Below are 72,089 nucleotides of genomic sequence, written 5' to 3'. Positions count from 1 at the left end.
CAGTAAAGCAGGTCATCAAAACCAAGTACAGTAGAAGTGAAAATGAAAAGTGGAGTTCAGAAACTGGCTCTCTCCACATGTGTCTGCAAATGTGATGAGAGGGAGACAAGGGAATAAAACAAAATGGAATTTTCCATAACAGCCTCCCCAAGGTATCAGGCTCTAATCCCTGAAATCTGTGAATGTCCTCTTCTGTGGAAAAAGCATCTTTGCATGAATTAAGGATTTTGTGATGGGGAGATTATCCTGGCTTATCTGGGTGGGTCCTAACTGTAACCACAAGTGTCCTTGTAAGAGGGAGGCAGAGGAAGATTACACCTAGAAGAAAGGTGAGGTGACCACACAGGCAGAGATTGGAGTGATGCAACCACAAGCCAAGGAAAGCCAGCAGCCAGCAGAAGCTGCAAGAGGCGAGGACCAGATTCTCCCCCAGAGCATCTGAAGGGAGCACAACCTGGCCAACACCTTGATTTCAGCCCACTGATACTGATTCTGGACTTCTGGCCTCCAGAACTGTGAGAGGACAAATTTCTGTTATTTTAAGTCACCAAGTTTGTGGTAATTTATTACAGCAGCCACAAGAAACTAAGACAGCAGGCAATTAGAAAGCAGCAGAGTTTGCTGGTGTTGCAAAGAAGTAAAATGAAGGAAACTAGAAAACATACTTAGAGAATCCAGACAGTCTGGCACTTGGTCTTCTGCTGTGAATTGATCTTTGTGTACAGATTCAAGGCTCTGCCCTGAAGATGTGATTGAGTCCATCCAAGATAATACTTGTAAAGCAGCATCAACAGATATACAAAGTCATGTATATTCCAACCTATGTGAATTCCAACCTATAGCTTCAGTAAAGCTGTCCTTAGAAAGAAGCTGTGGACAGTCTAGTATTAAGAATACTAGGTATCTAAGTATTAAGAAATCTTGTCTTATAGAATAAGACTCCAAATCTGAAATATGACTGGAGGGAAAAAGCATCTATACATATATCCTTATCTATATATACATAGCCCTCTATAAATCAAATTCATAATGATCAGATGAAGGGCAAGAAATTATCTCACCCTCACATCTTGAAAGAATATTTTCAGAGCAGGGGCAGTATGTGTGACTGTATCCCCAGTTTTCACTGTTTTCTTCACTCACTCATTAATGTCATTTTTTGTCCTGAGGTCCACATTGTCAGTTGACAGACCAGTGCCTCATACCATTCCATTCTTGGTGGCGTGACATGTCCTGACACTACAGTATGTCAACTGAATTCAATTCAGACCAAACACAAATATGTCAGCCTTTTTGTAAGCCTTATTCTTTGCCATCAATAAGAAAAAAATATTGGCAGTCAGGAGTCATCACAAGAGCTTGCCTCCACCTCCTGATTTAATTAAATATTTTAAAGAATGAAATTTAAAATATATTAAGATATAATAAAACCCACAAACATACTTTCCCAAATCAACAAGTGTTACCATTTTATCACATTGGATTTTTCTCTCTTTTTTTTTTAAATAAAACACTACAAATAAAGATGAAGTCCCATTCAACCACTAGCCCATTCCCCATTAGCATCAGTTTGCCTTTTAATTGTTTTTAAATGTTTTATGTCTTTTTTATGTTCTAAGTAATATAGATATGTTTATCAACAATATTGCTGTTGTGTGTGCTTACATAGTGTCATATTGTATTTATTATTCTATGACTTGTTTTTTTCATTCAAGATTATATTTTTTAGACCTGTTCTTACTGAAATGTGGATCTAATTCATTCATTTTATCTACTCTGTGGTATTCTCCCATACATCTGACCATCCTTTGATTAATATATATTTAGATGGGGCTTATTTTTTGACTCTTTATTTCTTAAAATGCTGGCATGGAGGAGTCCAGATATAGTGAAAGAGGAAATGACAGAAAGTAAAGTCAGCCTTTGTCGTATATGATGGTTTGAAGCTCTATGTACCCTAGAAAACCTTGTTCTTAAACCTAATCCATTCCTGTGGGTGTGGACCTATTATGGGTTGGACTTTTGATCAGGTTATTTCAATTGAGGCCTGACTTAGGTAGGACTTAATCCTCTTACTGGAGTCCTTTATAAGAGGATGAAATAGAAGGGAAGAACAGACCTGAGAGAGAAAGACACACAGAGAAACTGAAAGAAAAAAACACAGAAACAGAGAGCAAACCACTGTAGCCAGAAGCTGGAAGTATCGAAACCCGAAAGAGAAGTGAGAGACCAGCAGATGCCCTGTGCCTTGCCATCTGACAGAGGAGTCCTGGTATCGTCTGATGATGTCTTGATTTGGACATTTTCACAGCCCCGGGACTGTAAGCTTGTAAGCTAATAAATCCCCGTTATAAAAGCCAGTCCATTTCTGGTATACTGCCTGTCAACAACTTTAGCAAACTAAAATAGTATACTAAAATCTCTTCAAAACTTACTGACTTAAAGGACCATTTACTAGCTCATGATTCTGTGGGTGAGCAATTTAGGCTGGTCTCAGCTGGGCAGTTTGGGGGGGCTCATCTCCTCAGGGACTGCATGAACAGGAGAGCATTACTCCCAGGCCCAGCAGCAGGTGAGCTGTCAGCTGATGTGCCTCCGTTCTCCGTGTGATCTCCTCAAAAGTCTGACTCAGACTTGTTCATGTGGTGGTCCCAGGGTTCGCAGCAACAACAGCGAGCAAGTTTCAATGCTAAGTGCTTTCCAAGCCCTCTGTCTGCATCATAATTGCTAGTGTCTCATTGGCCAAAGCAAATGATGTTGTTACGGTGGCTGAAGAATAAGCCACTCCAAAACTTAGTGGCATGAAACAACGTCAACATTTGTTTTGCTCACAAATCTCCACTTTAGGCCGGGCTCAGTGGGTACAACTCATCTCTGCTCCAGTTCAGTACCAGCTGGGGGGCTTGAAGGTTATGGACTGAAACGACCTGAAGGCTCCTTCACTCACGTGTCTGGCAGATGATGCTGGCCGTCAGCTGAAATTTTACCTGGGGCTGTTGGCCAGAACACCTTCATCTGGCTTCTTCATGTGACCTGGACTTTCTCACAGCAAGGTCTCTGAGTTCCTGTGCAAGTTTCCCAAAAGAGGGAGAACCAGGAAGGAAAGAAAGCCTTTATGATCTAGATTTTGAATTCACGCAGCTTCACTTCTGCCACATTCTATTCTTGGGGTATGGTAAGAACATATTGGAAGCAATGTAGTTATTTTAGATTATTTGTTTTTCTTATCCCTTGGTTTGGATATGGTTTATTAATTTTCTTGGGGGTATGGTAGGAACATGTTAGAAGCAAAGTAGCTATTTTAGGTTGTTTTTCTTAATGCTTTGCTTTGTTTTGATTGAAATGTTGTGGGTTATTTTGTTGTTGGTTTGTTTGTTTTAATTTTTTGATAAAGTTAAAAAAAATCTAAAAAAACAATTGGTGATTCATATGGTATTAATCAAAACTTTTAATTAACCAGAACGACTCTTAACCCTTCCTTCTAGAGATTTAGTAGTTTACTGTTTACTCATTATTAACTGTTATGTGATCTATTTGTTCTGTAAATGTTAAAATGCATGAAAAGAATATTTTACTGATGTAAAAAATGAGCACTGTGGTTGCAGCAATGTAAAAGTGATACTGCTCTGTAAGAAAATGGGATTTAAGTGTTCCACATTACGCCTTGTTTCCTTACTGTGAATATTACTGAGCACCCATGGAGATGAGTTATAGCAGATAGTGGATCCTAAATTCCTAAAGCTTCTTCAGTAAAAGAAAGGATGAGATTATGTCATGTTACTCTTTTACGTCCAGCGGCTAACACTATGCCTGGCACATAGGAAGTGTTAAAATTTTATGAATAAATGAGCAAATAAAATTAATCACTCCAAGAGTATGACTGAAGTGCCATTCTTCCTAAAGAAATGTCTATCTGCCTGGGCTCTGGCAGGAAAAAGCACACCCTAAAGCATTTAGCAAGAGTATCCAGTGAAGGGAATATTGCAGAGGTGGGGGCAGGGTTAAGGGAACCAAGAAGAGACATAGATGCACCGAGTAACTAGTGACAGTGAGATGCTATTACCACCATGAGGCCCAAAAAGCAAGGTCAGAATGGTGTGACCAGAACCCGGAAAGAATGACAGCTGCAACGCTGGAGAGAAAGGTCACCCAGTAGAAGCTGAAGGTGCAGGGGTAACAGGGAGAATCCATCTCCTGCGCTCTCTCTTCCTGTATGCTACTCTCCTACCAGCCCCTCCTGTTGTCCAGACCCAGCAGGAAGCCAGAAGGCAAGGAAGTCCCGGGGATGTGGACCCCTGGGGTCAGCCTCCCGGGCACTGGGGAAATGGAGGGAATGGATCTGGAGGGGACAGATAAAGAGAATAACTAGCTGAGAAGTGAACTGTACAGACAACCTCGGCAGGACTCACAGTCCTCGGATTGTGAGGAATCTCAGGTTATCACCATGACCAGGTGGGAGTTCTAAATCTGAATCTGAAGGACAAAAGGAGAAATTAATTCAACAAGGTAAGGACTACGGGTTCTTTGCTACAATCACTTTGGGGTTGTCCGTAAACATCCCAGAGCAGAACACGGATAAAAAGTAATGAAAACTATGGCAAAACACAGAGACCATGTTACCCATTTTGCTATTTTTGAATGATAGTCATATGCCTCTATTTCAGATGGCCAAGGCCATTGTGCACATTGAAGAAAAGGGTAGCTTCACAGTTGTCACCTTTTCAGCTGTGCCCCAAGTAATGTCTCTTCTCATGTATGATGGTACATCTGCCACCAAACACAGTGCAAGTCCTCCTCCTGGTTTCCCACTTGTGTGTGTGAGGATAGGACCCATTTTTCGTTGTTTTGCCCCACCCTGCACGTAGAAGCCCTCAAATGAGTCACATGCCCTCTTGGCTAACAAATACCACAGCCATGATGCAAGAGAAATCTGTGAGCCTCCTATTTGAGGGTACTGTTATTTCTCTATAATCTGAAAACTGTAGGCCTTGAATGTCTTTTGAGCCTTTAACCTTGGTGATCCTTGATGTGTCAGTCTGTGAATCTGATTCTTCTCAAGATGGAGTAGGGGTACTTCACACCAGGTGCATGACTATGTGTCAGGGGATGCACCAAACGAGACCATGCTATGCAGTTTAACGCATCTTTCTCAAGTATTAGTGATAAGCATTCGAAACATCTTTTGTAGTTATAGAAGTTGTAGATTTACAAAAAAAAACAGAGTTCCCACATAACCCGCCACTCCTCCCCCCCACCACAGTTTTTCCTATTAACACTTTGCATTAGTGCAGTACCTTTGTTACAATTGATGAAATAATATTATTATAATTATACCTTTACCTATAGTCCATAGTTTACATTAGGGTTCACTCTATGTTGTACTATGGTTTTTTATGTTGTTCTATGGTTTTTTTTTTAGATTTTTATTCTGGTAACATGTATATAACCTAAAATTTCCCTCTTTTAACCACATTCAAATATATAGTTCAGTGGTGTTAGCATTATATTCACAATGTTTCCTGTGTTACCATTACCACCATCCATTACTAAAATTTTCCATCACCCCAAAGAGAAACTGTACCAATCAAGCATTAACTCCCCATTCCCTACACCCACCCCATCCCCGGGTAATCTGTATTATAGTTTCTGACTCTATAAATTTGCTTACTCTATTGCATATAAGTGAGATTGTACAATATTTGCCGTTTTGTGCCTGGCATTTGAAACATTTTAATGAAAGCAAATAGAGTGTAGACTAAAATAAAAAATTTGCCCTACTAAGACAAGCCACAAACTTCAAAAATATTTTGCCACTTCTACTTCTTGCCTGGATCCCCAGAGTTACACAGTCTTTCTTTTTTCAGTCATAGAAAAGTCTGTTACATACAGCTGTACACTGAAAGAATGCATCTTTTCCTCCTACTTTTTGTCTCATCCTACGTCTGTAACTCTAACTCTTCTACTTATGAGAAGACAGGCACCATCAGCTCAGCTGGGAGCATTAATGACACCCTGACTCTATACTGCTGGCTGGTGGGTGCCCCAAGCAGCAGTAATGCAGGAAGTGGATCTCAACACTTTCTTCACTGATATGAAATCTATCACACTAGACTCCATCTATTTCTGAGCTGGGTCAAGAGTCCAGTATGCAGCTCGAGCTGTCAGCACCAGTGGTGATGTGGGGCTTGAGCTTCTGAGTCCAATTGTCATTTTGAACAAAGAAGATGGTGAGTGGTGGCATCCCAAAAGTAAATCTCTAGGCACAAGGGCTCCATAATGAAAAGAGAAAAAACTGTAACTTCTCAAAATCAATGGAAGTGGGTCTGTGTCAAATTTATTCTTTACCACTGAGACAGTACAATGACTTCCCATTTCTATGAAATATCTAAGAGCACATCAAACCAAATTTGAGTAAATGGATATTTAATGTACATTTTGCATTTTATTATACTGTACTAAAAAGAGAAAAATGAAAGATAAATGGATTTTTTTAAATTTCAAGAATGTTATAAGTTTTGTAAATTTAAAAGTCCAGTCCCTACATCCATGTGAACAATACCAGATGTTGTCATTTATTTTGAATTTTCCATCAGCCAGAAGCTGTATTAAGTGCTTTACATACATTTTTTTCCATTTAATTCTCACAACATTCCTGTCTGGTATGTGCTATTATCTTCAGGTAAAAGAACTATTTTACTATTTTACAGGTAATGAAACTGGGGTGCCAAGAGCTTTACCCATGGTCATTAGGAGAGCCAAAATTGCAACCCAGTCTGATTCTAAACCTCAAGTTCTTTCCAGTTTGCTCTGTGCCTCAATATTATATTGTACAGTAATAAAAACTAAATGTCATGATGTCCCCAAGTACTGTAAGATCTATAAGTGTCTCCTGGGTAATAATTTCAAAAATTGTTATCAATATTGTTTATGATATCAATATCAATATACTTCTAATGTATATTAAAATACACATTTTATATAGCTATAGCTTGCAGAGGTATCTATTTTGAACTGAATTGTTTAATTCAGATACAGTGCTACGAGGAATGTGTAGCTGAGGAGGTACCATGAAATTCATAGCTCTTACACCGTGTTCTGGTTTGCTAATGCTGCTGTTTGTAAAACACCAGAAATGAATTGGCTTTTATAAAGGGGGGTTATTTGGTTACACAGTTACAGTCTTAAGGCCATACAGTGTCCAAGGTAAGGAATCAACAATCAGGGACCTTCATTGGAGGAGGCCAATGGTGTCCAGAAAACCTCTGTTAGCTGGGAAGGCACGTGGCTGGCGTCTGCTTGCTCCTAGCTTGTGTGTCAGCTCCTCTCTCAGCTCCTGTGCATTCTTCAAAGTGTCCCTCGTGGCTGCTTTGAAGTCTTTCTACTTCTGAGCTTTTACAGGGTTCTAGTAAACTAATCAAGGCCCAGGCTGAATGGGTGGAGCCATGCCTCCATGGAAATTATCTAACCAGAGTTATCTCCTACAGTTGGGTGGGTCACATCTCCATGGAAACAACCTAATCCAAAGGTTCCAACCTAATCAACACCAATATGTCTGCCCCCACAAGACTGCATTAAAGAATATGGCTTTTGTTGGGACATAATACATTCAAACTAGAACACATCCATTAAAGGGAATGTTAACTCAAAGGCGGAGGCACTCCCAAGCGATAGAATGTATGCCTGGTGGTAAACTGTGAAAAGGATAGCAACTTTATCTAAATAAGAACAATCCACTCATGAGATATGATGTGTAAAGGTGGGGTGGGGCTCAGGATGAGGACAAAGCTGTATAAACAATGTGAATTTCATATCAATACAAACCCTCTGTAATATTTTTAGCCCTAATAAATGCTTTTTCACTGGATTCAGATGCCCATTCCGTACTCCCCAACTGGCTGGCCCTTGTAGGACATTTTAGCTCCCTCCCTTCCTCTTCTCAAGCCATTCTGAATAAGTACAAATTTGTTTCTTAATTTATACAATAGTCAAGAAACATAAAATAATCTCAGCAGATGTGTTTGTGTGCATATATGTGCTTGATTTTCCACGGCCACAATTATATCTTCTGAGGAATGGAAGAAATTATATCTGCTGAGGTCTGGCCAGCGTAGCACCTTAATTGAAGGAAGTGCCCCACACGTTTGCATCTGTTTGAAGCAATAGGAATCAGGCCTCTTCTAGTCAAAGAAATTTTCAATTACACCACACAGGCTAGATGGCTTTAAAACTGTGAACTACCATTCAATTAAAGTGAACTGTTTTTTTCCCACCATCATATTGGCTGTGAGAGAGCTGAAACTAGGATGCTGCTCTCCTGACTGCTAGTCCAGTGCTCACTGCAGCCCATGGATGGTGATTTCAAATTATTTTTCTTGAAGCATTTTTAAACTTCTAATCCTTTTCTTTTAAATTTAATAGACTCCTTGAGTAGTTTTTTTCCAAGCAACTTGATTGGTAGTACAGTGTTCTGATGGGCTCAAGTGTAAAAGTCAAACAGGTAGCCTCTCCTGGTCCAGGACTATCACTGTCGAGATGTACCGCTGAGCATTATCGTGAGCCCAGAGCTTCCTTATATCCTCCTTTTGGGCAAATAAGAAGCAGGTAAGACAGCCATAGGTAGGACAGGTGTGCTGGTTTGAATGTATTATGTCCCCCAGAAAAAGCCATATTCTTTGATGCAATCTTGTGGGGCAGACATAATAGTGGGGATTAAGTTGGAACGTTTGGATTAGGTTGTTTGCATGGAGATGCACCCCACCCAACTGTAGATGGTAACTGATGGGATATTTCCATGGAGGCGTGGCTCCACCCATTCAGGGTGGGCCTTGATCAGTGGAGCCATATAAACGTGCTGACTCAGGGAGATGGAACTGAGTGCAGCTGTGAGTGATGTTTTGAAGAGGAGCAAGCTTGCTAGAGAGGAACGTCCTGGGAGAAAGCCATTTTGAAACGAGACCTTTGGAGAAGATGCCAGCCACGTGCCTTCCCAGCTAACAGAGGTTTTCTGGATGCCATCGGCCATCCTCCAGTGAAGCATTAGTAAACTAGAACAACAGGGAACAGACATACAGTCAGACATGAAAAGATTTGAAAATTACCTCCTACAACTGATTCATAATGTCACCAGGAACCAAATTTCTTAATATCTTCTATTAGTTTCCTGGTCTCTAAAATGGAAAGGAGATTAATTCTGCTCCTAGAGTACCTAGGATTGAGGTCTGAAACAAGTCAGAAACCAAGCACAGTCAACCACACAATAGAAAACTGTAATTGCACATGGTGCATTGGTTGCCAACATCAACCTATGATGTGAAATTTAAGAAATGAAAAAGGCAAAAGTAGAAAGAAGGCATCAAGAGATTTCAGCAAGTTACAAGTAACCAAAGGGATGATTTGCCCCCTATTGTTAAAAGTCTTGCTGCTAGAAAACCAAAACTGTACTTCGGAGGACTCTTTCTATCCTGATGCCTTTTCAGGTGTTAAACCTGGTCCAGTCCTATTTGATTCTGAAGGTGCCCCTCTTTGTCTCCCATGTCTTTCACTCCCCAGCTGTGGTTAGGGGCTGGCAGCACTTTGACCGGCAGTCTGAGCAGTGGCTTACTTTTGTGTATGAAACTGCCATCCTGTGGAGAGATGGAGTTCACAGCCCTCCAGAGTCAGAGCTTCAAGGTGAGCCTTTGGGAGACCTGTATGATTTCTTGCAATTTCACTTTACCTAATCATCCATTCTCTCATCAAGCACCATGTCCTAGTATTATCCAGGTACAATAAGGATGCAAACGTAAATTTTAAAAAGGGCCCATTCCTGCTATGAAGAGACCAAGGTCAGCCTACTTTTGAAGGAACTTCCTCTAATTTGTTTCAGTGATTCTTATGAGCGAGAAGGCACCACAGTGCCTGCAACATTTAGAAACCGATTGGCAAGAGTATCCTGCGGGACATGTGCCATTCATTTCCTCAAATGGGCTCCCAGAAAAAGAGGGGGCAAGAAATAGACAGAAAAAAGAAAAAAAAAGAAACCAGAAAAAAAGGCTCTTTACAACTGGAAGACATACCGAAAAAGCAGATTCCTGTACTAGGATTAAAGGGACTTCAAAGTGGGGAAAAAAAAAAAAGAGAGAGAGAGAATTGTTATTCCTTACAAAGCCAAGATGCACAGAATGGCCCCTAGCAGCTTTCTAGAAAGGAGTCAGAAAGTCCCTCTTCACCAGCCTGTTCATAAAGAGGGCCATAAAGAGGGCCATGCTCTGCCTTTTCACAGCAAGCCTTTATCATCTCTATTCTTGTTTTTCCCTCTGCTCAGGATCCCTATACCCAACTACCATGGTGTTCTGGTTTGGATGTATTACGTCCCCCCAAACACCATGTTCTTTGATGCAATCTTGTGAGAGCAGATGTATTAGTGTTGATGAGGTTGGAGTCTATTGATTGAATGTTTCCATGGAGATGTGACTCAATCAACTGTGGATAATTTCCATGAAGGTGTTACCCCACCCACTCAGGGTGGGTCTTAATTGAATCACTGGGGTCCTATAAAAAAGCTCAGACAGAAGGAAATGCTGCAACCAAGAGAGACACTTTAAAGGATGCACAGGAGCTGAAAGAGAAGCTGCAGCTGAGAGACACATTTTGAAGATGGCCGTTGAAAGCTGAGTTACACTTTGGAGACTGCCATTTTGAAACGCAACCTGGTAGCAAGCAGACACCAGCCACATGCCTTCTGAGCTAACAGAGGTTTTCCAGATGCCTATGGCCTTTCTCCAGTGAAGGTACCCTATTGTTGAGGCCTTACCCTGGACCCTTTATGGCCTTTGCACTGTAACTTTGTAACCAAGTAAACCTCCTTTATAAAAGCCAATCCATTTCTGGTATTCTGCACAAAACACAGCATCAGCAAACTGGAACACATAGTGTCAATGAGGAAGGGAGGTTAGTAGTAAACTTCAGGTTAGAGGTTCCCTTCCCAGGGCAGCTGGTAATGTCTCACCCAGGTAAGCCTTACTTCTCAGCAACAGCACTGCCTTATCCAAAGAAGTCACCAACCTGAGACCACAGAAACTTTGACAAAAATTCATATGTCAGCCACAACAGAAATATTAGCATTCTATAGAAGCAGTGCTTGTTCCTTGCTAGATTTCTCTAGGCTTTTGGAAACAAGGGAAGGGGCATAGCATGCAGTGTGTCTGATGAGTAATGATGGCATTTATTGTGACCGAACTGTGGAAAGATGCTGCTGCTGTCTACGATCTACCCTTTCTCCAACCTCCCAGGTTATCTCCCTGTCCTCCCTGGTGATGGCTACAGCCCACCTCGACTCACCTTCACACTGAGCCTCTTGAGGAATGAACCAACCTTCTACCAGCCAATACAGCAGTGGAGTTTTATCTCAGATTTTGCAGTGAATTCAATTTTCAGACAGATTTGGTTTGGGATGAAAAAGAAGTTTCTATCATTATCAAATATTACAGTCAGGCCTCAGTTCTTCTGTGATTGGGGAGGATTTTGATAAAGTAAAGCCTTTAACTAGTCCCATGAATTAGAGAAATTGGGAGTTCACAGTAGTTTAAGGTGAAGTGAAGAAATAATCTGCACTTACCTCAATTTATTTTCCCAAGTTATCCACAATCTATATACATTCTAAAACCCCTCTTGGGCTATATACAGCATCAAAAAAGAGGATATGTTATAATAAGAAAATTATATGTATAATTTATCTGAATTTGCAAACTTTATTGATAAAGCTTTTTGTCAATATATTATTTATCTTGTTTCAATTGCCAAGCCTCCAGCTTTATCTAAATCCTGATAGACTTTCTTATTATACTGTAGATACATGATATGCAATGTTAAATATTAGTGTCCCAGAGATTAGACCCACACAGCAGGGGTGAGCTTTGTGTAAATAGCTGGGTAAATAACAGCAAAGGAGATCAGAGGAGGCTGGAATTATCTAAGAACAGCAAAACAGACCTTTTTTGGCTATAAATGAATGAACTAGGAGAAGAATGAGATGAGGCTGCAGAGACAGGGTCCAGATAGTATAGGATATAGTAGTCTGTGGTGGAAATTTGGTTTTTATTCTGATATGAAAAGCAATCGAAAAGGTTTTGAATAAAAGTGACATGAATTGTCTATAGTTGCTCAAATCAAATATTTATATAGTCTTCAAAATTAAACTATTCCAAAATAAGTAGACAGCCAGCTACAAATTAGTATCCCTATTTTTTTTGTCAATCAAATACTGCAGTACTGATTTAATCAGTATAAAATTGAAAGAGCTTTAGATCTTTAGTATCTATTTTTCTTTAAAAGATATAACTAAAAATCTAAATATTAAAATGCTAATTAAGCACACCTTACTGTTATATAATTGTACATCTGACAAAATAAAGTGCTGGCAGCTACTATCAAGTATAAAATATTGTTTTAGAAACTATTTGACATACTCTAACTGAATGTGTCTTGGATTATATACACTAAAAAGAAACCAAAACTTACCAAAAGCAACCTATATTTTTAAGTCTCTCACAAAATATAGAATCTTTCTTAAAGATATCAAGGTAATTACCTCATATGACAGGGCTTGAGCTGTTCAGTTGACTACCAAAGGCCATGCTCTCAGTGAGTTATACAATGCCAAGAATGTATGAAAATCAAGGTGTCATTTTGAGAAATACAGATTATCATATTATTATGTCTTGGTTGTTGATGACAAGGGCTATTTTAGATAGCATGCTTCCTAAGGATTACACTTAAGTAGAGACCTGAATTGAAGTGAATAGCCCTTGTTTATCATAACCTCATTATTCTCCAGTCTTCTAAACCCTGCTTGATTTTTCATTACAGGATTTACCACTTCCAGAAATTGTTACATACCAGGGGTTCTAAATCAGAGATGATTTTACCCCCAGGGGACATTTGGCAATGTCTAAAGACATTTTTGGTTGTCACAATGGGAGTTGGGGAAGATTGGTCCTATTGGTATCCAGTGTGTAGAGGCCTGGGATGCAGCTAAACATCCCACAGTGCACAGGACAGTCCCCTCCAACAAATAATTATCTGTTCCAAAATGTCAACAGAGCCGAGGTTGAAGAACTCTGTTATCTATTCATCACTTGGCCCCATGACATTAGTATAAACTTCATTGGGGGAGGGGCCTTGTCTGACTTGCTCACTCATTTCCAACACCTACATTTTCAAGCATATGTTTTTTTTTGTTTGTTTTTATTTTTTTTTAATTTTATTTTGAAATAAATTCAAAGTTATAGGAACAGTTGCAAAAACAATACTAACCCCATACAAAGAATTCCATCATACGCTGACCCCCCTCCCCCGATAGCTCAATCCACCAACCTTAACATGTTGTCACATCGCTATTTCCTTCCCTCCCTATCTATCATCCATCATCTTTTGCTCTGTCTTCTGAACATGAGAGCTAGCTGCACACATCCTTGAACATACACTATAATTCACATATACACTTCCCATGAACAAGAACAATCTTTTATGCAATCCCATTAAGCGCAGCTAAGAAGTACAACAGGTTCAACAATGATACAAAGCTTACATTCTATATTTCCTTTACCTTATGTCTCAACTGTGTCCCTTTGAGCCACCTGTCCTCTATACTCTAATTCCATCCAAGTTCATCCTTGGCATTCAATCATCTAATTAGTCTGTCTTTTTTTTTTTTTTTCAGTTGTGGGAACATATATACAGCCTAAATCTTCCCATTCCACCCCCTCCCTAGCCTTCCATTAGTGGGATTAATCACCCTTAGAATGTTGTAATTCTCTTTCCCACCATCCATTACTAGAAATTTCCCTTCACCTCAAACAGCAACTCCACCCTCATTTCTTAACTCCCCATTGCCCCTTCCCCCATTTCTCTTAACCCAAACTCTACAATTCATCTCTATGGTTACATTCTCTGATAGTTTCTTTGTGTTTGCTGTGGGGGTTAAAATTAACCTCTTAAATCCATATCAATCTTGTTTTTCTTTGATACCACCTCCACTTCAATAGTACTCATAAACTATGTTCCTATACTCCTCCATTCCTCTACCTTTATATAGTTGTCTAAAATTACATATTTTACATTGAGTTCAAAACCACTGATTTGTCATTAGGGTTTGTGTAATTTATATCATGTAGGAAGTAAATAGTGGAGTTACAGTTCAAAAATTATTGACTTCTATTTGTATTCCACTGTGGCCAGAGAACGTGCCCTGAGTATATTCAATTTTTTTTTTTTTTTTTTTATTTCTTGAGGCTTGTTTTATGTCCCAGCTTATGGTCCCTTCTGGAGAAAGATCCATGATCGCTAGAGAAAAATGAGTGTCCTGGTGCTTTGAGATGTAAGGTACTATATATTCCTATTAAAATTCTGTATATCTCTTTCTTCTTTCTGTTGTTTCTCTGTTGGCAGGGTTCCCTTTAGAATATGAAGTAGGGCAGGTCTTTTATTGGCAAAGTCTCTCAGCATTTGTCTGTCTGTGAAAAATTTAAGCTCTCCCTCGAATCTGATGGAGAGTTTTGCTAGATAAAGTATTCTTGGTTGGAAATTTTTCTCTCTCAGTATTTTAAATATGTCATGCCACTGCCTTCTCATCTCCATGGTGGCCACTGAGTAGTCACAACTTAGTCTTATGTTGTTTCCTTTGTATGTGGTGAATTGCTTTTCTCTTGCTGCTTTCAGAACTTGCTCCTTCTCTTCCGTATTTGAGAGTCTGATCAGAATATGTCTTGGAGTGGGTTTATTTGGATTTATTCTATTTGGAATTCGCTGGGCATTTATGCTTTGTGTATTTATATTGTGTATAAGGTTGGGGAAGTTTTCCCCAACAATTTCTTTGAATACTCTTTCTAGACCTTTACCCTTCTCTTCCCCTTCTGGGACACCAATGAATCTTAAGTTTGGACGTTTTATTTTATCTATCATATCCCTGAGATCCATTTCAATTTTTTTGATTTTTTTCTCCATTCTTTCTTTTGTCCTTTCATTTTTCTGTTCTGTGGACTTCTAGGACACTGAGATGTTGTTCAGCTTCCTCTAGTCTTGTATTGTGATTATCCAGAGTCTTTTTAATTTGGCCAACAGTTTCTTTTATTTCCATAAGATCTTCTATTTTTTTATTTAGCCTTGCAATGTCTTCTTTATGCTCTTCTAGGGTCTTCTTTATGTAGCTTATATCCTGGGCCATGGTCTTCTTGATGTCCTTTAAATCCTTTGCCATGCTTTCATTCCTCAATTGTATTTCTTTAATGAATTCTGCGAGGAACTTCGTTTCTTCAGATAACTTGATTTGTGTGTTTGGAGTTGGATTCTCCATATTGTCTGGTTTTATCATATGCATTGAGATTTTCTGTTGTTTTTGGCCTCTTGGCATTTGCTCTGCTCGACAGGGTTCTTTTAATTTGTAAAAAAATACCTATCTAATTTTTCAGAAAGTTTGGTGACATACACTTTCTCTAACTAACCAGCAGATGGCATCTGTGAGTCACCTACACCTCTCAAGTCAGTTCTCCACCTTGTCCCCACCGTGAGTGGGGAAATGATTCTTGTGGGGTCCAGCCAGAGAACTCAGCCTGGGTGTGTTGCTGGAGCTGTCTGCCCTGAATGCGGGGTGCTTGTACGGGTGGTCAGGGAGGAAGGACAGCTTCAATATTCAAATCCCCCCGGTTCCTGGAGATTCAAGGCTGCCGCAAGAGACCAAGCCTTCATTTCATTTCAGCCCCAGCCCCTGCCCCTCTCTCTCGATGACCCACAAACCACCGGACTTGACGTAGTGTCTCTGGGATCTCCGAGCAGGTCCCCCTGCCCAGCTGCGCTCCTCCAGGACCACTGCTGAGAGAATGCCGCGCTACGTCATCAGCACGCGCCGTCCCTCAAGGGAAGCCCCGGGCCGCCAGGCCGAGCGGGCTCGCTTTCAGTCTTATGCAAAAATGGTCAAACGGGGCATCTCCACACCCTCCTTCTCGCACAGTTCCTCCTTCCCAGCTCCGGGAATTCTTTCAGCTTCTGGCTCTCCGCTCTGTTCCCCCGGCCCCAGGGATATCTGCAGCAGGCTATCTTCCAGGCCAGTCACCGAGAGGCCGGCCCAGCCCCCTCTTGCTGTGTTTTACTGCGTGTTTCCCACGATCGCACCTGCAGCTGCTCCTGGGTTTTCCCTTTTTTTTTTTTTTGTTTCCCAGATGTCAAACCCTGGCTTCCCCGGATCGCCGCACAGCTGTGGGACTTCCAGCCAGCTCACTCACTAGTTTCAGAAGGCAGACTTTCAGTTTCACCAAGTATACAGCCCCTGGGAACTAGCAGATCTCATCTAGCTGGCACATCACTGTAACTGGTATTCTGGGTCACTCTCTGGTCCTTATCTAGTGTTTTCCACGGAGGTGTTCCTTAGCCCTGTCTCACCTAGCCGCCATCTTGGTTTCTCCTCAAGCATATGTTTTAAAAGGAGTCTGAATCCACACTGCTTTCCAAAATACCATAGCAACATTTATATAGACTTCCTTATTGCTGTCATTAGTAACCAGAAACGTATCTTTGACCTTAGACACTCAGCAACTACTGGATCAATGTAGGAATACTAGCACACATTTTTTGGAAGGTCGTCTTCTTCAAGAAGTTATATTCTCCATGGTAATGAATATTTCTTCTTTATAACTCGTACTAGGAAGTCTCAGAACATTGAACGTGACAATATTAACCGCATCATATTTAAACCACAATGTTGTTGGATTTATCATTTTCACAGTGTTGTTTGGCAAACTTGGGTCATATAGCTTTATGCATGAGAGTACACTATTTATATTGTTTACTAATTCATTTTAGATTTATAAAACCACAAATCTTTTTTGAATTCTTTTCCCTCTTTTCCAGCTGTGACCCCTTTTTTATCTTCAAAGGTGGCAACTGGAAGAGAGTAGTGTATCCATACAATTTATACTGTTGGATCAAGAAAGAATGCAAGCAGAGGGTTTGAAACAAGGAGCCTGGAGTATCATGCCATATTCTTTGCTGGAGGCGAACCCTTGAAATGCAGAAGAGCCCACCCTGAGTTCCTGACTCTACCTGAAGATATAGGTGCTGATAAAACAGGGGCACTAATATTCAACATATCATTCTGAATTGATCTAAAGAAGCTGTCTTTAGTCAAGACTTGTTCCCAAGTGGCAATGAGCATCAGCAAACAGGACTAAAAATTATAGGTATGCATCCTCAACACAGCACAGTGCTCATTTTGGGGTGTGCATTCGGTCTCTTGCTCCTGAGCTGTACCATATTACTGACTTCCCTTCTACTCAGACATGAGGTTTGTGCCTCAGATGAGAAAAATAACCCATCTGTAAGCAACTCTAACAGCAACCAGACAGTAACTCCACAGAAGTATAAACACCCTGCTTTAAAAAGCTGAGTTGAGCTTGACCGTGCCTAGAAGCAGATTTTCTCACCTGCGCATCAACATGGGAATATATATTCCTTGACTTCAAACCAGATTAACCATGTTTCAAACGTGAGACATACAGGACAGATGTGCTGAGAATTACTTTTAGGTGTTTTGAGGTTAAGTGTTCTTTCTGTGAAAAAGATGTGACTGTCAACTAAACTCATTCTCTGGCAGCAAGTCTACTTCTTTAGCCATTCATTTGTACATAATCATACCTATAAACAAAGTGGCTTTTAGCTCTACCAATGCCTTGCATTCATACAAAAATATAATGTTGCTCAGGTGTTACACATTTAATTACCCATGTGCTAGCATTTATCCTTGTACAGTCTCAAATTAATTGATAAATTTGAGAGTAAGAAAAAGCAATTTATGATCAAAAGCACTGTAACATTGATCCTATTTAAAGAAAAGAAAAACAATAACCAAATAGGTATATACTGACATGTACTAACAAACAGTGAATCTCAAACTTCAGTATGCCTTTAGAATTACCTGGAAAGCTTGTTAAAACATAAATTGCTGCTCCCAGCCCCCATCCTCATTCAGTAGATGGTGTGGGATCTGAGAATTCGTCTTTTTAACAAGCTCTCAGGTGCTACCACTGTTGCTGGTCCTAGAATCCACTTGAGTAGCACTGACCTAATGTACTTGAGATGCAGTGAATCACTGCTAGTATTAAAACAAACAAACTCACCAAAGCAATCCATAGCAAAACTATCTACGTATCTGGAATTCAAGATAAAAGCATTTTCCCTGAAATACTGTTGATTTTCCTCAACTAAATAAAAAAAAAAATTTTGTAATGTATTACCTTGATGATGTCCTGGTATTTATTTTGTGTTGGTAAAATGTTTTAAGGCAGGGCTTTTCAAATTTTACTGTGCATATGAATCACCTTGGAACTCTAATTTTCAGTGTCTGGCTTGAGACCTTAGATTCTGCATTTCTAACATGCTCTCAGATTTTAAAGCTCACTGCTTTAAGGCCAGAAGAGGACTGTGGTAAAAATACATGAGACTCAGGGTGATACTTCACATGAAATTTGCAGTGCTCAGTCACATCTGAGACATAAGCAAAGGAGATTTCAGGAAAAGGAGGTGTACATGGTGAGGATGGTAAAACACTAGCTTAACTGCTTATGCTGTCACACCAGTGCTTCAGTGCCCAACTTCAGGCAGTAATTCAAAATCCTGGCTACAAAGAATCTGAGGATGAAACTTAGGCACTAGTTTGGTTCAGATCCACTGAAATAGAAACTACTGCCTTTATTATCTTTAACAAATAACTGCTCCTTCCTTTAAACCAGCCATAGGATTCAAGACAACCATGTTCTCGGCCTGAAGCAAATGCAGTGCTTTGCACTTCATTCAACCTCTTCATACTTTTTCAACTTCCGCAACTTGAGACTACTCATTCCAAGGAATTACTGAACAGGAAACAATGTAAAGTATTAAGGGCTGCAGTCTTCTCAGAAATGAATTATAAATGTTCCTCAAATTGTTATTACACCTGAACCTAACTACAACGGTAGGTTAAGCACATGCAGCTATTTAAAAAAAAGGAAACAAAAAACTTTTACATATACTTTTAAAAAATACTATCAATATAAGCATGGACACAAATACCATAAAGTAAAATTCCATTTGAGAAAAACTATTTGAAACTTACCAACAAATTAGTTGACTGGTAAAAATCCTAAATATTAACAATATACATTAACCATCATTACTTTTTTGTTATTACCTATCACACTTAACTAGACACTTTCAATAAACCTATAAGGAACAGTACTAGAGGTCCATACATACAATACACCAAATTAGGCTCTTTAGCTCAGATTTCCCAACTTAATTAATAAAAACTCAACACTACAAAAAGAGCATAAGCATGTATGCACTGCCATAAAATTAAGCACACCAAGTCTATTATTTGAATTTTAAATACCCTAAATTAAAAAAAAAATGTTTGCTATTGGAAACAAATCCTTTTTGTGTTGTTTCTAGGTTTTAACAATATTTAAAGTATTACAGTTGAAAATTACTTCTTTTTTACCTGCATAAATCATTACATGTAATTTTCCCAACAAACAATATAGAGAGCACCTCATACACAGAAGTTAATTACTAAGTAAATGGAATATCTACCAATATTAATATTCTGGATTATAACAGATTGCTGTAACCCTGAGTCAATCTTCTCCACCATCAATTCCTCTTTTAAAAAGCATGGTTTGGGGTTAGTATCATTTTCTCCTAATAAGCATTATAAACAAGCACTTGGCTTTACTTCATTCTAGATAAAGACACAATAGTGATTCCCTAATTTACCAGTAGAAAAAAAAGTCTCATGCATTAACTAGATTGCATATTAAAATTTGGATATTAGCTTTCATAGTATTTCCAAGTGTGTTTCCCTCTACATTAACATTGTTTCCAACATCTGAGTCCCCAAGCTCTCAAGGACTGGCATTATGATTCATTTTTGCATTTCCACTATCGAATCCTCTCCCCCTCTCCCTCCACCCCTCACAAAGTATTAGGTTCTCTTCTTGAAAAAATTACCTCTTCTGTGATCTCCACAGTTTTCTTCAACTTTATATTTTTCAAATTATTTCTTCCAAAATGAGGTCATGACTCTTAAGAATTATCCCTCTTTTCATGAAAGAGCTCTTTCCTGAAATTTTGCATACATTAGACTCTTAACTGTTATTTCAAGAATCCAATGCTGTGTATAAGTCAATTTGATGGGACTAGAGAACAAATTCAATTTACTCTGTAGCTTGCCATAGACATTGCATGTTGCTTGAAGTTGACATTAGGAATCCCACACTTCAGAAAATTAAGCAGACAAAAGTATTAGCAATACGAAAAGAAACCAGCATTAAAAAAAAAATCTCAGTTATGACGTGTGGGCAGAAGAAAACTGATAAAAATTTGAGGGAAAAATTCTCATTAAGTAAAAAGAGAGATAATGTCCTATGGAAAAAAGTAAATAAAAAGCAAATGACAAAAGAAAATTTTTTAAATGGAAAGAAAAGACCACTGTAAGGATTATAAAAGTTATATTTATTCACGATGCTACATTTATTGCATTCCCTTAGAAAAATGGAGAACTGTTTATGTACCCAATTTGCACATATAAAACTTTATACAAATTATGTGTAGCACACAAAGGCCTCTGGTACAGCTAAAATCCTGACACTATAATCTGGGTATTCCTGCTTCAGGGTCTCCAGTCTATCAGGTCTTCCACAGAAAACAAAAACTGCAATTATAGTCAGTCTTGCTGCTCACATTTAGTTTTAGAAATTATTTTAAAATATAATAAAATTTTCAATTACTCTAAAACACAAACACAAACTGGGAGGACATACATTTTGTTACCAATTTCAATTTAATACTATGACAAATTCACACCTTATTCTAGCTGGCTCATAAAAAAAAAATCCACCTCAGTTTTGACATTATCTTTCAAAATTGTGGCTGCTTCAGAAGGTCATTTGTCAAAATATTTATCCAACAGTTAAAAAACAATAATAATATTCCTTTACAAAATGGTACAATAACACCATAAGGAACCAGAAAATACTAAATGTCTTTGGCTATACAACTAAAAGGCCATCCTTCCAATATTCACCTCAAAATCAACTATAGAAACAGCATAACAGAAATATGCATAGAATTTAATAGTAATTGGTCTTGCCTTTTTTGCTCATTCTACCACAAAATAAGCAAGAAGAATGTAATTTACATAATCTTCCCAGATGAGACTCAAGATACTACAAAGAAGATACCCAAATTTTTGCAAAGGCAAAGTGAATTAAAAGAATTACACAGCTAAGTAGAGACTGAAGGGACATATGTTATTTGCAATTTTCGTTTTTACTTGTTTGCTTGTTTTAAAGTCTTACAAGTGTAAAAACGTAGCTAATAAAGAAAAAGTCACAATCTTCACAAATCGAACTATAATAGAAAAATAAATCAAATGAAGCATTTATTAATAAATGAATGCCTATTTTATTATTTCAAGTGTTAATGATAAAAAAAATTTCAGCACAGCTGTTGCATTTAAAAAAGTGAAACTACACACTATGTTTCTATTTTAGTAAACAGATGAACCTGATGTCTTTTAATGACATAACAGTTGAGCAATGTACAGTACATCTTATGAAGACCCGTAAATTAAAGAACTACTGGTTTAAATTTAGTGATTATGAAACAAATATGTATTCATAGTTTCAGCTTCTTTTTCCTTCCTCGACCATCAGGTGCTCCATCCATTTTACGTTTCTGTGTCTAAAACACACAACAAGATTACTTTTCATCAGAAGAGAATTACTTTTATCACAAGACTAATAAAAACATGAAATATACTAGCAGATACATCGTAGCACTTTGGCAATAAATGGTAAACAGTAACAAGAAATATTATTTTCATGCTCAGCATATATAATGCTTCAAAACAATCATATCTCCAAATAATCCTATCTACTTATTTTACACAATAAAAACATTTTACTAACAGTGAAATTACAACAAATGAAGAATTAACTATTAGCAGTAGTAAATCAATATACCAAATACATAACATGCCCTCCACCAAAAGATAATGCTAAATATTTTGTGAGCTGTAGAAAAAGGAAGTTAGACAAATACCAGATATTAACCATATACATTCCTTTACTCAATTAACTATTATCAAAGATGATGACTTCTTCCCCTTAAAAATTTTGCCTTCACATTGCTAAGACGACCCTGGGATAATAAATCAAATGTAGAAGTTCATACTACAAGTTTGTAAAGCCACTGCTTTCCTAACTTAATTTTAATAGTTATTCTAAAAGTGTAACTTGCATTCCTAAGGAGAAGTGCAGGCTCCTAACATTCACAAGATATACTTTCTCAAATTTTCATAATTCCCCATTATTTATCAACTACCACAACATGTAACATTCCCCATGGGATGCAAAAAATTTAATTGAAATTTTTAAGTGACCCACAGCTATATTATTTATAAGGAAAAAACCAAACAGATCAAAGACAGCCAAGGGATGTTCAAATTCTTGAAAACAAAAAAAAAGTTAAGTCCTTAAAATATTTTAATATTCATGAATACTTACAGAAGGCTTTGGTCCCCGTTTCTTTTTCTCTGCCTTCTCCTTTTCTTCCAGTTCCATGTTTTCTCTTTCAATTAAGGTAATTAAGGTATTACACCGCCTCTGGAGCTCCTGAGTTGTAAACATAAATCTACATGGTAAACTGTATTTTCTATCCACAAATTTTCAGGATTTCTATTATAAAACAAAGACTTGTTTTAATAGGATAATTTAAAATCACTCATACACATCCAGTAGAGAAACTTAAAATCAGCAAAAGGAATTCATTCTCAGACACAACCCATGCTACAGGGGTAGAAAACAAGGTACAAGATAAAATGTTTTTTTGTTTCATTCTTTAAAGCCATTCTTTTGTGTATTGTTCATAACTCCTTTCTTCACTTAGGAACTAACAGTGAAAATGAACATCTCCTAATATTTATGAGACCCCTAAAGATTTTCTATGCCTAAGAACTCAGTGCCATTTACATCAAAACTTAAATAACAGTGCACATACTTGAGGGTCAAATATCAATGAGACTACAAGAGGTGTGACAAATCTTTCCTTTCAAAATATCACTAGGAACCCGATCAAGATGGCCAAGTGAGACACATCAGGGATCCACTCCCCCACAGAAGCTTGAACAACCAGCAAGAACTGAGAGAAACATCTTTCTCAAAGCTCCAAAAACCAGTTAAAGAAATGGAATACCAAGGTGAGCGAATCAAGAAAAAGGCTACTTAAAAAAAGTAAGGTAGGATCTCATAGCCTCTTGGGCTGGTGCCTCCTCCACCCCTCACCCAGCTCAGGGCCAAGCCAACATTCTTCTCAGTGCAGACTGGTTCCGGAGAGAGTAGAGTAACCCTCATGCACATACTGGAAAGCCTGTATATCTGGCTCAATCTGTCTGTGGAAGAGCCTGAGACTGGTATTCTCAGAACGTGCCCTATGTGGAGAAGGCAGTTCAGAGTTCTCCAACAGAACACAGTGGGAAAGCAGTCAAGTGGATGGCTCGTGGAAGGGATTGCTGGTTGCAGGACATACAGCACAGTGCCCTGGCCATGAGGAAATTGTTTCCTACAGGAGCGGGAAATTCCTAGGGGCACAAACATGCCTAAAACAAGACATCTGTAGAAATAATCAGGGAGGCCCCTAGGCTCTGGCCTGGACCTATTCTCATACAACCCACTGTATAGATAAGCCTTGAAGGAGAACATTCACACAGGTCAATCTGCAAAGAATGGGAAAGGAAAAATTTTCTTTTTTAACCTTTGTGATGTTTTTGTTAGTTTCTGGCCTTCAAGGAAAGTGCTGTCATAACACTACTAGCAAGCTTAAGGAACAGATTCTTCAAAGTCTAAATTCTAGGGATAACACCTCACCAAAATGTCCAGGCTTTCAACAAAAGATCACAAAGCATACAAAAAAAAAAACAGGCCTAGGGCAAAGGAGAAGATTAAGGCATTAGGAACCAGCAATTGAGAAAACCATATCTGGGACATACCAGACAAAAGATTTTTTAAAAATGGCCGTAAATATACTCAAAGAGCTAAAGGAAAACATGGGCAAAGTACTAAAGGAAATTAGCACTATGACAAATGAACACAAAGAGAACATCAATAGAGATGGAAATTATGAGACAGTATCAAACAGAGCTGAAGACTACAGTAACAGAAATTGAAAATTCCCTAGAGAAGTTTAATAGCAAAATTACAGCTGGCAGAAGAATGAATCAGAGAACATGAAAACAACAAATCATCCAGTCTGAGGAGAAGAACTAATGAAGAAAAGCAAAGCCTGAGGAACCTGTGGGACACCACTAAGCATACCAATGTAGACATTAGGAAAGTCCCAGAAGAAGAAAAGGACAGACAGGATATTCAAAGAAATAATGGCTGAAAACTTACCAAATTTAACTAAAGACACAAATATACATATCCAAGATGCTCAATGAACTCCAAATGGGATAAATCTAAATAGACCCACACTGTACCATATTATAATCAAACTGTTGAATACCAAAGATACAGGATTCTGAAAGCTGTAAGAGTGAAACAAGGCATGACATACAAGGGAGCTTCAATAAGATTAAGTGCCGATTTCTCATTGGAAACTATGGTGGCAAGAAGGCAGCAGGATGACATATTTAAAGTACTGAAAGCAAAAAACTGCTCATCAAGAATTCTGTATCCAGCAAAACTGCCTTTCAAAACTGAGGTCGAAAAAGAAAAAAAAAAAAATGAGGGCGGAATTAAGACATTCCCAGATAAACAAAAGGTGAGGAATTCTGTCAATGTTAGACTGGCCCTAAAGGCGATGCTAAAAAGAGTTCTGTAGGTTGAAAGGAAAGGACAAATAGGCAATATATCAAAGCCACATGAAGAAATAAAGATCTCCAATGGGGGTAACAACATAGGTAAAATAATGACATGGGTAAATATAAATGCCAGTATATTGTATTTTTGGTTTTAACTCCACTTTTCACTTTCTACGGATCAAAAGGCAAATGGATAAAATGCAATGGTAAATCAGTGGTTTGGGGCTCATAAAGTATAAATGCATAATTTGTGAACATAGTTTTTGTGTAAAACTATTGATGCTAAGTTGGCACACTGAAATCAAAGAAGACTGTTATAAATTTAAGATGTTAAATTTAAGCCTCAGGGTAACTACAAAAACAAGTATCAGAGATACTGCAAGCTAATAGAGACAAATTAGAATACAGGTTGCCAAGGGGCAGAGGGCTGGGGAATGGAGAGTTAATGCGTAACAAATATAGGGTTTTCTGGTTTTCTGTTTGGGGAGAAGGGAAAATATTAGTAACGGAAGGTGGTGAGGATACCACAATATTGTGAATTGTGATGACTGGTATGCTTGGAAGCAGCTGAAATAGGAAAGTTTATGTTGTATATATGTTCCCACAATTGAAAAAAGAAAGGGCAACTAAAAAAAAAAGTATCACTAGAATTAAGTTACTCAATATACTACATGTCTATTTTGAAAAAACAGACATGGAAGCCTACTTAAGTTCTGCCCCATCTCCCCCCAGCAAACTATACAACCTACAGAAAAAATTTAAAGTACAGAGGAGCAGAAGTTAGATAACCTTAAAGTAAACAGAAGTCCATTTACATCATTGCTGGCTAGCAGCTCCGTTCCCCTCCTGAGCAAACCTATGTTATACACAGCAAAATGAGTTTTCTTTTCTTTGTAACAGGTGATACTACTACACAGATGGCTACAATAAAATCACTTTAAAATACTGTTATATATAATACACCACTAGAGGTTTAGAAATATTTTCAACAGTACACATTGACAGATGGTAACATATCAAAGTGGGCATTTTGCAGGACAGGTGTACTGTGGCACATATGCCATGAATGTGTCACAGGTGTGCTAAGGCATGAATATTCGTCTCTTAGGCAAGGACTCAATGATTTACCACCCGGAGCCATACCATGCACTACCATTTTTTACGTGTGCCGTAACATGAACTACATTGGGAAGTAATGCACAGGTTTAGACTATGGCACTGTATTGGTAAATCAATGAGACAATGGGTTTTGTTATATTCACTGCAAAATCATTCTCCCTTGTGAACTATTTAAATTGCTGCTATTAAAAAAGACATAAGGTAGAGCTTATAGGAACTGAATATTTTTCCCTCTAACTATATACAGTGTTTTTATCTTCAAAGTAGCGTCGTGTTAATTTAGTTGCAGCACTTCCCAAACTAGAGTTTCACAGCAGTCTCTGTCCCCCCAGGATGGTGACTGAAAAAAATCCTTCAGTGGTCCACTGTGCAAGCAATGCATATTATCCCTGTCTTGAAGAGTGAACATAAATTTAAAATACTCTGATAAATCTTACTCTACAGATATTTATCTTTTCTCATCCCAATATATCCTTAAGTTAAGACTACAGAACCTTTTTTGTCAAACCGTATCATTCTGCAGAATGCAAGCTGAAGTTAAAAGTTTAAAAGTAGAAAATACATAAGAAAAGGAACAGTTCATCATGGCTAAACTTTTCTGAATTCTCATTTTAGGCCATTAGAAATAGAGCTCCCTGATCACAGTTTACTAGGTCCTGGGATAAAAACAAAATTCAGCATTAAATCAGTAAAAAAAAAACACACAAAAAACTGTTTTACTTCATTAAGTAGTTTTAAAAGGTCCACTTGTCAAGTTAATTATTAAATCTAATGGCCAGTTCTCAGTCCACAACTCACTTCACCATCAGTTCTTTTCCCTTGAAGCACTTTCTGACTTGGTTCCCAGAATAACATATACTCGTAATTTGACAGACTATGAAACCCTCAAAATCCGCTGAGCTTCACTGCCTACAACTCAATAATAAATAAGCAATTACCCACCTCTTATCCTGTAATAAATGGGTAAATGTGAAAATGTTATGCTTACTGAAATGAATCACTGAATCCTACTGTATCCTTCATATATATGAGTTTTTAAACAAAGTATCTGTGTTAGAGAAAATCAGAACAGGTTTTGCTTCTGCAGGGAAGATTCAAGAATTAATTGGGCAGTGAGTGTGAGGGAACTTTTCAGATGATAATAAGGTCCTGTGTCCTGACATGGGTTTGTGTTGGACATGTGTATGCACTGGTCAAAACTCATCAAATCGTACATATTTTACTTTAAATAGAAAAAAATAACCATGCTTCTGTGAGGAAAGAGTACATGAGTGAAGGCCAGAGTAGATTAGAAAGGTCTATAAGGGACCAAAATTTTTATGCTGGAGGGAATGTTCTATATTTTGATCAGGTGTTTGATTACAAAGGTGCATGCATTTGTTAAGACTCAGAAATATACACTTAAGACCTGTACATTTCATGTGTTAATTTCACATAAAAAAATTAAAAAAAAAAAAGGAAAACGTTAAACCTAAATATTGAGCTCCAGTTAATGTGATGCATGCTAAAGCATGAAAAAGAAGTACACTGATGTCTGTGACGGATAGGAGGATACATTTGTGATAAAAAAAAAAAAAGTATAATAAAATGTTAATGATAGTATCTAAGTGGTGGATATGTATGAGTTCACTGGAAAAATTCCAAACTTTTCACCATAAAAATGTAGAAAATCTCAGTGGCATATCATAAATATATTTTTTTAAAGCAAGCAAAGGTCTCATGTTTTCTAGAGATTTCTTCTTTGTGGCTGTGGTCCAAAGGGTGGCAGAGGTGTAAGACAGTCATGCTCCTTTCATATTGTGATACAATAATCTTAAGAAAAACAAGGCCTCTATGTGGAGTTTGGAGTCTAGTAATACTGGATAGCAAAAAACGATCATTATCGTAAGAAACATTAAATGCTTAATAAAATTAATTTTACCAGAAAAAAAAAAAGTCCAGACTCAGCATTCTGATGTGCAGATGCCCAAGTGCAAGGAGCACTTTCTTTATGGAAATGGGTTCATTTGTAGAACCAAAAAGTCTGAATTTACTTCCTGGACGATTATGGAATAGGAGAGGCAGAGCAAATTCTCCCCCATGGAATAACTAGAGAAAAGACAGAAAACCACCAGGATAGCAATTCCAGGGTATGAGCAGCCAAAGAAAGAACACTACAATATATAGTGGAGACTTGGTTGAAAGAGCAAAGAAATTATGTCTGAAAGGATGGGGTGAGTTTACACAACTGGGACCGCTGCCACCACTGGCAGCTGCAAGCCGGCTGGCCAAACAGGGGAGGTAGGAACTCTCAACTCCCACAAACCCATCTCAGCAATTAGCTGAAGAGAAAACCATTTTCAGCCCTGCAGCTGGTAGATCCCGTGAGGGAACCTGGGAAACAGGCAGACCTGTGTTGACCACACACAGAAAACCTGGTGTATTTACTCTTCCTCCACAGAGGACCACAGTGTGCACCGGTGAGAGGTGGGGATAAATGAGGGTGCAGCATGGAAACACCAGGAGCCCCTCCTGTACCCGAGAGGACTGAGGGTGCACATGGGCAGGGACCTTAGGGGATGACTAAGAGGAGGGGCACTTTTGAGCTGACTGAGGGCTGGGAGGGGAGACTCGCAGACCCACAGCCTAAGGGTGGTCCACTCAGAGGCCTGAGAATCACCAGACCCACTGTGCCCTTAAGCGGACTCTCTGCTGAACTACACAGAGCCCACCTCCCATCCCAGGGCTGGCAGTCCCCACTGCACACAGAGAACTGCTGTGCTGATTGGATTTCCACCTGGTTTGGACCCCGTCCAGCTATAGTGAGGGAATAACAGGCTTGAGGGGAAGAATTGGCGCAAGAGCTCCATCTGCCGGGAAGACAGGGAAAGTGCATTCCATCCAGAGGTAATTCTGCTAAATTCTATATAAATGTCCAAATAATGCTGCATCTCCCAAAATAACCTTATCAAGAAAAGCAAATGCCCTGAAGTCAAAAGAAAATCACAAAGCATATGATGGTCCAAGATGTGGACAACCCAAACAACCAGATTAAAAAGCCGGAGGAGACACAGAATTTGGAATCATTAATCAAAGTACTTAAAAATCTCCAGAACAACTTTAATGGATTGGCTAAAGATAAAGACTCTAGAACAGCATAAAGAAGAATTTGTAAGAGTAAATGGAAAATAGCAGATCGTATGGAAATAAAAGAGACTGTAGATCAAATTAAAAATATACTAGACACACACAACAGCAGATGTGAAGAGACAGAAGAAAGAATCAGTGAACTAGAGCACAAAACCAACTGAATGCAAATGCACAAAAGAACAAATGGAGAAAAAAGTTGAAAAATTTGAAATGGATCTCAGGGAAATAATGGACAACATGAAGTGCACAAATGTAAGAATCACTAGTGTCCCAGGAGAAGAGAAGAGTAAAGGGCTTGGAAGAGTATCTGAGGAAATAGTTGGGGAAAAGACAAATGCACAAATCAAAGAAGCCTAATGAACTACAAATAGAATAAATCCAAACAGGGCCACTCCAACCACATATACTAATCAGATTGTCAGATGCTGAAGAGGAGAAAGTCCTGAAAGCAGCAAGAGAGAAATGATTCACCACATACAAGGGAAACCACATAAGACCAAGTACTGACTACTCAACGGGTGCCGTGGTGGTGAGGAGGCAGTAGAATGACATATTTAAGCTCCTAAAAGAAAAATTCCCAGTCAAGAATTCTTTACCAGCATAGCTCTCCTTCAAAAGTGAGAGGGAGTTTTAAATTTTCACAGATAAATGCTGACAGAATTTGTTAACAAGAGACCTGCCCTCCAAGGGAAAAAAGAAAGGAGAGAGAGGTCTGGAGACGGACAGAACTGAAAAGTATTAGTAAGGGTAACTTAAAAGGGAAAAAAACAGATCTGACAAATAAAAACCAAAGGATAGGATGGTTGGTTCTATAACTGCCTTTATAGTAATAAATTTGTGAATGGAGTAAATGCCCCAATTAAAAGATACAGACTGGCAGAATGGATAAAAAGGATGATCCATCAATATGCTGTCTGCAAGAGACTCATATTAGACCCAGCAACACAGAGATTGAAAGGGAAAAGATGGGGGAAAAAAATATTCCATGCAAGCTGCAGCCAAAAGAAAGCAGGGGTAGGTATATTAATATCAGACAAAATAGACTTTAAATGCAAAGATGTCATAAGAGACAAAGGACACTATATTTTAATAAAACTGACAATTCACCAAGAAGAAAATAACAATCATAAATGTTTATGCAGGCATGAGGCGAGCGGAGCCAGAGACAAGACCAGAGGCCAAACTTGGAATATGACAAGATGGCCGGGCTCCCTCACAGGATTATCAACGAAACCCAGCGTTTGCTGGCAGAACTAGTTCCCAGTATTAAAGCAGAACCAGAAGAAAGCAACACCCATTTTTTTTTTTTCACATTGTTATTGCTGGTCCCCAAGAATTAAACATGAACTATTCCTTCCAAAATACCCAATGGCAGCCCCTAAAGTATGTTTCATGACCAAATATCACCCTAATATAGACAAGTTGGGAAGAACATGTTTAGATATTTTGAAAGATAAGTGTTCTCCAGCACTGCAGATCCGCACAGTTCTGCTATCAATCCAGGCTTTGTTAAGTGCTCCCAATCCAGATGATCCATTAGCAAATGATGTAGCAGAGCACTGGAAGACCAGCGAAGCCCAAGCCAAAGAAACAGCTAGAGCATGGACTAGGTAATATGCCAGGAATAATATTTAAATTAATCTGACCATAAAGTGTGCATCACTTCTCCTGTTCTGCCAAGACTTCTTCCTTTTTTGTTTGCACTTAATGGACACAGTCTTAGAAACATTACAGAATAAAAGTCCAGACACCTTCAGTCCTTTGGTGATTAAATGGACATTAGTACATCTATGTGTTTCCCTGATTCACTGTTGTAAAGTATGCGCAGAGTCTAGAAGTATCATCTGGATTGCTGCGAAAAGTTTAAAAGCAGTAGCCCCTGTCCTGCTTTTATTCATTTTCCCCATCATGGTTTAAATATAAAGCACTGTGAATGAAAGTAGTTGTCAGGGTTAGCTGCAGGGATTGGGGTGTTTTTCTTTACTTTTATTTTTGAGGAGGGGGTAGTTTTATTTTAATTTTCTGAGCTACCCCCCCCCCACACTTTTATGGTGATCTAATTAAATGCATTGATTAAAAGCAGCTAACCAGTTCTTTAGAATATACCCTCTAGCCAAGTCTAACGTTTTTAGACACTATAGATGGACAGGCTTGATTTTAACCAAAATGGGAACACTACACAAACATCACAGCCCTCACTAATAACACTGTGACTTTGCTGTCAAGTATAGAATCCTCCCTTCAAAAAAGAAGCTTGTAACCATTTTGTACAGTCTTAATGTCAACACAACCCTTTTCAATATTAACAAGTTAGGGTGGTCACTGCCCCAATATCCCTGAAGGCTGAGGCACTCATCAAACGAGAGGAGGAATAGCAATAGTCAAGATAGGATTTAACAAAGGATTACGCATACTGAATCTTTATATAAATATATTTTTTAGTCTCTAGGGTATTGGAGCAGCTAGAAGGAAATAACTGAAATGGTGGAACTGCAACCCATAACATTCTTTGATATTTGCTCTATAACTACTTGTTAAATCGTACTTTGAAAGTTATCACTTTTCTGTACATGTTATATTTCACAATAAGGCAATAACTGAAATGGTGGAAATGCAACCCGTTAACATTCTTTGAAATCTGTTCTATAACTACCTGTTCAATCGTACTTTGAAAATAAATACTTTTCTATCTATATGTTATATGTCACAATAAAAAATGCTTAAAAAAGCAAAAGTCTGAACTGTGCAAATTTTAAATTGTGATCACCACGTTCACAAGTTGAAACTGATGGTGACATTTCCTCTTCTTTAAAACTAAAATTGATTAAAATTAATCTCAAAACTTACATATAACTTACATATAAACTTATATATAACAATGTTATACGATGTATGACCTATAAACTATAAATTACCTATGATTACGTGTTTTTAACTGTAGATGTGAACTGTTTCCTAAGCAACTGATTTAACCTGATATTAACAATATAACAGAAGTCTACTTCAAAGATTCAGAGGAACCACAGTTTTCTCTTAACAAAACAAAAAAAGTAACTGTAAAGATAAATGCTTACTTTGAACTCCTTGCTTTATTACAGAAAAAGGCCTCAGGGACTCACCATTGCAGTTCTGGACTTAAGAAACCAGTCAAATCTAAACTGAGGAGAGTTGCGAATACACTGTCGCAATTCATCATAAACATTTTCCTTGTCAAATCCAAGTTTGTGAAGCATACAAATCAGAAAACGATCCTCTTCTTCAGTATAGTTCTTTCCTTTGTTAGTACCATATGATATTCTCAGCTGATGAAAAGGTGCTTTGTACCGTCCAATCTATAAAGTTAGATTTTATATTATAGAAAAATACAACTCGTATCTGTAAAACTCAACTTAAGTAAAATCAGCTATGTTTTCCTTCAAATCACAATTTTTTATTCAAAGGACTTCAAATTATATAACATAAACTTTGTCCTGAAACAATGTTATAGTCTTCATTATTATAAAGAGAACTAGAGACTCATACTTTCTAATACTACTTAGGAAATAGCTAATCCTAGGGCCTCTAACTCAGCTATAGCAACCTAATACTTCAGTATATTTTGTTGAGAAAATATTTCAATGTTTCTCTATGAAGAAATATCAAATTTAAATTAAAAATTTAGAAGATCAAAGTTATTTTATTAACTACTTTATTTACTAATAACCAAAGTACCTTTGTGTCAAGTGCTTTTTTGATACTAATTCTTCTCTGAATTCTTGCCTCTCCCCTTTCAATCTGAGCCATAATCTTCTCTATGTCCTGGAGTTCATTGCATCTTTCCCAGAACACAGCTGTAAAAGAAGAAAAGTTGGAGGATTGGGGGATTGAAGAAGGGGGTAAAAAACATAAAAAACTTGTTAGCTTAAATGTTCTAATTTGTTTTATTTGCTGAGGATTAAGAAACAGTTTTTTATTCTACATCTAATACTAGAAAGTAAATAAGCCACTTATAATCTGTTTCCTTAACTAAAAAATGAGATAAATTAGATGATTTCTTTTATTTTCCAATGCTTAGATTTTACTATTTTATAACTCTATAAGCTGACTCATCACAGCACAACTACACATATTCACTTGATAACCCAACCGACTTCAGGAAACATGGGCATTCAACACTTGAGAAGTTATGGAGAGAAATGAAATAAAACTGAAAGTACAATAATTTAGTGACCTAGTCTGGTTTCTTTGCTATGGCTTAGCTGCTATAAAACATTAAATTATTATACCATTATTTAGGGAAGGAACATTTTCTAACTGATGTTATACACAAAACAAAACAAGGCACTAAAAGTTGTGGCAAAATTTAGCTTATTAAAACAGAATTCAGAGTAAGAAAATATGAAAATTACAAAACTTAGTAAATGCAAAAGTCGGGTAACATTCTTACTTCTATTACAATAATAAAAGAATTACCTGAATATTCAATGACTTCTTCTGGAGTTTTTCCTTCCACTTCTCTTGCTATATTTTCTATATCATCACGACCCCACTTCTCATTAGCTTTGATAAACTGGTTAAAATCTCTTTTATTCCAATTCGTAAATCCCTTCAAAGCAACAGAACCCAACTATTTAATCTCAGCACAATAAACTTGGAAAAAATGCTATTATACTTTACCGATGGTTCTACTTAACAGAAAATTTTCTAATACGTAGAGTTTATCTTTTTTTCATTAGGTTATTTTAGAGTGGTTCCTTTTTATGCACATAGATGTAAACTTTTAGCAATATATCATATATTACTTAGATAACTAAGCAATTGAATCCGAGTGGAAAAGAGAGTAAGGAAGACAATATGTAAGGTGACATTTTGATTGAGTTTTGAAGGATTAGTAGGAATTTGCCAGGAAAAGTGAACCTAGCATAAAGAATAAAGATATGAGCAAGTAGGAAAATAAAGCTTTTACAGGTAAGGTAAGGCTAGATTCTGAAGAGCCTAAACTGAACCCCAAAAGATATTAAAAAAAAAAAAAAAAAAAAAAAAAGACCAAGACCAAAAGAGATTTATTTATTTTATAACATTTATTTATATTTATTGCTTTTTAATTGGTCCACCATGAACTCTATTTTCCCAGCCTTTGTGTGTGGCAGAAATGTCTTTGATAAATTTACAACAGAAAGATAGTCATAAGGTGCCAGCTACTTCCTATCACCACTGCCTGTCGCTGTGATTCACTTACACTGTTAAAGATTTAAAAACAAAACCCTATCCCCAGTATGCATGGAAACAAATTTTGTTTCTGCCTCTGCTGCATTTACTGGGCTAGATTGTTCCTCCCATTCTCCTTATCCCCCTACATTATTGATTATTGACCCATAGTGTTGGTGTAGTACATTTATACCATATAACCCCTCAATTATTAATTCCTTATAATAGTGTTGTATATCTGCTTTAGTTCACGAAATAACTTTTTTATACTTATACAAACATTTGTCCACCTCAAGATTCACCATGTTATACATTCCCATGTTTTAACTGCCAACTTTTCTTCTAGTGACTTATACTCAAACTCCATTCATCACTGTTAACGATTCTCACAAAAACAAGCTACCATCACCTCTCAAACAGATTTATTTTTGAGAATGCTAACTTGTTGGCAATGTGAAAGACTGACTGGAAAGGGAAGGTGGGAACACTGTAAGTAACCTGATCAAGAGGACAGCACTCCACCAAGGCCAATGCAAAGCTATAACCTCCTCAACTACCTCAACAACTAATAGTCAAAATATAACATTTATCCACAAGCCCCTGCCTTACTGTCTCTAATTATTCCATCTGTGAAAACAGAAACTTGTGCTTCTATGTATGCCCCCAACACAATCTAACACAGTATCTTACAAAATAACTGTTAGTAAATTTTGTGTTTACTGGCTATACCTGTGTTAACAGCTTCTCTTTTTCCTCTAATTCTTCATCATTAAGGGGTTCAGCTTCATCAATTTTAAGCTGCTCTTCTTTTTGTGCTTGTGCTGCATTTGGTAGGTCAGGATTTCGAGGTACCTATAAAAATTATTTTTCTGTTATCAATCAGTAAATTTTAGAGGGTAAGTGGTGAACTAAATTCTTAACCAACTAAATGTTATCTCACAAGTTAAAATCCAACCATGTAAGAAAGCATCCTTATATATTGAATTAAGTTAAAAATAAACCAGAGTGTGAATATATCCCAATAAAAGTGCATTAAAGAAAAAAGTACAATAAAAATAAATAAATAAACCAGATGAGTCTCAAAGTTTTTTTTTTCTTTTTCAAGTATAACAGACACAAGTTCATGTACCTGACATATACAACTAGGACAAAAAAAAGAATCAACATTCTTTTCTACGAGGCTTAAATTAGTTAAATGAATATTAATACAGTTTTACACCCTCAACAGCTTGAGTAGAAAAGGATTTAAATGAAGATTCTTCATTACCTTGTATCCAATAGTTTTTCTGTAATATAGAATTTCTTTTTCCAGTAATTCAAATAAACGTGGAGGGAAGAACTGGAAATCCTGAACATTGGGTTGTTTGGGGGGTCGAGGAGCCTAAAGAAAAATAAAAATAGTGTTATGTACAAAAAAGAAACTATTCTGCTTTAAATTTATTGCTAGTCTTCTCCATTCCATCAACTGTGACAGCCAATGCTCCAAGCAATTGAATGCATCTTTCAACAAAAATGAACTGACATTAACCACAATTTCAATGTATATTCAAAATTTGCTTCTAAAAAACTTTAAAAACTGAAGGAGATTTACTATAAGAAATCATGCAAAATTTCATTCCCATTCCCATAATCTGATTTCATGGCATGAATATAAAAGGAAAAATAATTCCAATTTCCAATGTTTTTAGATATTTATTTCCAAAACTTTTTATATTATTCTAAGTTTTTAAGACAATACATATACCATGTTTAAAATTATATTGAACAGATTTTAAATTTTCCTCCTTCCCTCCCCCCCTTTCTTTCTTTCAACAACTATACATTGAGAACCTACAATATACAGGGATCCCTTTTCTAAGCCCTGGGAATGCAGGCGTGTTTTTGGATATTTAGTTAGTGCTCTGTCAACTAACCTTGGGTGCTTTGGGTTCACTAACACGAAGAGCTTCCCTGAAATATGCATCAACAGCATAGTTGGCTTTTCTTTCTCGTTTAGGTGGTTCAATCCACTCTGTGAATGCAATCTACAGCACGTAAGAAAGAATAATTCAAATCACAAACTTTTATTACATATGGTAGCAATTTTACATGAACGTACTCATACTGTGTACATCAACAGTGACGTTTTTAAAGGGAAAGATTCACAAAATACTCATCTAACTACGAGGACAGGGACTATGATATTTTACTTGGCGTTATGTAATTTAACAGATAGGACAGTGTCTAGTGAACAGCATAGGCACTCGGTAAGTATTTCTTACCCAAATGAATGATAATTCTAAGAAAAAAAAAAGGCCACAGAAAGTATGCAATGACCCAATTAGGAGAAAAATGTAGACATATATTTAGCCTAGAAAAATACCTAGGATATACATGTCTAAAAGTTAAAAGGGAAAACTTCAGAACAATTTTTTTCTTCTACTCTATAAGCATTTTCCAATTTCTCTATATATTAGCAACTATTTCCCCTTACCATCAGCCAAATATGCTTTATAATTAAAAACTAGTTTGACTTTTTTTGCCAATAATTTTCATTTTCAAACATCCCAAATTACTAATCCCATAAAAGTATTTATTTCACAATGATACAGTTTAAAAACATTTCAAAGTTTACTAACAGAAAATTTGGCATTCAATTTTACTTAACCATGAAAATAATTTATAATCAGGTGTGAGTAAACAGAAATGATGATGTTCAAGACAAAATTACAAAGTATCACACCTAACATTTAAAATTCCAAGTTTCTGGTTAAAAAAAAAAAAAGCTTTCAGTAACGAAAACCTCTTTTTACATCACCTTTTGCTTTTCTCTATAGTCTTCTCCTTCAAAGTTATAAACGCTTGACTCTGTATCCATTGTGAAGTTTCTAAGTGAGCTTTCACCCATCTTGGAGAGTTTTTCATTCATTTCTGCAGTCTAGAGAACAAAAGAAACATCTTACTAGTTCAAGAAAAAAAAAGGCAAGGAATTAGGCTTTAAGATACACACAAGCTTCTTTCGATGAAAATAAGATTATTTATAATTCACTTATCAAATAATTTATCAAAGAGTTCCAATTTAAAAAAGTATTATCTTTAACCTATATCTCACCTTTTTTGCACCTCTTTCCAGAATACCATCAATATCCTCATCAGTAATCTCACTTTCCTTTGAAGCAAATACATGTGTCGCACCATGTCGAATCATTTGAAGCATTTCATCTTTCCCAATTTTGTTCAAATTCTGATCCACAAGTCTTCCTGAAAAATTGTGTTATATGTTAAAACAAACAGCCTTTATCTTACTGGAAACTTGGAATTTTAAAAGCTAGATGTAATATTTTTAAATTTTGTCTTAAACACCAATCATTTCTATTTATTCATGTCTGACATTATAAATTTCCATTTTTATGTAAAATGTTGTGCCGGTTTGAGTGTATTGTATCCCCCAAATGCCATTATCTTTGTGGTCTTGTGTGGGGCAGAAATTTTGGTGCTGGTTAGATTTGCTTGGAATGTGCCCCACCCAGCTGTGGGTGATAATTTTGATGAGATGTTCCCATGGAGGCGTGGCCCCGCCCATTCGGGGTGGGCCTTGATCAGTGGAGCTATATAAATGAGCTGACTCAGAGAGAGGAAACTAACTGAGTGCAGCTGGGAGTGATGTTTTGAAGAGGAGCAAGCTTGCTAGAGAGGAACATCCTGGGAGAAAGCCGTTTTGAGGCCAGAGCTTTGGAGCAGATGTCGGCTGCCTTCCCAGCTAGCAGAGGTTTTCCGGATGCCATTGGCCATCCTCCGGTGAAGGTGCCTGGTTGCTGATGTGTTGCCTTGGATGCTTTGTGGCCTTAAGACTGTAACTGTGTAGCAAAATAAACCCCCGTTTTATAAAAGCCTATCCATCTCTGGTGTTTTGCATTCTGCAGCATTAGCAAACTAGGACAAATGTAATGTCTAATTTTCAGCTGGTAAGCTCTGAAATGTTTCCAAAGCTTATGTCACAAATTTTAACATATATTATCATAATAAAATATATTCTTTTTGGGGGTGAATGTAGTAATCTGGAGTATATGAAAATCAAAATTATTGACAATTTTTTTTTTAAACTTTCAACAGATATAAGCATTATAAACACAAGAATTTCTGATGAGGAGAACCATGTTAATATTCCCAAATTAGCCTCTTCTCTTTTAGAAAAGTGAAGTACAAAAAACCTTCATATTGCCAAGCCTTATCTAAGAAATATATAACATTGATTTCTGGAAACCTCCAAATCTTAAAATCTAATCATTAGTTGAACCATAAAAGAAACTCAGCATTAGCAAATTAACTTAAGATCTTCAACTGGCAGGAAATTGGCCAACCCTACGATTTGTGTTTTCAAATATACAGGCATGAAAACAAACAAAATGGCAAAGAGTTGTTTTCACCTTGGGTAATTCACACACACTTAAATAAAGCTTCACTTTTTGTACTCCAACCAACTTGCAATGAGTGGATAAAGATCCAAGTTGTTTTCTACAACTTGCTTTAATACTGTCATGGTTTTCGATCCTTAATAGACCATGACTTTCAAAGTGAGGATATCAAAGTGAAAATGCTTTCTTTGAATTGGAAACTATTCCACCACAAACAGAATGTTCTGAAGGCTTTCAGAAACCAGTTCTCTGTTGGACAGGGAAAAAGCTTTTCAGACATAAATTAAGCACTTCTGGGGCACAGACTTTTCTCATATTTTTAACCATGTCCTCAGTCTGCAAGATAGGAAAACAGAGGTAGGCATCTGAGGTGGGCTGCTTTGACTGACTACAAATGGTATAGCAAAACTACTAGCACAAAGGTTTGTTTCCAAATTTTCCTCAGTAAATAGTAAAAAATAAAAAAAAAAAAAAGCAAAACTAAGTCACAAAACTCAATCGCATTTCTAAGTTTATTAAATGAATTAATTTTAATCTTAAAAATTAGCTTCAGAGATGACAGAATAATTGAGAATAAACAGCACATGGCAGGGTGACTTTCAAAATGCATGGACGAGTAAAGAAGAAATAAAATTGCCATTATATTGCCCATGAGAAATTCCACCGTATGATACGCCCCAGAAGTTCCCAGAGCCTTTCCTAATTAAACACTTCACACTGAGTCACTATCTAGCTGTATAACATTGGACAAGTGACTTAACTTTCTAAGCCATCTACCTCTAATGCCAACCTCAGCAAGCTGGTATCATAATTTAAAGAACGGATGTAAAGTATTCAGCACATTACCTGGCATAAAGTAAGTGTTCAATGTTAAACCACATTATTAACAAAAAAAACAATTAATAATAAGCAATCATTTATTGTCTTCAGGTATTCAGACATGTGGCCAACATGATGGCACTATGAGATAACAAAGAAATGTAAAACATTCTCTTATAATTGGAGACATACATGAAATAACAAGTGAACTTAACAGTCTATCTTCCAGCTTTACAGGCAGATAAAAAATATATGCTCATGATACAGTTAAGAGAAGAAATGAGAACAATGTGGGGTTGAGGTTATTAAGCCTTTTTTTCCACTTTTACATATCCCATGACCAACTTCACTGTAAGTATCATGAAAACATTACATTTTCCTTAAAAGCTGATAGGGAATTAGAACTTGAAGTTTCCTTCAGTCAACCAAAAATAAAAGCATCATTTTCACCCACTAGTCCTATTTATGTATTTGTTTACTCTGTGACTCCCTCACACTAAATTATAAGTTCCTTAAAAGTAAGAACAATTGTTTTTTAAATCATTGTATTCCCACAACGAAGAACAATGCCTGGCACCTGATGGGAGCTCAATAAAGAGTGGTGGACTCAAAAATAAATAAATAAACCAGATCCCTTACAGTTTGATTATTTCTTCAGTATTCCCCAATAATCAATAGAAATCTTAGTACAAGTAAATCATAATCACCACAGCTTTTTTTATGTAACGTGCAAGGCAGAATGCTGAGTATTATATTTACATTATCCCCTTTAATCGATAAAAATCCTCAACAGTAGTTACTTTTATCACAATTTAATACAGATGAGGAAGTGCAAAGAAAACTACAGTGGCAGAGCCAATATTCCAACCTCAACCTTCATGAGCCCCAAACCCATACACTTAACAATAAGTAAAAATTTACTACCTTGGGAATACAGATATTTTTGGCTACCAGCTTACTTGATTCAATAGATGCTTAATAAAGAAAATATCTTAAAAATCTAGAAAAAAAAGATGTCAATCTACTTGGTAAAATTTTAAAATTCTAAGGCTTACCTTGTTGAATGACTATTGAATCCAGTCTGAGTTTCATCTCAGCACGTTCCACTATTCTTTCTTCTACAGTGTTGTCAGTGATAAAGCGGAATACTCTCACTGTCTTGGTTTGTCCAATTCTATGTGCTCGGTCCTAGATAATTACCATGAAAACATGAAAAACAAAATTAAAATATTCTCAACAGTAAAACATTTTTTAAAATATGTAACACAATCATAATAAAAAGATACATTCTATTACATTAATATTTCCTCAGGTTTAAAAATTTCTCAGTTTCAATCAAATTAATTGGTTATCTCACAAGGAAACACTCTAGGAGGTAAGAAATAAGTCCAGTTGCTGAATCTGTGAGAAAATATAAATGGTACAATTTTTAAGTTGATAAAAGTTTAAAAAAATATTTTTTTCTTAGGTTTAAATTCAAAATGTTTTTCTATCTAAATCAAATCTGAAATATTGGGGAAAAAATCTGAATTACTGTTGTTATTAGGGAAAGAAGCGACATGAATGAACTGTGCAAACAATACAAAAATCCCAGTCTTTAAGTAATATTTAATTAAATACATGTAAATAGCTAATTAACTTTGACTGTTTAACTTCTGGTGTGTTCACAAACCACATTCCCATAAAACATTCTTATTTCTAATAACTCATCAATTTCTCCTAGTCACCCTTACAAAAGGACAGGATGAAAGTGACTAACACCAGAGATTTAATAATCCTGGGTTTATGGTCACTAAAAGCATGGGTTGAATCATTAGCAATATCGAACTTAAGAATTTTAAGTTTTTATACTAATCTACAGATCATATATTTTCTCAATGTAAGATAAAAATTATCTTCCTGATCTGGCCAGGAATTCCTCACACATAGGTAGAAATTCTAAGCATATAATGTGGCACACAGGCTAGGTGCTCACCACATCCAGTTCCCTTTCTCCCTGGGAAACAACTATTCTATCCATTTGCCAATTCCTTTGCAGTCAGTTATGCAATGTGATTAACTTCTGGGTAATGAATGTGGAGGCATTTTCAGTTCTGATCCATAAAAAAATTTCCTGGGCAATGCTCATCTGTCTTTTTCTCCTTCTGCCAGTATGCCACAAAAAATGTAGGAGAGAACTCCAAGGAATTGTGGATGGTAGAATCATAAAATCAAAGTATCCTGATTTAAACCGAGGATCACCTGAAAAATACTCTCATTGAACTGTCACATAAGAGAAAAACAAAATTCTACTGGGTTAAGCCATTGAGATTTGGAGATTGTTGCTTAGGTTACTCTAACTAAAACATCAACTAAGCACATAAAATATTTATTTGTTATCTCTTACCATAGCTTGAAGATCTACTTGGGGATTCCAATCTGAATCATACAAGATCACTACATCAGCAGTAGCAAGATTGATGCCAAGACCTCCAGCACGCGTGCTTAACATAAAAACAAACTTTGTGCTGTTTGGTTCATTGTATGCATTGATGGAATCCTATGTATATAAAATATAAGATAAGTATCAGAAAATCATTTTACCTGATACTATTTTATCTCTCATCCCCAAATTCTACTTACTTGTCTCTCATCATGGGGTGTCTGCCCATCCAATCTGCAGTATTCATAATTTCTCCACATGCAATAATCTTCCAAAATGTCCAATACCCTTGTCATCTGACTGAAGATCAGTACTCGTGAACCTGTTGAATAACAGCCATTATCAGAGGCTTTAAAAGTAGAAAATTTTATCAAAAAATTGAAGACTAACCAAAACTAGTAAGACTAACTAATTACACTTTAAGTCCATGTTGCTACTTACAAGGGAAAAAAAACCTACATTATTTATTAGTTAAGCAAGTATGTCACTTCTCACCTTTTCCCCATCATGGCACAAACAGAAAAGGGTAGTATTTGTACAGTACACTAAGGTAAGGAGAAAAAGGGTATTTACTTCTGGCATGGGAGGTCTTACTATCATCCAGGCTGAGAGAATCATTATCTTGTTACTCCACATACATTTAAGAAAAACAATTTTTTACTATCTACCCCCACATACAATCCTTTCATGCACATTTATCCCCCCAAAAAATAGCCACATACCCTGGTTTCATTCTGGTTCTGAAGACCCATTCTCAGCATTTTATGACAAAAAGCTAAAATTTTTTAATCATCAATGATTAATAGGAAAACTTATAAGAAACGGGAATTCTCCCCTGTGCTGGTTTGGAGCTATGTACCCCAGAAAAGGCCATGTTCTTTTAATGCATCCTTCTGGGTGGGACTTTTTGATTAGGTTGTTTCAATTGAGATGTGACCCAGCCCATTCAAGGTGGGTCTTAATCCTGGGTCTTTAAGTCTTAATCCTTTACTGGAGACCTTTGTGAAAGGATAAAGGGCAGAAACACAGAGAGAGAGACAGAGAGAGAGAGAGGAGAAACAGCTAGAGAAGCAAGAAGGACTCATAGGAGCTAAGACAGAGCCACTGAAACCAGAACTCAAGAGAGAAGGACCACCAGACTTTGCCATGTGTCTTCCCATATGACAGAGGAACCCCAGATGCCAGCAACCTTTCTTCAGAGAAGGTATCCTCTTGTTGATGCCTTAATTGGACATTTTCACAGTCTTAGAATTTTAACTTGTAATGTAATAAATCCCCACTGTTAAAAGTTAACCCATTTCTGGTATACTGCATTCCAGGAATTGAAGCTGATCACCATGTGAGAGACTTCAAGGAAGGAGTAAAATTAGGGGGAAATACTTAGACAATGGACATAAGTTTTAAATGTCCTATTTCAACTGTAAAAAGAGTCAAAGTCTTCATTTCAAAAGTATTGTGCACCCTTATTTGACTATTACAATTTAAAAACAGTTTTCATTACTTCTCAATTGTGATACCAGTAACACAGATACCTTGTTCTTTCAATTTAGGGAGCAGCTTATCTAATACCACCATTTTGCCACTGTTGGTAACTAGATGCATATCTGTTGTATAAGGTGGACCAGGTTCAGCTCCATCAAAAAGATATGGATGATTACAGCATTTCCTCAATTGCATCAGGATGTTCAACAATCTCATTTTATCCATCTTCCCTGCAGAGTTTAGTATATCTATATCCTTCATTAATATCCGTGTATACCTATTGAGAAGAAAAATATATGAGGGCTCACATGCTCCCTGACCAGTCCCTGCCACTTTACATTTAATCCCCTTCTCAGGTCAACCCAAAAATACCTTTAGGAAACAACCCATCAATTTTTAAAGTGTGGTTAGGAATTTACTATCTGTAACCTCTGTGTTATTCTTTTTTAATTGCCTCCACCATATTATTTTCACTCTTACACACCGGGCCTTGAAAAAATTATTTTAAAATTACAAAACAACCTCTTTAGGTTGAATTAAAACAAAGAAGTATGATATATTTAAGAAACGAGGCAAAACTTAAAAACATTTTTAAGTCTTAAAAATAAATTTGTCTTGCAATGGAAAATGCCACTATTCAATTGCCACATACCATGAAGCTAGTTCACCATTTGGATAAGAACATTAAAAATTTGAGGAGGGAGGAAGAATAATGAAAGGGTAAGGCATGATGACAAGAATAAGAAGAATACAATGTGATTTAAACAGAAGTATAAGTACAGAGGGTTAGAGAGAGATGAAATCAAGTAAACCTAGAGCTACAGACTAGGGCCAGACTATAAAAACACTTATATGCATATCAAGAATTTAGATACAGTAATGAGTAATTTGTCTCAATATCAAAGCTTCAGGACCTTGAATCATCTGAACAAAATACCAATGTTTAAAGAACTCTAATCATGGGCACAAAATATGAATCAAAGCACACTTTTCCATCACAATCTCACTAATATGAAGTTCACTCATATATAACTAAAAAAAAAGTCTTCATTACACTTCCTTTAAAAAAATACAATCAGAGGGCTTTACGTTTAATTTTACCGTTTTGAATTCACAAACCTCAAATCTTGATTCTATCACCTAATAGTGTCAAGATTTTGTATCCATAAATTTGATGAGCAAGCCCTATACCATATGACTAGAAAACTATTTTTTAGGCTAAGTTCAATCCAGCAAATAGGAATTCCTTGAAGACACAATTAAGAAAACAAAGTATAAATGAGAGTTAGAATCAATATTAATTATCAAATACATCTCAGAATACATACCATTCCCTTTGCATTTTGCTGAGACCCACATAGATTTTTACCTCCTTCTTTGGAGGCAAACTCTTTTCAACATCAGCCTTAATTCGACGAAGGAGGAAAGGACGCAAAACCTTAACAGAGCAAAAGAAACGGAAAAGGCCTTATGTGTTACACAGGTATTATTTCAGGATCTCAAAACTGTCTATCAAATACATGGAAAAGAAATTTCTTTGCCGGAATGTCAAGTGACTTTCAGGACTTCTCCCTTCCAAATGTGTAATAATTTATTATTTTTGGTTCCCATGAAGGTTAGGTTCATGTGTCAACTTGGCCAGGTAGTGGTGCTCTGTTGACTGGTCAAGCAAGCACTGGCCTAACTGCTACTGCAAAGACATTTTGTGGACTTAAATCATCAGTAAGATGATTGCATCCATGGCTGATTATACCTATAATCAACTAAGGGGAATGTCTTCCGCAATGAGAAATGTTTAATCCAATTAGATGAAGGCTGTAAAAGGAGAAGTGATGACTTCAGCAGTCAGAAGAGAGAATTTTCATCTCTAGTTCAACTTGCCAGCCTCTCCAGGGGAATTCATCAAAAACCCTCATCAGAGTTGTCAGCTTCAGCCTGCCCTATGGAATCTGGACTCGTGCTGGTCTGGATGTATTATGTCCCCCAAAACACCATGTTCTTTGATGCAATCTTGTGGAGGCAGATGTATTTAGTCTTGATTAGGTTGGAAACTTTGGATTAGGTTGTTTCCATGGAGATGTGACCCACCCAACTGTGAGTGACACCTCTGGTTAGGATGTGATCTTTGATTGAATGTTTCCATGGAGGTGTGGCCCTGCCCATTCAGCATGGGCCTTGATTAGTTCACTGGAGTCTTATAAAAGGGCTCAAAAACAGAAGGACTTCGAAGCAGCTGCAGCTAAGAGAGGACAAGACGCCCCAAGAACAACATTTTGGAGAACGCCATTTTGAAACACCACCTGGGAGCAAGCAGATGGCAGCCACGTGCCTTCTGAGCTAACAGAGGTTTTTTGGACACCAATGGCCATCCTTCAGTGAAGGTACCCGATTGATGATGCCCTACCTTAGACACTTTATGGCCTTCCGACTGTAACTTTGTAGCCAACTAAATCCCCTTTATAAAAGCCAATCCATTTCTGGTATTTTGCATAATGGCAGCATTAGCAAACCAGAACACTCACGCATCCCCATAGTTGCATGAGTCCCTTTTATAAAATCTCATGTTTAAAATTATCTCCTATTGGTTCTGTTTCTCTAGAGAACACTAATACAGTTCCTGAAAAGTACTTACATGAGATCATTATATATGCTAATATATATTGAATATGTACTTTTAATATCATAAAGTACTGAAAATAGTAAATTTTAAAGATGACGTTTTCAATTTTCATTGCCTTTCAGGTTTAAAACTAACTACCTACAACGCAGATTACCTAACATTACCTAAGAGATGGCTGGGTATTAATGTAAAACACAATAACTGAACAAAGGAGAAAAAAAAAACATCATTTGACAAAATCCAGCACTTTTTTATGATTAAAAAATTTCAAAAACATCAACTAGAAGGGAACTTCTCCAACATGATAAAGGATATACATGAAAAACCCATGGCTAAAACCTAGTCTGGTGGAAGATTTACCCCTAAGATCAGGAACAAGACAAGGATTCCTCCTTTCACCACTACTATTCAATATTGTACTGGAAGTTCTAGCTAGAGAAATTTGGTAAAATAAAATAAAAGACATTCAAATTGGAAAGGAAGAAGTAAATCTATTTTTATTCAGATATGATCCTATATATGGAAAACTCCAAAGAATCCATAAATATGGTGGTTTGAAGCTGTATGAATCCCAGAAAAACACGTCCTTAAATTTAATTCATTCCTGTGGGTGTAAACCCATTGTAAGTAGGACCTTTAGATAAGGCAACTTCAGTTAAGATGTGTCCTAGCTCAATCAAGATGGGTCTTAATCCTATTACTGGAGTCCTTTATAAGAGAATGAAATTCAGAAAGAGAGAGAGAAAGCCACAGGATAAAAAGACTGGACAATGATGGAATCAGAAGGGAAGGAAAAGACCAGGAGACATCGTCATGCACGCTGTCATCTGACAGAGGAGCCAAGGACTGCCGGTAGCCAGCCCCAGAACACAATGGTCTTTGGGGAGAAAGTATCACTTTGATTTGAACTTTCTTTTAGCCTCAAAACCATAAGTTAATACAGTCCCATTGTTTAAGTAAACCTATTTCATGGTATTTGCTTGAGCAGCCAAGAAAACTAAAATAGAAAGCTACTAGTACTAGTACACAAATTCAGCAAAGTTGCAGAGTACACGACCAAAGGCAAAGATCAACTGTGTTTTTATATAGCAGCAAAGATCAACATGAAAAGGAAAATAAGTAGCATCTAAAAGAATAGAGTATCTAGGAATTAACAAAGGATTTGAAAGACTTATACACTGAAAATTATAAAACATTGCTGAAAAGAAATTAAAGAACACCTAACCTTGTTCATGGATTGGAAGAATGTCAATACTACCTAAAGCGATCCACAGATTCAGCGTAATCCCTATCAAAATTTCAATGGCCTTTTCTGCAGAAATGTTAAAGCTGATCTGCAAATCCGCATGAACTGCAAAGGATCCAAACAGCCTTTTCTTTGAAAAGAACATCTTGAGAAAAGAACAAAGTCTGAGTACACATACTTACCGACTTCAAAATTTCTATAAAACCACAGTAATCAAAACAGTGTAGTAATGGCGTAAGAAGACATATAGATAAATGGAATAAGATGGAGAGTCCAGAAATAAACTCTCACATCTATGGCCAACTGATTTTTGACAAGGGTGCCAAGTCCATTCAATGGGGAAAGAACAGCCTCCTCAACAAATGATGCTGGGAAAACTGGATGCCAGCAAAAGATGCAAAAGAATGAACCTGGACCCCTCCCCTCACACTATACAAAAATTAACTCAAAATGGATCAACAACCTAAATAAGAAGAGTTAAAACCTTTTATAAAACTTTTTAAAAGGAAACGGGAAAATCCCCTTGACCTTAGATTTGGCAATGGATTCTTAGATATGAATCCAAAAGCATGAGAAATGGAAGTGATAAAAACTTTTGTATATCAATGGACATTATCAAAAAAGTGAAAAAAGACCTAGAAACCTACAGTATGTCAAAGAAGAACTGCAAATATTATACCTAATCAGGATTTAATATTCAGAATACATCAAGAATTCCTCTGACTCAACAACAAAAAGACCCACAACCCAATTAAAATTAGGGCAAAGGTCTTGAAAAGACATTTCTCCAAGGACATGCAAATGGCCAACAAGCACTTGAAAAGACATCCTCAAAATCATCAGTCATTTAAAAAATGCAAATCAAAACAATGAGGCAACACTTCACACCCACTAGGGATGACTATTATCACAAAAGTGGAAAATAAGTAGTATTGGGAAGGATGTGGAGAAACTGAAAGCTTCATGCATTGCTGGTGAGAATGTAAAATGGAACAGTTGCCGTGGAAAAGTTTGGCAGTTCCTCAAAAAGTTAAGCATGGAACTACCATAAGACCCAGCAATTCCACTCCTAGGTGTATACTTCAAAGAAATGAAAACAGGGATTCAAACATACTTATATACCAATGTTCATAGTAGCATTATTCACAATAGCTGGAAGGCAGAAACAATCCACAAGTCCATAAACAGACAAATGGATAAAAATGTGGTAATATGCATACAATAGAATACTATTCAGCTATAAAAAGGAATGAAATACTGATCCTTGAAAAAATTATGCTAAGTGAATAAGACAGACACAAAAGGATAAATATTTTATGATTCCACTTAAATGAAATACCTAGAGCAGGCAAATTTATAGAGAGAAAGTAATTAGTTTACCAGAGGCTGGCAAGAAGGGAGAATGGGAAGTTGCCTGCTTAATGAGTAGTTTCTGTTTGGGGTGATGAAAGCTTTGGTACATGGATGGTGATGACAGTCACACAGTATTGTGACTAAAACTAATGCCACTGAATTATACAATTAAAAATGGCTAAAACAGCAAAATTTGTTATATATATGTAGCACATTAAATTTTAAAAGTAATGATAATAGAAATAGCTAGGTCCACAGCAAGATGTATTTGTGCTTACATTTTTCAGTTTGACTACCCTTTATAAACTGAAGTAGACCTTACGTAAAGAATACAAATCATGTGTTTGGTTCAATAAATTGTCATAAAGTAAACATACCCATATAACCATCATCTAGATAAATAAGACACCCCAGAATCCCTTTTTGTGCCCCTCCCAGTCACTATCTCCCTTTTCTACCCCAAGGGTAAGCAATAGTCTGACTTAAACATCACAGATTACTTCTGCCTTTTATTTTTAACTCTATATACATGAAACCATACAATATATGACCATTTTTATGTTGGGCTTCTTTTATTCAATATTATGTTTGTGAGACACATCCATGCTCTGTGTGATAGTTCATTCACTTTCACAAAACAGTAAATTTAAAAATACTTTCTTTCCAACAAGATCATTTATTTTCAACTAAAAATATCCCTAATTCGTTTTCATTTTTACCTTCCTTTCTTCTATTTACACTGGCTTTCAAAAATTTTGAGTATATCATAAAATAAACACTGGTGATAAAAATAACTAGGAACACTTCCCCTAATATCACCATGTACGCAAGCTAACAAAGCTTTAGCCAATAGCTAGCACCAACTGCCAGAGACATGCGTGTCACAGGCCCTCTTCCACAATTTTCTAGCTAAATGCAGCTGAATGAATGAATCTACGTGAAACCAGTAAAGAAACCACTCAATCAATAAAATCTACGCTTGTTATTAGAATGTAAACTATTACGCTTTTTCTTTTTTGGGGGGCTGGGTGGGGAGGGTGTCAATAATAGATAACTGATTCATCAAATAAAAGTTCTCATTCTTAGGTAAGCCCATGCTGATTTCTGAACCTTCCCTCTCATTACAGGACCACAGGAGCCAACAGCTCCCCTGTGTAAAGAACAGAATAGAGGGATAGAGCTATCAGACCTCTCTTCTCCCTGACTTGGTAAGCATCTTCATCTACTCTGTAAAAAACATAAATAGCGAATTCTAAAATTGGTTTTTCTGCTGTATGGGTTATTTTGGTTTGTTTGCTCCACCGACATTTGGAAAGTCAAGAGCAAAGGGGTAATATGAAAATTGCAGGAATGAAAAGCAACCAATTTCCTGTGCCCCTCCCTTTTCACTCCCAAGACTACATACATATTCCATAATAAATAGATCTAAATTGAATGCTTAGATGCTTGAATGTCACCTATATTGAAATAAAGGTGCCTAAGAGATTATCACCTTTAATGCAAATACTTAACAAAATAAGTTACAAGTATCTTAATTTATAGAGAAAGATCTTAACACGTGTAAACTTGATTTTTTTCTCCCCTGTTCAAATACCCACTATGAGCTAGGTATTGTGCTAGATATGAAGACAAATATAAGGCATGTTTCCTGCCCTCATGTTTACAATCCATCAGGAAAAACACTTGCGAATTAATCATTTCAATACTATGCAAAGTCCTATGTTAGAACAACCAACTATTAAAGATGTAATACACAAAAAAGGTACCTAGGCCAGCTTCAGCCTGAGTGTTCAGTGGAGGAAGTGACATCGCTACTGAGGTCTTGGGATAGGTATTAGTGAAGAGGGCAGGAAAGGGTATTCTAAGTATAACAGAAACAATAAGCAAACACAAAGAAATTGGAATTGGCACAATGTTTAAAGAAAAGCAACAGTGGAGCCAGTAATTCTAGCATATTAAAATTCAACACAGAAAGTGAAATAGCTGCTGAAGAACGTTAAAAAGTCAGCGATGGTGGTGGTAAGGGGAAATTTTGCCCCACAGGGGCCATTAAATAACTAGAGAAATATTTGAGTACTATTGGCATCTAGTGGGTAGAAATCAGGGACGCTGGTAAACACCCTACAATGCAAAGAACAGCCACCTCTTTCCTACTTCCCACCCCTACCCAAAAAATTATCTGTCCCAAAATGTCAACAATGTCCAAGGCTGAACAATCCTGGACATGAATCGTGGTTCGGTCATGAGGGCCCTTGTATATGAGGTTTAGAAGGTCTGGTTTTATTCTGTTGACTAGGGTATCTTAATCAGGAGTCTGTGAGAAATTTCTCAACCTACCAACTTTTACATGTGAACCTTCATAGAAAGGTTTTCCCTTCATTGTTAGGGTTCCAATTCTAGGTTCCAACACTAAACCCACCAACCATCACCCCTCTCCCCCATACATAAGTTCAAGCAGTTAAGTGGCATGATCCAAACAGATGTCATTCTAAAGTCCAAGCTCTCAACATACTTTTTCTAATAGGGAAAAAAAAAATCCACTAATTTAAATTAAAACTTTTCCTTTAGAAATATGTTTTAAGATGTTTCCATTAGAAATATACTTTAACACTATTCCAAAATACTTACCATGTGAAGTCTCTCAACCAGCTTTTGATCCCCAAGGCAATTGTTTGTGTCAAACCAGGAATCAAAGTCCTAGATAAAGAAACAAAAATAATCTTAAGATCAGAAACAATATTAGCTACAAATATTCTATTACCCTTGTATAACAATGATTTCTAAAATTAATGAAAAGAAAGTAATTGGAAAGCAGGTTTTAAAGAAATTACACAATTAACATTCTTGAAAAATACCCTTCCCTCAAAGCCACACAAAAGCTTAAAAATTATAAGAAAAAATTTTTAGTTTCTCTAAGAAAATCTCAGACCATTCAAATCAAAGTTTCCTGAGCAACATCAACTTTAATTAGATACTCGCTGAAAGTAAAATTGAGATTACTAGCATTTCATTAGTATTTGGGTACCATATGAACAAGGACAGTTTCCCTATCCTTACCTCTTGAACACATTTATTATACATTTGCTTTGTTTTTTAACAAACATAATCTTAGCATTCATTATGTTTACTAAAATAAGCTGTAACAGATTACTAAACAAATGAAAGTGTCAATGATCTCAAAAACAAAACAAAAATCAAAATATGTAAAAAGAAGAACTAAAGTTTTTTTATATTGATTAAATGTCTCTCTAAAACATCTCTATTCTCTTAAATTTACCTTTAATACAACAAACCAAAATTATAAACATTTTAGAATTTACTTATAGAAGTTTAACGGGAGTTCTTCAAGGACAAGGAAACACACACACACAAACACACACACACACCAGCTATGGGAACAAAGATCCAAAACAGAACCTGGTCCAACAAAATAGTACAATTATGAATAGCAAAGACTATCAACACACTTGTTCCCAGATACAACTAACAGTTCAAAATAACAATTGCTATCACTGCAAATAATCCAAAAAGGTAAAAACTAAGTTGTCTGTCAGTACAAATATAACGTAAAAATGGCTAGATAGATTTCAACAAATTTGGTATAAGTCCTGCTTCCTTCTGTCACATGGCAACACATATGAGCAGCATCTTCTTTCTTTTTTGGGTTCCACTGACCTCTGGCTTCTGGCTGCTCCCTGTGACTTCCCTTTCCTTGTCTAGTTTCCTCTACTTATAAAGACTTCAGACATACTGGATTGGATTAAGGCCCACCCTCATTCAGTATGTGCAGACCTTAACTAGTAACATTTTGAAAGTGCTATTTACAAACGGGTCCACACCCACAGGACTAGGCGTTGGGACCTGAACATACTTTTTATGGGGGACATGAGTCAGTCCCCAACAACAGATTAACCAGTCTGTGTAAGAGCATGAAAAATTAATGATTATTTCAAGCAGTACTAGAAAGCTGGTCAATTCAACTATAAAAACATACAGAATAAGACAAAACATTATTATGCCAACCAGAAAACAATTTGAAATACTTACATCAGCTGAATTAAAGACATCTGGCAACAAAAAATTAAGAAGTGACCAGAGTTCATGCAAGTTGTTCTGAAGAGGTGTTCCAGTTAATAACAAACGATTTGTAGTCTTGAATTCCCTCACTATTTCTGACAACTGAAAGAACAATTCATCATTAGAATATTTTGCATATTGCTCAAATTCTTAAGTGAAGGTAAACAATGATTTTCACATTGAAATATCAAATTACCTTAGATTTCTCATTTTTGATCCTGTGCGCTTCATCTATAACCAAGTACCTCCAATTAAATTTTTTGAACACAGACTTCTCTTTAATAAGCATTTCATAAGATGTTACACATACGTCCCATTCTCCTGGTAATAAAACGTCTCTGACAAAGGCAGCCTATATAGCAAAAGAGAAAAAAATTTAATGTGCAAAAATAAATTATACATTAAATTTATTGATGACAGGTAGTCTAATATGTAAGAGTGTGGGAACATTAAAAAGGGTTAGAGTAGATATGCATATGATCTAGAACCAGCTTTCCAATCACCAAAGTAACTACATTACTCATTTTACGAGTCAGAGCCATTTAGTGAAAACTCTGACAAAACTAGTCAGTACAAAATTCAATAGGTTAACTCTTAAACTATCTTCTTTCTACAATTCTACTAGGTCCTGAAATTATTAGAAGATAGGCTTAGCTGAAGCAGAGAGGGATGTCTGACATAAAAAAGGATGAAAACTAAGACAGATTGCAGTAAGTATTTCCTTTCTCTTTAGGTTTACAGATATTTTAATGCATTTAAACCTCCCAACCTTCCCCATGAGGTAGGTTAATACTATTATTCTTAATTTACAGGTGAGGAAACTAAAGCAAAGGGTAGTTAAGCAATTATTGGCTCTCAAAACATAAAAAGCAATTTGGCAACTTAAAACATCCAAAGTATCTATAAAGGAAAAAAAGAAATCTAGAATCATCACTTACCAGGGAAAACAAAATAAGTACATGGTCTTTCAAAAGCATATGAATAAATTCTCAAACCTGAGTTTTATATTATTAATTGATCTAATTTTTAACTTATTTTGGTAGAAATCATACCGACTCACCCAATTACTATAATTGACTCAGTCTATCTTTTTAAAATACTATCCTATGACTACTACAACTTTACAAACTCAGAAACTCTTTTAAAAAGAAAACACTTCTAGAATGAGAAGACAGCCTTTTGATTTTATAGACCACTCTCGAAAAGGGAAAAACAAAAACTATATTCTTACAGCTCACTACAATGTGTAACTCCTTTCCCACTAGTATGATTCTTAACCAACAAGACAATCATACATCTGTAAATCACTAATATTTACAAGGAACAAAATTATTGGACCCCTTCCCTTTTATCCCTCTTTCAATGTAGCCCCCCTCCTAAACCTGAATTCAATTTCTTTTATTATAAAGACTTTAATGAAATACTAGAAACTTACTCTTTGTTCTTTATCTCCTATCAAACAAACAGATCTAAGTGTCGGTACCCATCTCTTGAATTCGCTCATCCAGTTGTGTAATGTAGACTTAGGAACCAAAACCATATGAGGACCAGGAATGTTTCTATAGTGTTTCATGTACCCAAGAAGAGAAATTGTTTGAAGAGTCTTTCCCAAGCCCTGAAAAATTTCAAAATAACCACAAATTTAAAAAAAAAAAGGTCTTCCATATAAGCACCTCCTGACACATATAGGAGAAGTAAAAAAAAACATATTTACAATGACTAACGTGTAGCAAAAACCAAAGTTTGTGCCAAGTTTCTACGTCATGTCACTCAATCTTCACAAATCTACAAGGGAGGTAGTATTTTATCATCTCCAGAAAGTTTAAGTGACTTTCCCGAGGACAACCAGCAGAGTTGGAACTGAAATACAGTAGTTTTTAACCCCATACTTTCTCTAGGTAATTAAGTGTTTTAGCACTACAGGCATAAGAAAACTTTTTACTACATAATCAGCTACTAGTAAATAAGAGTAAAAAATGTTTTGAAGTTTATGAGAATTGTATGAGCTATCATCCTGGAAAAAAAATATTTATTGCTGATAAATTAAACATTCAATGACCTTATGTTTTACAGAAGTGGGGGAAAACAATCAAATCATTATTTAGCAAAAGTTAACCCAAAGCATGTTTTTCCAAATGTATTAAATTTAAAATTTTTTACTGATGATGATTCCTCACAATTTAAGTATAGATACCACCTATACAGCTAAAGCAAGCTGCTGATAGCAGTCTAACAGAGAATTTAGTCTGACAATTCTAGACTATGATCAACAAAATCATGCGTTACACTGTTTAACTTTTATAAATTTAATAGTCTAAAAAGTTTTACAATTACAAAATACAGCCTTTGAAAAACTACCAAACACATACCATTTCATCTGCAAGGATACCATTGATGCCATTCTCATACAAAGAAATGAGCCAATTTAATCCTCGGACCTGATAATCTCTCAGTTTACCCCATTTTACATCTAAGAAAAGGAAAAAGCATAATGCAGTTTTTAAGAAAGAAATACAGTAAGCAGTTCTCTTCATTTGCTATTCAAGAGTTTTAACTTGGGGCTACACATGTCTACTTTAATTTTACTTTCTTTACTACGTTGTCATAATGGGAATTCTGCAAGGTCCAAGTCATTAGGGGTAGCTGCTATGGTCTGGAGTGAAGTAGGAAAGGTTAGTTATGGAAAAGAATTGAGTGCAGTAAACATGACTGCAGGCATCCAAGTACCCACTCCAATCGCTCAGTTCCTTTGTTGCCCATATACTTGTCCCAGAGACTGAGTGGCCTCCTCCCTCCCACCCCATCTAAAATTATTGCACATATTTTTAACCAAATCTTTTCGTGTTTCAGGAAGACACAGCTAGAGCTTCTCTAGGGATTTTGTTTTCCTCCAAGAAAGGGGAAATAGGAAATACCTCTCATAAGTTAGGTCCTATAGAAACAGCATCTGTCTTCGGGTGTACTACATATTTGGCCTGCTCTCCTCACTTCAGCCCCAATTACAGAATGACCACAAAGTGTATGCATCACAATCACCTGCTTTCTTCTTTAAATGTGGACTATCCCACCCTCTTTGGAAAACCATTTCTTTAGGACAAAAAACTAACCAATACCTGGGAAACTAGTTACAAAGCAGCAATGTGAAAAAGATAAAACTCAAATAACCCCAAGTTCCTTTTCTTCTTGTATCACACACCTGGCTCCTGGCCTCATGAAAAGAAATGGAAACTGGATATATTCCATAGGCAAAAGAAAATCTGAAGGTATACCCCTTGAACAGATTGCTCAATTTCTAACTTGATACCTATCTGGCTGATGTTCAATTTGTTAACAGTTTGAGGTCACAGAAATTAAATAACAAACCCAAATATCATGTCCTATAGATGGACCTTTATAAGCTTTTTCTGTCCACAAGTAAGACCTTCTGTCACTTTTAAGAGTGAATTTTAAACAGATTCTTAGACTGGTGGCTCATTACTCATCAGCTCATTCAACTTTAGCACCTGTCTCATCTTCAGACACTTTTCCAGTACTACTACCTTCACTATGAAGCTCCAGGAGTTTTCCCAATTCAAATGGGGCTTCTTCTGTATTTTTACCTTTCTAACAAACACATCATGGAGAGGACAGATAGAATGGCAAGACTTTTCTATTTCTTTACCAATGCTGTTTGAAATTTATTGACCACTTCTTTCAAGTCATTTGTCTGCACGTCCTGGGTCATGATTTCCATCCATATCATCATCTTCCAAATTTGGCTAAGTGCAGGAGGTCTTTCCAAATCTGAGTGTTGGGTCTTTTAGTAAAACCAACACAGAACAGATGAAGCAAATACCATCAGTAGTTCTGACACCAACATGAGTGTCAATCATGATGTGCCATTATTTGACCATAGAGCACATTTTGTCACAGGTTAAGATCCAAACCATGGAAGCTGGTTAGACAGTTTTTGCCCTGCACATCCTCGGTAATTAGTAATTTTATAAATGCAACTTAACCATTCAGTAGCTCAGCAAGGCTCACTTCAAAAACACAACGCTTAAGGCCATCAGATACAATTTTGGTTCCTTGAGTCCTTATGACTATGTTTTCCCAGTATTTCTTATGTTAAACATTGCTGGTGCTTTCACATCATACCAGTCTTCCTTAGAAAACAGATCGACCGCTTTCTTCTTGGCTCCCTTTTTGCCACCTTTTCTAAGCGCCTGTTCTTACCAATCGCCATGCTGCTGCTCAAAGAGCCAAAATGACGGAAGTCTTTATAAAATTTTTGTGCTCACCACCATTGTGGTCACACAAACCAGCCAACAAGTGAGACAGAAAAAGGAGGTTGGAAAAAAAATGCTAGGCTTCAGCAAAGACAGAGGAAGTTTCTGTGCCCGAAATTAACTAACTATTTAATTAAATAGTTAAAATCTGGTCAACTATGCCTTCCTTTGGAAAACTATTAGTAACAAATACATTTCACACAAAATATTTTTTTTATATTAATGCAAAAGCATCAGGAGGTAAGCAAGCTCTCATGAAATGCCTTTTTACACATTAGTTTTCTTATCTGGGGCAAATATAAGGCAAAACCATTTCCAGCTTTACATATACATTAGGGCAGCAATAAACACAATGGCCTTCTATACAGTTTTAAAATATAGCATCACTATCAAATCAACATACTATCATCTCCATCTATAAAATTTTTCTGAAGTTTTATTTCACAATTAATCAATTTCAAAAGATTACTAACAACTTCCTTAATAAATCACACTCAAAATGATCTAAACCATTAACCAAAGGATGTCTCCAAGGGGATTTTTTTTTTAAATCAAGTAATCAAACACATATAACATACATGATGGAGAGTCTTCAAATCGAGTACAAACATTGGTTGCTTTGGAGCTTTCTGTTAATAGTTCTTCATCCTCCTCTTGCTCTGTTCTACGGTGTCGGTAGCTGTGAAATTTAAAATAAAATCAACTGATGTGAGTTTTGGCTTCAATTTTAACTATCAATACTATTTCCACATAACAGTCAAATGGCTAGCAAATTTCCACAATAAATTTTTTAAAGGGCCTCTAAATTGAGTCCAAAAAGTGAGTGCAAGAAATAAATGAATTTAAACGCAAAAAACATTTAAAATTGTTACTAAAAGAGTCTAATACCGTAGAAGTTAACCAGAACCTCATAAACTCAAATGTGATAGTCTAATTTCAAGGAAATATTATGCAATCGGAAAACCTTATGATTTGTACTTCTAGGTTAGCTTTTAAAAGCATTTTTTGACTAAAAAAAAAATAATTCCAGAAATTACATTTTTAAAACTGCAACTTTCACAAAAAACCCACAGTATAAGGTCTTAAGAGCTTAAGCAATGACTCTCAATTATAGACACATTATAGTTACTCAAAAAGCTTTTTAAATACACATGTGCAGACTACATAACATGACACTCAAATATACTCCTTTTAAAAACTAATTTTCTGAAAATCATAACATTGTCAGATTTCTTAATGTCCAAAGAACTCAGGCTAGTAATACTACTTCCCAATTCTGAGCTTTCAACTTCATACCTTTATACTTTCAAACAATATTTTAATCTAAATAGGAAACAGCAGATTATGCCACCGCTGAGACCTCTAAATCTAATTTCCAATTTAGATTATCGACGAAGAAAGATCCAGCTGCAACATCCATTACCTGACTGAAAACCTAAGAATGTAACCTTCTGTCTCTCTATGCTGCAAATGGAAGGATAATCAGCCTTCCCACAAAGAAAAACATCCCTCAGTAATTCTGGCCAAGATAGTAAGTATTTAAGGGCCTTCCTGCTTGTTATATATGCTCCTAATCAGAATGTCTTATTGTGTTATTTTTCTAACCCTATGAATTTTAGTGCAAAGATCTGCCTTCCAGTCAAACTTTATTCTCCATAAACTGGGAGAGAACTTTATTTTTATAAAATCTCCTTAACAATATATTATCAAGATGGTTGATTAAGGTTTTAAGACTCAAGATAAAGGCTGGATATGCTTTATTATTTAATATTGCAGCATTATTGAATATAACTATGGATGTTTTTTAAAAAACCATGCATGTCCTTATACTCAAGGAGGGCACTATTACCGTAATCACTGTGCGTAAACTAACTTATCACTTAAGACAGTTTCCTGGGTAGAGAAGAAATCTGTTATTCAAGACTCCTCTATCCCAACAGCACCATTTAATTAGTAGCCCAAGCTAAATACAATACATATTTACTACAAAATATATTTATCTTACAGAATCGTAGCAAAGCTAAATAAACAGAACTGTTTTAGATAACATCATATAGACTATCCCATAACAATAGCCATTACACTAGTTCACATTTCCAGAGCATGAGACTAACCACTTTAAACAGCTGCAAACTTCACTTATGAAACAATTTAAATACATGTGAACTGCAAAGTTCTCTCTTTTGAAATGTCATTAAGTATTGAAATAATAGCACTTTGATTACATGCAATGGGCAAGGAATAAGATATAATGAAAGCTTAAAATTAAGCTACTATGCTTAAGCTTTTTGATGGCAATCTATAAACCATGCTATTAATTTAACACTGTTGATAACAGTTTATAATTTTCCCTCTTTTAGATAATCTAGTATATTTCAATTACTGAACAGAGTTCAATTTTCACTTACTTTTGGAATTCCATACAGCCATTCCAGGGAGCTAAGACTGCCCTAAATCTAATAATTATTACTAGTTAAACATCTTAAGTTATCCAACCTGCGCAAAATTTACAAAATAACAATTTATAAACTGAACATGTAAGAATTATTTTAGACATTTTGAACTATCTCAAGAGTGGCATAAAACTTGACAGTTCAATTTACATAAAGATAACTAAGTGTATAACAAAAATATTAACAAACTACTATGGCATAAGTCCTCACAAATATACTGTACACTATTACAGATAAAACTAACATCTTTAATGCATGTTATGTGGCTTAGGAGAATAGAGCACACTCCAAGGCAGATATAAATTCAAGTCCGGATTATTTTAATTATTTCATGTGATGTGGTACAGATTACTAACCTCTGTATTTGTGTTTCCTCTCCAAAGACTGGGGTAACATCTGATCTTTCTACTCATTGTGATTGTTTCAATCCATAAACCATATAATGCTATAAAAAATCAGGGATTATGCATACCTTTATTTGCCCCAAGCCAACTGGGGGCAAATAAATAACAGCACTGAAATAATTTTTGTTAAATTATGTAACTTTAATGAGGACTGGCAAAATTTTTTTTCCAATACTCACTCGCCAACTGACAGCAAGTTCTGTTTCTCATCCTTTTTTATCCTTGGGCGCCCTGGTTTCATCTTCAAAGGTGACGTTGGAGTCTTCTGAGCAGCAGGTTGAATGAAATGTGCAAAGAGCTCTGTCTGCTTTAACAAATACTCAAATCTATTTGCTCGGTCAGTTTGCTGCAAAAAATTTTAAGGCACATTTTATCAGAATATCAATAAAACTTCAAGAATAGAAGGTTCAACATGCCTCCATAAAATAAACTAAGCAATAAAAAGGAACAAACTATTGATACATGCAACAATATGGATGTGTCTCAAACATTATGCTCAGCAAAGGAACTCAAAAACAAAAGACTACATACTATTATGATTCTACTTCATATAGATTCCAAAAAAGGCAAAACTAGTGACAGAAAGAAGTTCAGCAGTGGCAAGCAGGTGGGGGAAGGGAACTGCCTGCAAAGTGACAGGAGCGAACTTTTTTGAGAGGATGAACAGATGTACATCATAATTATGATAGTGGTAAAATGACTATATATTTTGTCAAAAACCCACTGAACTGCAGACTTTAAAGTATTGTATGTAAACTATACTTCACTTAAAATTAAATACAAAAAAAAAAGGTTGACAAAGCAGATAATAAGCAATTAAAAGACATGCTACAATAAAAGTGGATTTATTCAGAAGTAGGGAGAAATGCATTGTTCATACATCTGTTAGGCTGTGCCAAATTTTTAAAAGTTATTACCTTAAAAAAAACTTTTAGTTTGAGAACTATTCATTAACCCAATGTTTTCTTAATACTTCCTACCCCTCCTTTCATACCTAACATCTGCTGCCCCTTTGAACATTCTCTATCATCACACCAAGAGAAGAGAATTTATTTGAACAAAAAAATTTAAGACCCTTGGAGACAATTTTCCATTAAAGTAAAAAATGGAATCTAGAGTCTTTTAGAAAATAACTTTTAACAGATATATTGACAGCTTGGTTAAAAAATGGAGAAACAGTACAAGAGAGTTCAATTAAAACAGAAACCAGATGTTACTTAAAACCTCTGCCTATAAATGTTTAGTCATTTTTGAATGGATTACCTGACAAAGCAAACATCAGAAGCATCCAAACACCATATAATACTGTAAGAGTTACATATGTTTCATAGGAAAACCATTTCTTAAAAAAAATCACACCACTGTAAAATGTGAAGACCAATTTGCTCTCCTGAAGGCACATGATGACAAATTATTTCAATGTGTCACAAATGTGTCATCAAAGCAGCCTAATCTGCACAAAAACATGGTGTTCAAAGTCTCATAAAGGATTAAAATAACATACTTCTTTGATAATGTTCTATATCTGGTGTTTGTTTTTGATTACTAATTGTTTATAAATTATGTTTGTTTTATGTGTGCATTTTTACATAATTACCTTTCTTAATTCACATACAAAAGAAAGAAAAGCCAAGAACATGCAACCAGAAAATACTGAGGCTAAAGCAAGACCATTCAATTATGGTAATTATGTTTGAAATTAAGATAACACACAGTGGAAATAAATTCAGATAGGTCAGATCCTTAGTCATTCAAGATAAAAGGTCTTCTACAGTATTCAAAATCAGTGAATAAGTATTCTTCGATTCTTTCAAAATATTTTCAAATCAACATTATCTTCTTAAATAGCTCTTCAATTCAACAAACACTTTTGTGTCCTACAAGCAGTGAGGTACTTGGTTTCCCTATGAAGTTTTCAACATAATTCAATACAGAAAATAAACATAATAGGTAAACTATGTAAATATGTCAGAAAGTGGTTAAGTCTTAAGAAGTAAACTAAAGCAGGACAAGGGGATATTGAGAATCATATTAGGATTGTAGTTAGATTTTAACTAGAATGCTCAGGATAATCCTAACTGAGGTGATCTTTCAGCATACACTAGTGGAGGGTAGGCAGGGGCCGGGAATCAGATCTTATCATACCTTTCTAAGGCTCAAAAACCTTTAATGGCCCTAGATATCTTAAGACAATATTTTTTAAAGTATGGTTCACTGCCCATCAGAGCAAAAAATATCTGGAATCCTTGTTATCCACTTATAAAGCCTTAAGGATGTAAGTATAAACTTTACCAGGGCTCTATACAAGAAGCCAATGATTTCAAGATTGTCTCTCACTCCTCATTTCATCAATTTGGAGAGGGAGAAGAGTTAAGTAGTAGTGGCACTACAAACTAACTGCAAAGAACCAAGAAGTTCAAAACAACAAATACAGAATAAACTTTCTGTAGGATCTATGGTAAAGACCAGGGAAGAAGTCAAATAACTTACTGCTTGAGGAATGGAAAGGTTAAAATGGAAATGGCTTGAGATTTTAAAAGGCTAAAGGGAAGAGGTCAAGAAAGGAAACACATTCTAAAGATCAGATACAATGGAGTAAGAACGGGAATCTGAAAGAAATGAATGATAAAATCTAATGGAGGATTAGAATCGATTGCCCTGGACTTGCTTCTATCCCTGAGATACAGCATTATTATTCAGTTTTCTCTAGTAGTGCTCAGCATCCTGGCAGTTCAGGAATAGAGAGTGGCTAGTGAGACTTATCTATGTTTAAAAATTATCAGATGACAATGGTGCTTAGAAGAAAATTATTAAAGTGAAGCATGACGTCAAAAAAGGAAATGAAGCTGGAAGACTAAAAAACTTGGGAGAAATGAGAACAGATTTGTAATAAAGGCCGCCATTAAGATAAGAAACACTGTGGAGACTCATCGAAAATCATCATTATATAGTCAGTTTTGAGTCATAAAGATTACTTTGCAAAACAGTAAAAAGATTTGGAAGAGTCCAGATCATAAAAAAGAAAAAGGCAAGTAAGAAGCCAACAAAATAATCCATGCAATACTACAGGAATGCTGAAAACATGATGATGAGGAAAAGACAGGAGTAATATATATGAGGTTAAACTTACAAAATTAAAAGTATAAGATTTTAATATCACTGGCAGCTTGGGATTAAGAGGCACTTTCATTCATTGAGATGATACTAAGTAGCTTGTGGGGTAAAGATAATAAATTTTCGGTTTGGGATATTTACAAGTAAGAGGTGCCAAAGGAACTTAAAAGTAGCTGTCAAACAAACAAATGAAAATACAGTGGAGGCTTCTGGGATAGAAATAAAGATTTGGAAGTATTTAGTTTAAAAATGGTAGCTGAAAACCAATAATAGGGATCAAACTGTCTAATAAGAAATGTTCAGAATTTAACAAAGACTACGGAATAGTCAAATAGGATGTTATCAAGGAAAAAAAACAGTCTCTCAGGGTAAGTAAAATTTCCGAGGGAGGGTCAATACGTCAAATTCAAGTGAAATCAAGAATGAAACTAAAATTAGGTCAGAGAATTGGCAATTAGGAATTCACCAGTATTGTGTCAGTGGCTGAAATGAAATGCAAAGAGTTAAAGGAGTGAATGGAAAATGTACAGTTGAAAAATACATTTTCTTCTTTAAATAAGTCTTAACAGTTAAGGAAGAAGGGACAGTTACAACTAGGTGAATATAATAGGAATATAAACTATATATAGTAAAGTATTTAAAATGTAATTTGAAACTAAAATTAGGTCAGAGAATTGGCAATTAGGAATTCACCAGTATTGTGTCAGTGGCTGAAATGAAATGCAAAGAGTTAAAGGAGTGAATGGAAAATGTACAGTTGAAAAATACATTTTCTTCTTTAAATAAGTCTTAACAGTTAAGGAAGAAGGGACAGTTACAACTAGGTGAATATAATAGGAATATAAACTATATATAATAAAGTATTTAAAATGTAATTTACATGTATTAATACCTGTATTATGTATATTACATGTATATATATGTACTCGCATGTATTTAAATACCTATCACATATCTTCAGGACTTTGAAGTTATTTAAGGGATTCAAGAAAGTTTACTGATCTCAAAAAGGAAGTCAAAGGACAAGGAGAAAATACATTTCAAAAAATACTTAAGATCTACTGTGAGCCAAATATTATTCTAGTTGCTGAACACATGAGATTAAGACACTGTTCCTAACTTTAAAGAATATATTGTGCAGTGAGTGTTGCCTAATTAACATATTGTTATTTGAACTTTTCAAATTTTCAGTACAATTAAATGAGTTTAATCAATATAAAGCAAACAGTGCCTTGTACATAGTAGGCATTCACTGTTTGCTATCTTTATTATTAAATCTAAATTTAAAGTTCTTTGCAGTTACTGGTCAAAAGGAAGTAAAAAAAAAGAAGATATGAGATATGAGCCAGGTATTTATGGATTCAAGTATTATGTCTTCTCTTCTGGTAAAGATCCCATCTGTAAGAATGCCATGGGCAAGGAGCATATATTATTCTCTCTGTCACCACTAAAGTGCTAGATAGATGCAGAATAAGTATATGCTGAATAACTACTTCTCTTGCCTTTAATTCACATCCCTCCCAAATCTAAAATCTTAAAATAAATGGGATGTTAACATAATCCAAGTAATTATGTATTATGAGAATTCATGTATTATGATACCACTTATCCCATGTTGCACATATCTTAATCGGCTATCTTACCCTAGTTAGAGAAATTATAAACATAGAAGTTTAGTACATTTAATCATCCAATAAAAAGTTTCTAATATTGATTCTATTCATATGGCTAGAACATACCATTTTTTCTTCATATGTAGGATCTGGTTCTTGAATTTCTTTTTGCTTTCCAGGTGACGCATCATCAAATACTTCCTGGTATGGGGGAAAAAACCATGGAATTTTTCTTCAAGAAGAGTCAACACACCATTTTAGACTGATTTTTGCCCAAATCTCACTCTAAATAATACACTCCCTGCACCAAGCTTCCTAGATACTTAAATAGCTGCCATGTAACTGCTTAAGAATCTAGGAAAACTAGATGAAATTAAAAATCATGGGGATAACAACCTATTTAACTCAAATATGGAAAATGTATAGCTGTTACCAAGAATAAAACAGTATTATTACCTATATCATCCTAGAAAAAGATTACCTTCAATAAAAGTCATATGGGCAAATCTGTCTCTCTTTTTCTCATCAACTTTCTAACCTTTTTCTAATAATTGTGAAATCCAATTAAAAATAAATTGCATTAATGTGGAAAAAATTGCTCCCTTTTTACCATAAAATTGCAGTACCTTCTTTGTTGACTAAACAAATGTAATCTGGAAAGTACCATTATTAGTCACCCTGATTTCCATCTTCTGGGATATCACAAAAAATTTATCATTCAGCCTAAATTGAATATTCCTTAACTAAAGTCTGATTTCTAAATTGATAAATGTGCTTTTCTTGGGAATTTACTCATCATGACATTCAAAATGACACAAACAAAAATTATCAAGAATTTTTACTTTGCAAAGCTTCACAAATCCATTAAAAAATACTTACACAAGAACATCTGGCAAAAGAATAATTTTCATTAACAATGTACAAATCTTATAGTAGGCAGCACCTACTGTAATAGAGTATAATAAAGCTATCTTTAATAAAAAGGTGGGGATGGGGCTAGTTTAGGTGTTAAGTACCAGAATCAGGCGTCTAATGTCCTAAATTCAAATCTGCCTTCATTGCTAATAACTTTAGGTACCTTAATACCTTATGCTCATCACAAATCTCTGGTCACAACACATAAAAATGACAAAGCCATCTACATAGCCTATTTGACAAAATGCTGTTGGAATACCATGAAATGTATATATTCTAAAAAAAAAAAAAAATGTGTTTTTCCAAGTCATTATTTCTCTGACAGTAAAAAAAAAAGATTTGGACACCAGGCCTCTTGAGGTCATAGAATTAATGTGTCTATCTACTAATCTAGTCAATAGTGAAAGATCAGGATGAATGAAGACAGGCTCCACAACGACAAAAAGATCATACTAATTTATAAAAAGCGAGACTGCTCTCTTGACTATCAGTAGCAAGCAAAAAGAAAAAAATAACTGAATTAGTTAAAAAGGCTAATACTACCAAGAAGGTCAGATTTGTCACAAGAAATTTGTGGAAACAGCCTCATTTATTTCCTGAATTTGAAAAAAGGACCTTAAATCCCACTTTGAAAGAAAACAATTTTTTTTTTTGACTGTGAAACAGGTTAAAATTGTCAGATATATAATGCCTGTATGCTCAAACCCCATTTTTATCAGGGAACCTCAGTAATTTCTGAATACAGTTAAGAAAAAAGAAAATAGACAGAGTACATTTATTCTTAAAAAACCAAATCGCACTATAATGTGACAAAAAAAAATCAAAAGTAGTCAATGAAAAGATGGATTGATAAAACATCATTGATATTTTCATACCGAGGTTAAAAAAAAACCTCACAATGGCATTCTGTAGTCAATGAAATTGCAAGCATCATTTTTATAAGAATGTAACACTGAAAGATGTGTGGGAAAAAGTCAGTTTTGGAGTCAGGCCTGGGTTCACTTACAAGTTCTACTTAACCAAAAGACTCAATTTCTTCATCTGGTAAATGAAAATACCACTGACTTCATATAGCAATTATAATCATCATACCCATATTCCTATTTAAAATTTAATTAGGCTTTAATTTAAAAACAGCAACTCAGAGCCACAATATTTAGGCCTTAAATTACATTGTTTCTGATATTTAAATAAGACCTCTAGTGAAACATGTTTATATGCTATTCCAAGGCGGAATGAGGGACTTTTTTGAGAAGCTGATAAAACCTATGCAGAGAATTGTTCATTCACATACAATTTTGCTTTCAGTGTTACTGGTTTTTTAAATCCTCTACCCCATGGAGAAGGAATCCAAGTTAAATAGCCCTCATAATCCAAAAGAACCATAAACCTTAGAGGAAAAAAAGGCAACAGCAGATACATTTTAATTTTAAATAAATCTCAGTCACTGAAAACTAGAGAGTATCAGATTTCCTATTCCACTAAAACCCACCCTCAGCACTAAAAGTTCTTTCAAAGATTAATAGCAAAACACGTTATTTCACCCTAGACTGTAGACCTTTGTTGCTCAAATAAAACTGCGCCAAATGCCTTACTGGTCAACTGTGCTACCGTTTCTTTAGCGTGTTAATTCTGCAACAAAATACTGCACATTTTCATAGACGCACTACCTTCACTTCGTCTAAGGATGGAAAAATCCCAGAAATCACTGGGCTGAAAAATCTGAAGTATCTTAAAACAGGTCGAAGGCCAAGAATAAAAATTTTAAGGGGCCGTCACTTTGTTCCCAGACATAGCAAAGCCTTGAAGATCCCCAAAGAGGCCCGCCTGGCAGCTCCCCTATCTTTCCACCCCCGCAGTACAGTCATCATCCCCCTGAGCAACCCAATCCCACAGGGATCAGCAGTGAGCTGTACCAATTAAAAAAAAAAAAAAAAAAAAGCCAAGGCCCAAAAAGAGGTGCGCTGGATTCAAAGCCGAACAACGAACTCTAATTCACTAATTCATTCATCCACCCCCCCAGCGAAAATTAGATGGGGGTCCCAAGACAGCTGCTCCTGCCTAGACCACGTCCATCCTGGCGGAACAGTACCTACCAGGGGCCTCCTCTCACTTCAGAGGAGCAGCTGCGCCCCGTTTATCCCCACTGAGCACACGGCCATCCAGCACTCGCCATTGTTTCTGTACGAACAGGTACCGCCCCCGCAAGGACTGGACGGAGAAAGAGGCCCAAGTCCTCGGATGAGCTGCTTTTAAATGCCTCCCGTTCCAAAACAGTCTTTCCCTCACTCTTAAGGGGCACCTCCCTTGCCCCTCCCCCAAGTTTGGTGGAAACTGAAGCCTACATTCAGAGATGGGAGGAGGAATTATGGGAGTCTAGTGAGGGAAAAAACTGATAGCTCCCACTTGGCCACAGTAATCAAGCACATCTGTTCACTAAAAGCGTTAGAGGATTTGGCAAGACTCACTAAATAGACAGACAATTAAAATGTGAAGTGCCAGAAACCCATCTGAGTCTGCTAAGGTAGGTGACAAGGGCGCAAGTTTGAAAGAGCATCATTTCGCATACAAAAGGTCTGAGACCGAATTTGGTGCAGTCGGGTTAAGTATGACTTCGTCTAATCACTAAAATAAGGGCAAAGGAACCAACTCCTCCTCCCCACTGTCTTCCTTCCCTCTCCTCGAGCCACAAGCCGCCCTCACCTCCCTCACCCACCTCCATCTCCGAGTCACGGGGACCGGCGCCGGCCACCGAGGAAACTGCTTGGGACGCGAAGCCCTCCAGGCAGCTTTTGTTACTGTTGATGCTCCCGCCGCTGACGGCGGAGACTGTGGTCTTGGAAGGCGCGCTCTCGGGAGGCGGGGGTGGCGGAGGCTCCGCCGCGGACGACATGATGTTCCGTCTGCGTCACCCGCTGCTGCCAAAGGCCGGCCTGGCAGGGATGGAGGGAAAGGCCTAGCCCGGGGTGGCTACGTAGCACTGAAATGATGCAAGAGCAAGACGACCACCCGATTTCCCGCCCCCCGCGCCGCGGCTCCGCGACCGGCCAGCAGTCTCCCCTTCACAGTCCACCTCCTCCGCGGAGCTCAGCGTTTAATCCAGGCTTACCTCACGGCGGGAATCACGTCGACGAGAGTGGGTGGGGCCAGTCGGGTCACTGAGGTCACGGTGGGCGGGGCTAGAGGAAGGCCGAGAGTTGCGGAGGAGGAAAGGAAAGCGAAGGATACTGAAATGGGTACCAGCCTTGCCTACTCCTTTATTTGCTCTGGTAAATATCACCTATCTCAGCAGCAACCACGACTACCTACGCCACCGTCTTTCAACCCTCGCGAGAGTGCTGGTTGGCTGACTGGGGCCCGAGTGCGCATGCGTGTTCTGTCGCTCACGCTTGCTACAACCCCTCTTCACCCGAGTCTTAAGCGGGCTCTGGAGCGAGGAGTGGGCGGGGTCTCGAGGAAGACGAGGAAGGCGGGGAGAGATCCAAACGGAAGGTTTGCGGGTCGACTGGTAGACGTGACGTAAGCGCAGTTTTACACGCGTTCGTAACGGTTTACCGGCCTCGGCTTTCGTGTCTTTTTCGGCCTGGCCCGGGTCGGCGGTATTTCCTGAAAACTTCCCTAAGTTTTGTGCTACCTACTCAGAGGCGTGTGCTGGGCCCTAACGCTTCTGCCGCCTCCGACTATGTGTGACGTCACAGCGTTGACGACGTTATTGGTTATCTTCAGTGATGTTTCGTTTTTTGTTGTCTTCTGCAATATATCTGTTACAATGGTATTTTTAGTTAGTCGTCACATGTTAGCTACATCAATCATTACTAAATACTCTCTACTTCCCTTCGGTGCAGAATTATACGATGTTTCCTCCGAATTTGCATCCTAAAAGTGAGCAGATAAGTTGCATGCACTCTAACACATGTGAGGAACACGAATAACCAATAGAAGAGGAAAACGGAAGAGCAATGGGTTGAATCTTTTCCTCATTAACAAACATTAAATTAAAATGTACATTCTTTTACTAAAAAGGTGTGTTAAATTATCAGCACTGATTTTTTTGTAGACTGCTTTCGGCTACCACAACTTAAAAGTTTGCACATCCATCTAATAAGAACTTAAGCACATTCCATTTGGTAACAACTGCATGATACTGTAGATTTTTATCAGCCGTTTCCAGGGTCTTACTCATATTTGTATCCACTTGTCCAATAGTCAATCAGCATTTATTGGATAAAGAAGACAAAATTTTCAAGAGTTAAGGTTGAGCCACTGGTTGATTATGTTGAGTTCCAAACAGAAAGGATTTCTTTTGAATATATATCCTGCAGCCGTTTTAACTAATTGAATGATACTTAATTGAGAGCTAGGAAAAATGTTCCCAGGCCATCAAAAATGCCATTTCTGATTTTAAAAACTATTGGGCATCTTCTCTCTTTCTAAGCCCACGGGCAGGTGAACTCACTGCCCTCCCCCCAATGGGACTTGACTCCCAGGGGTATAAATCTCCCTGGCAACTTGGGACATGACTTCCAGGGATGAGCCTGGCCCTGGCATTGTGGGATTGAGAAAATCTTCTTGACCAAAAGGGGGAAGTAATATGAAACAAAGTTTCAGTGGTTGAGAGACTTCAAATGGTGTTGAGAAGTCACTCTGGAGGGCATTCTTACCTGCTGTATAGATATCCCTATTTAGTTTTTAGTGTATTGGAATAGCTAGAAGGAAATACCTGAAACTGCAAAACTGCAATCCACTAGCCTTTATTCTTGCACACAGTTGCATAACTATGTAGCTTACGTGGTGTGACTGTGTAATTATGAATACCTCGTGGTTCACACTCCCTTTGTCCAATGTATGGACAGATGAGAAAAAAAATGGGGACAAAAGCTAAATGAAAATTAGGGTGGGATGGGGGGGAGATGAAATGTTTTGGGTGTTCTTTTTTTACTTTTACTTTTATTTTTATTTGTTGATTATTTTTTGGAGTAAGAAAAATATTCAAAAGTTGATTCCGGTGATGAAGGCACAGCTATATGATGGTACTGTGAATGGTTGATTGTACACTGTAGATGATTGTAGGGTATGTGAATGTATCTCAATTAAAAAAAAAGCTTTGGGCATCTAAAAATGAACTATTAGCCATTAACAGCCATTGACATTGAAGAATAATATCATTAAACAGGGTTAACTGAAAAAAAAATTAGTAGTTCAAAAATGTAGGGAAGATGTAAATAAGATTGGATGGCTATGCATAAAAGTATTCAAAATGATTGTCACTGGTGTATATTTTCTAATTCTTTTGTGCTTGTCTATTTTCTGATTTTTCTAAAATGAATTTATATTATGTTATATTGAGAAAACTCACTTTTAATTTAAGAAATGTTAATTCCCAAAAAAAAGTTTGTGAGGAAGGATAGTACCCGACATACAGACACTCAATTATTTGTTGAATAAATACTTAATTTAATATTTACATTCTTATGTAGAAAGAATATATTAACATTCAGGATGTTTTTCTAGTCTTTACAATCTTAGTAGAAATCTTGGGTCCTGATTTGGAAACCCTAAAATTACACTTAAGTATATGAATGGAAGGGTCTTAAGTCTGATAACTGTTTAAGGAAAGCAATAAATAATATTGCCCCAAAAATGGCAATAGTCATTGCATTTATACTGTGAGTTTTTCATACAGGCATATGAAAGCTGTATAAAAATCTCATTAGGGGAAATTGTAGAGGACAAATACTTAGAAGAACCCAAGAAGAGGAGACAGAACATTCCAATTCACTAATCTAACATAAGGGACAGAGAAACAGATTTTGAGCAGAGCCTAAAAGCAGAGAAAGAGGGGAGAGAACTATCCAAAAGGGAGAATGCCTAGAAATGAGATTTAGGAACATAGGCTGTTAGTCAGGCACTTATTTGGTGGCCAAATCACAAAAGCCTGTTTTTCTTCTAAGATCAGTAGTCTAAGAGCTAGTCTTGGAAGCGATAACATAATGTAGGATTGGTATAGTGGTAAGAGTAGAATGGGGGTGTTACGGTTTGCTAATGCTGCCATTTGCAAAATACCAGGAAATGGATTGGCTTTTATAAGGGGGGGGGGGGGTTATTTGGTTACAAAGTTACAGTTTTAAGGCCATAAAGTGTCCATGTTTTCTCCCAGGATGTTTCTCTCTAGTCATCTGGGGGTATTCTCTTCATATCTCCCAGGCAAACTCTGGAGTAGCAAAAGTCTCCTTTCAATGGCTGTCTTCAAAATGTCTCTGTTGGCTGCAGCTCCAAAATGTCACTCTTTCCTGCTCTCCAAAATGTCACTCTCGGCTGCTCTGAGGTCCTTCTATCTGTGAACTCCTTTATATGACTCCAGTGATCCAATTAACACCCACCCTGAATGGGCAGGGTAACACCTCCATGGAAATTATTCAGACATTTCACTCACAGTTGATTGAGTCACATCTTCATGGAAACAATCAAAGGATTCCAGTCTAATCAACACTAATACATCCACCCCCACAAGGTTGCATCAAAGAACATGGCGTTTTTGGGGGACATAATACATTTAAACTGGCACAGGGGTAAGGCAATCCTAGATTCCAGTGTAGGCTCTGGAACTTG

General features: G+C 36.6%; 1 protein-coding gene and 1 pseudogene across 2 annotated transcripts; one reads left to right on the top strand and one right to left on the bottom strand.

Annotated features, from left to right (window-relative positions):
• Positions 1–20,496: 20,496 nt before the first annotated feature.
• Positions 20,497–68,794, bottom strand: SMARCA5 (SWI/SNF related, matrix associated, actin dependent regulator of chromatin, subfamily a, member 5). Of its 2 annotated transcripts, XM_037830724.1 has the most exons (25): positions 68,590–68,794; positions 68,197–68,413; positions 64,692–64,766; positions 60,018–60,184; positions 57,560–57,660; positions 55,083–55,183; positions 54,149–54,328; positions 52,910–53,065; positions 52,684–52,815; positions 51,265–51,333; positions 44,746–44,855; positions 43,468–43,694; positions 42,136–42,257; positions 41,900–42,052; positions 40,569–40,701; positions 37,392–37,540; positions 37,098–37,217; positions 36,214–36,324; positions 35,568–35,681; positions 35,030–35,152; positions 33,566–33,698; positions 32,825–32,943; positions 32,233–32,445; positions 22,572–22,679; positions 20,497–21,747 (listed from the first exon to the last, which is right to left on the bottom strand). In XM_037830724.1, exons 2-25 carry the CDS (start codon positions 68,371–68,373, stop codon positions 21,682–21,684), a joined length of 3,159 nt encoding a protein of 1,052 aa, XP_037686652.1. In that variant the 5' UTR covers positions 68,374–68,413; positions 68,590–68,794; the 3' UTR covers positions 20,497–21,681. The 2 variants fall into 2 exon arrangements, with proteins under 2 accessions (XP_037686652.1, XP_037686651.1); XM_037830723.1 differs by lacking the exon at positions 68,590–68,794 and having other exon boundaries at positions 68,197–68,583.
• LOC119529893 lies at positions 30,313–30,748 on the top strand (annotated as a pseudogene).
• Positions 68,795–72,089: the final 3,295 nt, after the last annotated feature.

This window comes from Choloepus didactylus, chromosome 3 (assembly GCF_015220235.1).
Source record: "Choloepus didactylus isolate mChoDid1 chromosome 3, mChoDid1.pri, whole genome shotgun sequence".
NCBI lineage: Eukaryota > Metazoa > Chordata > Mammalia > Pilosa > Megalonychidae > Choloepus > Choloepus didactylus.
The sequence above is the reverse complement of the archived record's forward strand: the minus strand, read 5'-3'. Positions and strand labels throughout refer to the sequence as shown.

Excerpts from the sequence above, each read along its gene's own strand:
- SMARCA5 (XM_037830724.1), bottom strand. The coding sequence starts at position 68,373 with ATGTCGTCCGCGGCGGAGCCTCCGCCACCCCCGCCTCCCGAGAGCGCG. Across the intron at positions 54,329-55,082 it reads GTATCCTTGCAGATGAAATG|GGCTTGGGAAAGACTCTTCA; the intron begins GTATGTGTTTGG and ends GAAATTTTTCAG. Across the intron at positions 35,682-36,213 it reads GTGAACCCAAAGCACCCAAG|GCTCCTCGACCCCCCAAACA; the intron begins GTTAGTTGACAG and ends ATTTTTCTTTAG.